Genomic DNA, 72,089 nt, shown 5'->3' with positions numbered 1-72,089 from the left:
ACTGAAATAAATTCCCTGAAGGAGCTGGGACATTATTTCTCCATGCCACTGCTCACAATCTGGAAAATAAGGGTCAAGTGTTTTGTAACTTTAAAGGAGACATGAAAGAATGACACTGCTTGACTTACTGGTAGTCTGGATATAGATATCCACTAGCAAATGATATAAAAAGTGTTCATCTCTGAATTTCATCTCTTCAGCCGAACAGAACTGTCACCTGTAATAAGTAGAACATTTACCACCTTGTACTGAAAAATAGTCTAGCACATGCATAACGAGACATAAGGAGACAAAAAGCTGTGCTTGGGGGGTTAACCTCTCTAGGATGAGCAGAAGTTGGTGCCTTTGTGATCGTGGGGATTCGGAGCCACAGAGCACCTTCCTGTTTGGGGCTTGTGCAGTCATCAGTGCAGTGAGTGTCCTGATCAGTGACAGGTGCTCACAGGCTCTGCAGTGCCACAAACAACACTGACAAAGAACAGGCTCAGAAACAATTTGAACAACCACTAATCTTCCTTAGGTTCAGAGAGATCAGAGATTTAGGGATGTGCATGTAATATATTGCAGGGTTTTGATTTCTTTTCAAATTGCCAGGCTGGGGAATGTCAGTCCCTGAGCCTTTAAAGGTATGATCAAAATAAGCACACGCAGAGCAGAGGAATGCAGCACATTTGTCAAGTGGGGAATCATGATGTCTCCAGGAAGACACTTCTGTCAGTTGCAGAAGCTTCCTGAACACTGGTAGTGTCATTTAATTAGAAATATTACCAGAAAAAAATACTTGAAATTGGGACCAAAACTATTACCTGAGCTTTTGAAAATTGATGCCATCTACGAGCCAAACGGCTCAGATTTGTCCATTGCCCAGCAAGGCTGATTAATAAACCAAGGCATCAAAAATTATGTAATATTGTAGCAAATGTCACTTCTGACTTCTATGTTGAGAAATGTCTACTTTCAACTACAGCCTACCTGAGTCCTCGATGATAGACACTGGCACCTTCTTACTTTGGTTTCTGTGCTAGTGATGAGCAATATCCCACAATGTGTGGTTCTCACTACCAACACCTTCCCACCAAGGGCAAGACCATGGCAGATTCACCCAACAGTTTTTCCTTGCACCATCTTCATATCTTTTTCAATAGCTTTTGATCAAAACAGCCTGGAAATTCTGGATACAGTGCAAGTTGTCAATGCACATATAGCTTGAACAATAACCACGGCATTGCTCTGCCACCACTGTGCTTTTCAGCATCCAGCCTGGGCAAAACACATGTGAAATCTCCAGATGTGCAACATAGTGCTCTGATGAGCTTCTTGACAAAAACTGCCAAATTAACACCCTGTTAATGATTTAATCTGGCACTTGTACACTGAACTGAAATAGCATAGCTTATGAGGAAAACTAGATCAAGACTAATGTCTCAAGTTTCTTATTTAGAAAAAAACTTCCAAAATGTTTTTAGATGATAGGTTGAAAATTTCCTTCTTTTTTCCATGTGAGGAGAGGCTGAAAGAGATGGGACTTAGCTGAGAGAAGACTTAGAGAGAAGACTTGATCACCTGATCAATGACATTGATTAGAAACACCTGATAGGAACAAACAGCAGTGGGGAAGCCAGACTATTCTTAGTAGTGGCCACTGATGGGACAAGAGGTAACAGATACAAATTAGTACAGATGATATTCCAACTGCACACAAGAAAACAATTTTTTACCATAAGGGCTGTCAAAATCTGGCGTAGGCTAGCCAAGGAAGTTGTTGGGCCTCCATCCTTGGAAGCATCCAAAACTTGATTGGACATGGTCCTGGGCAACCTTCTGTTAGGTGACTCTATTCAAACTGAGTGGAACTAGAGGGCTGGTATCAACACAGGCTGAAGATGGACAGGTCAAGAGAAGCCCTGCTGAGAAGGATTAGGGGTGCTGGTGGATGAGAGGCTGGACATGACCCAGCAATGTGCATTTGCACCCCAGAAAACCAAACGTGTCCTGGGCTGCCTCCAAAACAGCCTGGCCAGCAGGGACAGGGAGAGGATTCTGCCCCTCTGCCCCTCTGCTTTGCTCTAATGAGACCCCACCTGGAACTCTGCATCCAGCTCTGGGGTCTCCAGCACAGGAAGGGAGGAAGGACATGGACCTGTTGGAGCAAGTCTGGAGGAAGCCACCAAGACAATTAGAGAGATGGAGCACCTCTCCTATAAGGAAAGGCTGAGATTTTTCAGCCTGGAAAATAGAATCATTCAGGCTGACCTAATTGTGACCTTTCAGTACCTGAAGGGAGCCTTGAAGAAATACAGAAAAGCACTTTTTACAAGGGCATGTAAAGAGAAGAAAAGGGATTTGGTTTTCAACTGAAAGAAAGTGGTTTAGATCACACATAAGGTAAAAATTCTTTATTCTGAGGGTAGTGAGGGACTACAACAGTCTGCCCAAAGAAATGGTGGATGCCTGTTCCCTGGAAGCATTCAAGGCCAGGCTGGATGGGGCTTTGAGCAAACTGGTCTAGTTGACAGCATCCTCGCCCATAACAGGTGGTTTGGAAGTGGATCATCTTGAAGGTTCCTCCCAAACCAAACCACTCTATGGTTCTGGAATGAACTTCAAAAGTCCCTATTGACCCTAATCATTCTGTGTTTCTTTGCTTCTGTTTTACTCACAAAGCATTGCATCTCAGACATTATGTGCACTATAAAGGCTTCTGAGATAATGGATGATCCCAAACTGCTCTAGTAGGATTCATCACAACCAAAACCTATGTATTCCAGAGTATCTTATGGCAGTCACAGTCAGTCATCAGAAAACTTCTGAAATATAAGAAAGAATATAAGAAAGAAATACAGTGCCATTCTGGACACAAAGTACAAATGGTTGGTCATGAAAATTGGCATCTCTGGTAGGTGTTGATGGAAGTATTTTAAATCTGTTCTAGGGTTATAGCGTTTGGTCTTGGAAATCTAATTCTCTCTGGACTGTCACATTTAGCATATCAGAAATTACTTTGCTTCTCAGACCCAGAAAGAGTTGCGGTTACCCATTAAAAATCAGATAATTTTCTGCAAGAAGATGTAATAGACCACTGAAGGGTCAGGAACATGACTAGGCTAGAGGTATTCTGATGGGTCATGCTTCATATGTGATTCATGATAAAACCTAAAAATTGAGACCAAGAGAATGAAAATATGGATTTTCCTGACACCCTATTTCATCCTTCATTGCTGAAAATAACTCCATTTTTTCAGTCAAAATTAGTGAAGAGGGCTGAATCCTTTCCTTAGTAAGGAAACTAAGTAATATATCTAAGGATTTGGGGCTCTGTTGCTGCAAATACTTCAACTGGTAATTAGTTTTCTTCTAATAGTTTCATTACCCATGGTCGTACTAATTATTTGCATGACTGGAAACATAAGTCAAGTTCCAATCTATTAGTAAGGTGACCCTGAAGGCACAGACTCACCAAATAGGGATGGGGAGCAAGATGGAATTTAGTTAATGTGATTTGAATCTTCATTTTATAATTAAATAAAATGAATCGTGAATATATCTTCATTATATAGCTCACATTAAAATGTGAAATTACAACCAATAAATGTAGTTCATTTGAAAATTTATGTCTTACCAAGCCTGATTATAGTGTAAGGCTAAGTTAACATCTTCTCCATCACATCTCAAACCCACAGGTATCCCTTTTTACTTTTTTAAAAAACCAACATGTTATAGTCCTGGCTAACTTCATAACAATATGTAGAGTTACAGCCACCAATTCTTTGACCCAGAACTGCAGCTTGAGAACAGAATATACACATTTTATGAGGAAATTAAGTGGGAAAAGGTTAAATTTAAAAAATAAAAAAACATCCACAAGCAGTATTTTTTCACTTTTGCTGTTTCAATTGTGTCATCTACATAAAAGATTTGCAAATGATTAGAGAAATGTGGCATCTGGCTGTGAACTAAAGAGTGTTTTTAATAGATCTCAGAAACATATCTATTGCAAAGGAAGACCCTCAGCTCTCTTATCCAACACTGAATAATTAGCCTGAGTAGTGAAAGACTCATTCCAAATGAATAAGCTTTTGATAGGAAATGATCAAATTTCAGTGAAAATCTGATCATGGGAAAATTGGTCATGGAAAAAAATCCTTAAAAACAAGGTCTCCTTGGTAATATCTCATTTAATAGAGATATTGCAAACAATAAAATCCCCATATATTACTCATACTAAGCAGCTTTCATCTGATTAAAACGCATTAAAATTGAAATTTAAGTTTATCTAGAGTTAGAACTTTATTCCATGGTGGTTGGTTTTTGTTGTTGGGGTTTTTTTAAATATTGCAATCTGGTTTTGTGCTTCAAATTTATATTTAAATTTATGCTAGATAATAAATGACAGGCCCAGGAAAAACTGAAAGCTAGTAATTTTTTTGTTTTGTTTTGCATGAAACATCTGTCTTTTTAATATTTTCCCCACTGTGCAATATATTTCTTCTATCTTAATCATAGGTATTTAATGATGGAACATTTTCTATGCAGACAACCAGTGGAGGTCTCATCATTATGCCATATATAGAAGCTACCATTGCTTTTAGTGGGTAAGAGTTAGGGTTAAGCACTTTTGCAGCTCTGGTCATTTCCTTTAGTTACCTAATTGCCAAAATAACTCTTTGCAAAGGCCTGCATTTCTCAGAGTGAGTGGAAAAGGAAATATTGATGAAAAGTTAGGAGTATTGATGGGATGCATGAAGATAATTGAAATGGAAATGCCTTCTAATTAAATATCTGGTTTAGGATTTGAAAATGTACATTGTCCTAGATAGGCCATTGATCTAAGACTATTGCAGAGCACTGTGTTCTGCAGGACAAGTTCTTGAGACAGGAAAGAAATCATTTATTCATTAAGGATTTCAAATTGCTAATCTATAAGGAATCCATTCCTCATTTGCCTCCCATGTTCTTCAGCGCCCAGCATCCACTGCTCTCACACACTTACCCCCACCTAAAAGCATCACACATTAACAGATGAGATTAATAGGTCTAAATCCCCCAAACATTTTCAAAAAACATGGGAAAAAATCCCAGAGATCTTTCATACTCTGTGCAAAAGGGATGAGGGTAACACTCTTTCCCTTCTCACCTATAGAAGACATCCTATCACATTATAAAAAACCCCGAGGCTCTTGGCCATGGCTGCCAGACTCCAGGCTTAGCATCAGCCTTTTAGACAGGGTGGAGGAGGGCATGTCAGACAGGAAGGAAAACAGAGAAAATTTCCCTGGGAAAATTGCCTTGCTTCTCTTGAACTGATCCACAAACTGACACAATTCTACAGGATGTTTTGATTTCTTTCAGACTGACATTTCTTGACAGAAATAAAAGTTTAAAAAAGAAAAGAGAAATAAGAAACAAGAAATTTTCTCTGAAATCTTCCATGTCAGATCTCATACACTAGCACTAGTTTTCTTGTTAAATACAAAAGGTTAAAGGGAAGAGATCTAAACAGCACAGTGATCAATAGTTTATGTTTGGCTGATGTTAAAATAGGTTCTGGAGATCTCAGGGCGGTTTTGCTCAAAGCATACAATGAATTGCTATAAATATCTTTGACATAAGGCAGTGTTGCCCCACTGGCAGCTCAAAGTGAGTGCTCTGTGCTTAGCAAGATCACCCTTCAACCACAAGCACCAGGGCAATTGCCACCCCACCACCTCTCTGTACAGCCGCTTTCTGCGGGGGGACAAGCCCTCACCCCCAAGCACAGGTTACCTACACGTGCCATTTCTCTGGGGTTGAGCAGATGAAACAAGGTTTTATCCAGGATCTGCCATGTTCACTAAATAATTCAACAAACTAGTTTTTCTCAAGATTGCTGCCTGAAGGTATATGTATTCTGAGTTTGAGCACAGCACTGTTTGTTTGGGCTCATTAAGTTCCTACTGTTCAGCTGAGCTTGTCACAGAGTTTTGGTTTGTTTTTTTTTTGATTTGTTGTTTTTGTGTTTGTTTTATTTTGTTGGTTTGGGTTTGTTTGGTTTTGGTTTGCATTTTGATTTATTTGGGGAGCTTTTTGAGCATAAGCAGCATGATGAACCATTTTTTCCCCAATTAATATAAAGAAAATCTCTAATGTTTAAATACAGGCCTGGGTCTATCAAGACTGCTTTAAGGAAATAAGCTGTTATTTGATTTCCTGGTGGGATAAGTTCTTGTTAAATACATTTTTAATGTACTTCTGGTATCTAATGAATTATGTAGCATGCCCCTTTTTCTTCTGTCAAATGAGTTTTGGAAGAAATCAGGTCAAGTCCAATGGCAAAAAAATGATATATTATTCTGAAATAACCCCTAGTCAGAGCAAAAGAATCATTGTGGTAGAAATTAATACTGGATGAAGAAAAGGAAAATATTACAAACAAAAGTCAGGTCTCCCTATTTTTGTGGCCACCTCTCCCCTCAAAATTTCTTGCAACAGGGCAGAGGCCAGGTACACTTTTTACAGGCCTTTAAGGAAACCAGTGAAAACCAGGTTTGAAATTACCGAAAGAAAGTTATTTGTCCACTAGTGTGCAGCAGGCCTGTGGCACCCTTAAAGGGAAAAGGTTCCTGTGGATATAAATATAGCCTGGACACAATATTGAAGAGAACCATTGCCAGTTATTAAATAGAACAATCCTGGAACTCCCAGGAAATGCCCTGAGCTCAGAAAGCTCTGATGCAAGAAGAACAGTAGGTAAAAACTCATACAAACTTGTCCTGTTCCACCTCCTTCCTGGGCACCCATTGTCATCACTGCTATGACTATTGTGTTCTCATAATTATTAAAGGGTAAAATCCTAGAACAAAAGAAAAATTGCCAAAGTTACTTTAGCTGTTTGGTCATATTTTTTAGTGATTTCATTCCAGCCAGCAACAAAGTACCTCACAGCTGCTCCCCCACTGCCTCCCACGCCTGATGCCAGTGGGCTGAAGAATCAGAAAGAAAAGATAAAACTCATGGACTGAGATAAGAGCAATTACATAATTGAAGCAAAATATAATAATAATAAATATGCTTATAATAATAACAATAGTAGTACAATACAGTAATAGAAAGGATAAAGAGAAGGTGAAAGTAACAGAACCCAAGAGAAACAAGGGGTGCCCAACACAATCACTCACCATGTGCTGATCAACAGCCAGACCATCCCTTAACAGTGATCATCCATCTTCCAGGTAACTCCCCCAGTTCATACACTGAGCATGACCTTCTGTGGTATGGGATTCACACTTGGCCAGATCAGGTCACCCAGGCAATTAGGTAACTGTCCTGGCCATGCTCCCTCCTGGATTCTTCTGTAACTCTTCATCAACAAATCACGAGACAGTGAAAATTCCTTGTCTTAGGATAACCACCCTTTAGGAACAGCCAAAACACCAGTATGTTATCAGTATTATTCTCATACTAAACCCAAAAAACACAGCACTGTATCAGCTACTAAGAAGAAAATGAACTCTGTTTCAGGCAAAACCAGGACATATGTCCAAACTCAAAACCAGTTCTTTTTAAGAAAGGGCTGACTGTTATTTCCATGGAATAACACTTCTAATGCAGCAAGGGAATGTGTTTTTCAGCATGAGTGTGGGGATGACTCCTAACATCTTCCTCCCCTCAGGTTTACTTCCTTAATGCTGACACACTGATTCACTCCAGGATGAGTGATGGAATCTCTGGCTAGGACTGAAATGAAATATGTATTCAGTAAAGCCATTCTACCTAGGTCAAATTTTCTGAAGTTTCTAATTTCTTTTTTTGTTCTTTTTTCTCCCTTTTCTACAACATTTTGGTTATTGTCATCAAAAACAGAGCAGGTAGATAATTTCTAATTAAACTTTGACCACTACCTCATTTGTTCAACTTTTTCAAAAATTGCACATTCGTAATTTTCCTGACAAGAATCAAATTAAAAATTTTGAATTGCCTTGAGCTAATACCATCTCAAAGTCCTGCTCTCCTACGTGCTCTATTTTGATTGGGATAACTGGCCTTTCCAGATCAGACTTGGAAGATTATTTGTCATGTGGGTTTACACTTAATTAAATATCAGTTACTTGCTTTTTGACTGAAGCAATTTGAACTCAAATATGCCCTAGGAGATTCTGAAGCAGAAAATCATTCTTCTACCTCCCACTTACAATATATTGATTAATTTTTCCAAAATTTCAGTTCCTGATGTGGCCAATGCCATATAAACCTTGAAAGAAGAAAGAAAGTTCTTTCAAACACAGGGCTTTTACTTTTTATCCCCCCAACAAATACTATTGGTTTTCAATTTAATTTTTCTTTTCCCTGAAAAGTTGTCAATAGTCACTACTGAGAAATCAAAAGTTAGTTAATCAAAACCTACTTTGACACAATGTCTGAAATTTACCTGTCCTACAATACAATCTCCTAAAGTTACTCTGCTCTTCTTCCATCCATTCAAATTCCCTCTGTGTGATTCAGAACTGGAACAAAACTTGGCTTATCCACCTCTCACAAAAGTAGTTTTGTCAGCAGTTTAGACCATCTGAAACAGGTTAACAGGTTTCTCCTAATTTCTTCTTTTGGAGCTCTACCCTTGGATACACTTAATTAAATATTAATTGTACCCAGAGGAAAAAAAATAATGGGGAGAGGGTGACTTCTGCTGGGTGGAAATGGGAAAGCCATGTTGCAGTCCCTGCTCTGAAAAGTATGCAATTACACATACAAAGCAGAGCAGAGGGGGGATTTTAGAGGGAAAAAAAAACCCTTCTGGGACACCCCTAGGTGCAACAATTTATCTTTTCACCAGTTTGTCTCTCACTGGAAATGTTTTCAACAGTGAGCGATCTGGGAGGTAGAGATGCAGCATTAATAGTGCATCTCCCTGGGCTTTTTCTGCAGGACTAAGCATATCCTGAGACTGTTTATTTTGAGACAGCCTTGTCACAAGATGAGTACAGAGGTGTGTGCTAAGCCATAAGCTAGCAAAACTCTAGTAGTTTTCATGTGCACAAAATTTGTGAGCAGCCCAGTCAAGGTCCCAGGCACAAATGACTTTATCACCCTGTGAGAGCAGCAGCCCTTCACCACTACAGAGTAAAGGACACGCCGTTTGTGAGGAAATTGGACAGGGAATTTCATGTGTGACAAATGAGATGGGCTTTCCTCACCAGCACTACAGGGAAAGCCATGGATATCTTCATCACATCTGACCTTAGCCTCTCTAAAGGGGCAATGAGAATTGCAAGACATCTGGACAGCAGATGTGAAATGCAATCCACCCTTGTCTACTGTGTTTGTACCATTATATTCTGGGCAGAGCTCAGGGACATGTATCACCCTTGTAAATGACAACACAAGGTTAAGGATAGCTGAGACTCTGGCAATCCACCTCCAGATGGGCAAGGAGATGTGCAGGATCAGAATAATCAGGCAAACAGGAGGAGTGAGTCTGATAATTAATATATGAGAAGGAAAAAATTGTTTCTGAAATAAGAAGTAAATTGAGTGCCTTTGGATGAACCTTGCTGATCAATGTCCACTCTGTACTCTTGTGTGTTTCTTGGCTTCTTGCTTCCCCTGGTGGCATAGGTGCAAACTCTGGTGACCAGAGATTGTTTTTGGATGCTTGGAAATTTATGCAGTGATATGATTGGGAGGAAAAACTGTTGCCTCTCACTTGGGGCTGGCAGGGAGCAATGACAAATTCAGTAATGCAGCATGGGAAACTGTAGTGCCTTAGCAAGCTAAACTGAACACAGTGTTAAAATTGGACCATTAATAGGGCATTTCTAACACTGGGTTGGAAATCCCAGTCCTTTGTTTCTTTTTAGGTAGCCACACAAGCCCCAGTAAGAGAACAATACCCCATCTTTCTGTCTGCTATCTGACCATGTATAGAGAGCTCTGCTTCAAAGAGACAACAATGGAAACACGAGATAAATGATGGATAACAGAAACTGCACCAATGATATCCAGCTGACTCAAATTTTCCATAGAGCACTTTTCACACTGGAAAGTCTATGGAAAGACTGATTTTGAACAGTCTTATGCTGAGTTTATCTGATTGGCTTGGCCTCCCTAGAACTGTAATACAACTTCCAAAAAGTTAAAATGTGCCAGTCTGTCATTTTGCATTTTTACACTTTTTTTCACTCTGAAATACTTTGTTTATTTTTTTTTCCTTCGATATCAAGATAATTTCAGGGAACAAAAGCCCCTTTTATCATTGTCCTCCTGAAATAACCTGAAAATCCTGTTTCAGACAGAAACTGAGTTTTGTTTTGTCTTTGTTTAGAACACTTAGAAAGCTGTCATTTTTGTTTTCCTTTTCCTTTTTTAAAAATAAATTAATCTATGAAACTGAAAACCGAGTTGCTTACATAGCTACAAACCAAGATGACCATGCTCCTACACTCCACAAACCACCAGCAGCAGACCAGCAGGGTTGATTGCTTATCAGGTATCACAGAAGAAATTAGCTTTCAAGAAATCTTAGAAGAAAAGTCATACATGGAATTTTGGCATGGGAAACCATGAGAGAACTGGATGGGAGTTTAAGGCCAGCAGGATCATCAGGAAAACAGAAAAAAGGGGGAATTACAGGATATAAATTGGTTACTGAAGGCTGTCTCTATGCAGTATCTCTGTTCTGTGTTCCTTAATATAGCCTGTTTGTGTTGTTACTCATACTTGTCCTTCTGAGGAAGATAAGACCTTGCAAGGACTTGAAGTTAATAAGTCCATAGACACTTTTCAAGAAGATTAAATATACATTTGCTATCTCATAACAGTTTGATGTAAGTATGGAGCATTGCAACCATTCAAGCTAACTTGCCCTACCTTCCAACTTGTTTACTAGTGAGGGTCTTCTGGGGACAGTCTTTTACAAAATTCTGGAAAGCAAATTAGCAACATAATGAGTTGTAATATCATGTTTTATTGACTTCCATATGCCAACAGATTCAGCTGAATTCTCACATAGACAATATTTGGGGATAAAGGCCTGAAGTTTTATATGACATTGCCTGTCAGGAAAGTTTTAGAAATGCAGGAGCAAATTCCCTATTTTTTATTATTTGTACTGCATTTTTCTACAAGCTATTGGAAAGCATTCAAACAGTCTCATTTTTCATTTAAATGTTGCATCTCTTCATACTGCTGATGTTATGTGTAATAGTGGATCAGGCTTTACTCTCACATAGATCAAGAGTAGATAGCACAGGCTATCAAAAAGGAGATAGCAGATTACCTGCATTTGTTGTGCTTGTATCAGTAAAAGAAGTTTGCATTTAGCATCTCAGCCAAAGGATAAAGATCAAATGCAGCTATTGAACCCAGTGAGTTATTGATCAGCAGATTTAATTCAACATGTTAAGGAAAAAAAGTTGCGTGAGAAAGGCAGATGTTATTCTTTCTACTACAATGTGTTTTAGAAGGTGAAAAGATAAAGAACCCATCTCCCTCCACCCAAAAAGCCCAATAAACCCTCCAACAACCCATTAGAGAAAAAAGTTTCAACTTCTAGGCAATTAGGCTTTTATTCACCTAGTCAATTTTTGTATATTATTACCATTCAATAAGCCACTTTTTCTGACTTTCTGCCTCTGGTGGGTACCAATAAGGAACTCTGCCAGGAAAAAATTACACAAAAAGCTTGTACAGCTATTTTCCCATGCTGTGCTTTGGAAGATATGGAAATCCTTCTTGACACAGGTTTTTTCACTTGCATCCAAAAACATCAAGTATATTTTCACTTGATAATCTACAGCAGCTTATAATGGACAAAACTACATGTGAGAATGGATAGAGTGGATGGCAACTCTGCTTCAAAGTCAAGGCAGGCTGATTAAGATTCCCTGTGCAGCTTCCCTGAAGCCTCTTTCTGTGCACTTTTTGTGACATTGTCTCTCATTACATGCTCACACACAGCTCTTTTCACAGGGCATGAGTGCAATCTGTGCCTCAGATGAGCAATGATCACTGACAGAGGAATTACTTCATGTTTTCTGCATTGCTCAGCATGCATTGCACATTTACTGCATTACACCATGGCAGAGAGCATCTCTTCACTACTCATTTTGGTCTATTCTCCTCTGCATCATATTTCTTATCCTATCCATTCCTGGCCCCACATTTTAGTCTTCCCATCTTAGTCTCAATTTTCCCAGTCAGGCTCAGACTTATCTGGTCTCTGACTCCTGTACATTCATTCCAGGCTGAGTGACATTGCAGTTGCTTCAAGCAGATGGAGCCTTTGTTAAGGCAGCAGAGACAGCTTTGAGCTAATTAACACAGGAAGCATTAAGAGTGAAATCTGGACTAAAACCTGCTAAAGCCCTGAGCAAACACTTGGTAGCCCCATAGGGCTGAGCCCCATGTCACCAGTGTTCAATGCTGCTACAGCAGTGCAGTGCCTGTGGCTGCCTCTCCATTTCCAGTGCCAACTGCTTTCAGCCTCCCTCTTCACATCTACTTTCTCTATCAATAATCAAACCAGTTTTGGACTACTCTGCATACAAAGTGGGATAGATGTCATCATGGAGGGGTCCTGAGATATTATTTTCTAAACAGCAGCAGAAATGGCAGTAATATTGCTATTAATCTCTGTGCCTCCAAAACAGCTCTGTTATCCCTTTATAGCAAGGCTTCCACTTTGCCTCAAGAGCAGAAATGTTGCCCTGTTCAGCCTAGTAATATTCACACAGGCTGGATCTTGGACACTAGCTCAAAGGCAAAAGCAAAGCTGTTTGGTCACCTTGCCCTGATACTCTGTGGGCCATCAGTGCAGAAAGCAGATGCTTACAGGAGTCCATTCATCAGAGTAGAGCTCTGTCTCAGGCTGATTCTCAGCCTGCAGCTCTCAGCATTGCCCAGCTAACAAACACATACAGGGGCTTTCTGCAAAAATGCAGTGCAAACAGGAAAGCTGGAGGCAAAAGAACACACGATAATCAACATCAATGCACTAAATGCTTCTATTCAGAACCACATAAGCTCATTTTACGTTTGCTTACCCAGGACTTACTGTGTCAAAAGAAATACTGAAAGACATTTTTTTCCCAGCTTTTTCATAAATTTCAGCTTCCAGCTTTTATTACCTTGTAATTAACCATGCATGTTGCTTTAATAAAAGCTATACCCAGAGAGAAAATTTCCTAAATAGTCCATAATTTGGTCCCTCAAAGGGAATTTGGCAACCCCCTCAGATGATTAAATGGTGATGAAGTAACTGCCTAAAACTGAGAAGCAAGATGCTGCTCTGCAGCCTCCCAAGTTTTCTGGTAAATAGCTGAGACTTGCATTGCCCCTGTTACCCAGGGAGGAAGGCAATCTGCTGGATGGTGCTGAAAATTAGACTCTTCCCTTATCTTCCTATCTTGCAAATGCAATATATGTTTGGCTCCATGTTTTATTGCTTCCATTCTCATCCTGTAAGGAGCCCTGAGGCTTCATGCAGTTATTGCACAGCTGGGGTCAATGCAGTTCAAAGAGAAGGTACTACCCTGGTGAGTTGCCTAAGCTTATTCTCACCAGAAGACCTACCTGAAAAGTTTCCATCCATCCATTTATCAGATTTGGGAGTCAATTAGCCCTTTCATTTGTAGTATCTGTTTCACTCAAAACTTGTTTTTGTTTCTTTATGTTTTTCTTGTGGTCAGAAAAGTTTTGGCAACCAAGCTTTGAGGGAAATTTTTCAGAACCTTCTAGCCAGATATACACACATATATCTAAACCTGCCAGTTTGGGTTTTTATTTTCAGGAGGAAACTGATAATCACTTTTACATTCAGCAAGACACTGCATGAATTGAAGTTATGGGGCTTTCCCATCAATTTTTACTCCCACTTTTTTTTTTCCCTCCATCTCAAGTTTGCAAGTTGGTATAGTGTTAACTGTATTGAGATTGCTGATGTTTACTCCAATTTATGCTCGACCTGATGGAAGCAGCTGGGCCTCCTGTTTTTCCTCTATCAAAACCACCAGGACTCCATCATGGATTGTCAGCATGAGTTCCAGCTGCATGGATAAAGCACTGTGTGAAATCAGAAACTTCATCTGCAACCAGCTGTATGCAGTGTGTAGCAGTGCATCCTCTTCAAGCTGGTGGTGACCACATCCTCCAAGAACAAACCCGTTCAGAATTATGTTAAAGACACCATCATGTGACTAAAAAAAAAGCTCCAACTCTGTGACCTTCCTTAGGAAGCACTCTGGGAACCATTCAGGAAAGTCCATCAGGTTTCAAAAAAAGATCAAAATGTCTGCCATGATGGCAAGCGGAAGTCCTGGAAGGAAACTGTCCTAGAGTTTTCTACTGCATTTGTTCCTAAGTGTCATTCACATGAAATGCCTTGATCCACCCATTACTCTCTCCAGTAGTTTCATTGTTGGAATAGAGCAATGTGCACTTGAATTTCAGATTAATTTTTTTTTTACTAAATTAAAAACCAGCCTCTTTAAACTGAAAGCGTGGAGGTTTAGACAAGATTTTATTCTTTACTGTGAGAGTGGTGAGACACTGGAAAGTTTGCCCAGAGAAGTTGTGGATGCCCCAAACCTGGGAGTGTTCAAGACCAGGTTGGATGGGGCTCTGAGCAATCTGGTCTGACGGAAGGTGTCTCTGCCGGTGGAAGGGGAGGTGGAACTGGATGACCTTGGAAGTCCATTCCAAGCCAAGCCAAGCCATTCTATGATTCTATGATTGATTCTATGACTGATTCTATGATTTATTCAATAATTGAAGAGTTATTTAATAACTGCATGCTGTGAGAGGTTATTTGTGTACACAGGCACAAGGTCATACAGACAGAAGTATATGTTTATACTCATACTTCTACACAGAAAGGAATTCTACTAACAGTTAAGTGCTCAAATAACTGTTTATGATTCTCTGAGTTCTGTTTACTGACAATTCTTTTTTCAGTCACTAAAAACATGTGCTCATTGATTTCACACTATGAACTCCCTCTGCAGGGAGATAGAGGTTTCACATAAAATAGGACAGAAAATGCAAACAGTGAATAATGAGGACAACATGAGTTTACAGCGATCTCAAACTCAGTTTCTTAAATTCTCTTTGCATGAACTTTATCTATGCAGATTGTCTCTGTCTTCAAGCAAGGAAAATATTGAGCTGAGAATGAACAGAAGAATTATTCACATTTCAATAGCCAAAGATAAAAAGGATTCACATATGCTCTTTAATCAGACACCAAGCATCTAAAAAACAAATAAGTTTGCTACATCATTTAGACTGAGTATTCTGGTTTTAATCTTGATAGACTGTTTGAGGAAAATCCTTGTGGCCTTGGCTTCCCTGCTGAACTCAGGAACTAAGATACTAAGATATTATACTGAAGCCAGTAATAGTGTTGTCATTTTCCACAGCTACCAAACATGCCAGACCACTAGACACAAGTCAGAAACATCTTCTAGATAGCATGTAAGTGAACACATTAATAGGAAAATACTCTCAGGTATGTGTGCTAGCTGTCTCAGGAAATCTTACTCTCTTATTCTCATCTGGGATGCAAATGATGCTTGTTTGCTGCTGTGCTGTCTCTGCCTCGGGCTGTGGGGCAGCCAGAGGGCAGGCTGGGGTCAGGGGCCAGCACTTCAGCAGTGACTTCAGTGGGCTTCATGGGAGAAAGGGCCTCCAGGGTTTCCAGTCATGTTAGCCCGAATTAGCCTGAGTTTCGTGCAGTTTTGCTGCTTCTTTGGGGGTTAGAGATGTACAAAAGAGAAAGCAAAACTGAAGGAAATAGACCCCATATGCAAAAATCTACTGAGGAAGGGAAAATTTATTTTTATATCTTCACATATAGAATGCTTCATCAAGTAGATGGGAGGGCATTTGCTCTAGTTTAGACTTTGTGACCTAAAATTAGACCTGTGGAGACTAAGAACCCTTTGGCCAGGTACCCTTTGGTACAGCTTTACCTCAAAGTTCTGGCTGATGCAGGATTCCTCACAGTTTAAATACTTTGTGTTTAGTGTTGTGAAGGAAAGCTACTGAGGCAGTGGGTGGGTGCATTTTTCCTTAGGGATATGGTATAATTTGATCAGAGCACTTTTCAACTGATGTTAGCTATAAAAGAGCTAGCTTGTCCTCTGTTGCCAGTCTACTCAATAGAGAAAACCAATTTGCTTGAGAGAACAATTCACTTCAGTTTATGAGCAGATAAATGCAATCCAGTGGTTTTACTCTGCTTCCACAGACTATGATAGAGCCTAATTACCAAGATTTACAAAGGTAGGTGAGATGAATCCCACACAAGTTGTCTCACCTTGAAAAGTGTATGTGGGTCTTGCACAGCTCCTCAAAATCTAAGAAGCATCAGGAGGTTCTTGAAATCAGGCAGCAGGGTGAATATAGGCATGTTCCTGCATGTTTTTAAAAGTCCACAGCCTCACTTCCTAGAAAACTGAGTGCAAGATTCTTGCCTGTTATAAAATGTATATGCTTAATTTCCCTGGTAATATATGAAGCTCTCAGTCCTGTCTCCTCCTATGCCCAAAGTTCTTGGCATTAGGATAAAGAAAATATGTGCCATTTGTCCTGGAAACTGTCTTCCATTCCCACAAAGCAGTGATGGCCCATGGATTAATGCTGGGCAATTGGGGAGATGTGTGAAAAGTACAGAAGGAAAGCACTCCTTACAGCTGCAATCAGTCATGATGCTTTCAAGCAATATAACCAAATAGCAGCTTTCATTCCAGTTCTTCCCATTCCCTTTATAATATCTACCCAGATGCCACTATTCTCTGGTGTGTGCTTTTCTCGTCCTTCAGCTCTCCCACCACAATTTTCATCTGCTCTTAGGGGCAGTGCTGGTGGACCCCTGTCCCAAACAACTTCCCCTTGGCTCATAGAGCCCCCTTCCTTATGATCTGCTTTCTGATTGCTTTGGAGAGACAAAAATCAGAGACTTGTCTGAACCACACACACCAAGAATTACAGCAGTTTGAGAATCTCTAAGTAGAAAATATTTCAACAAGATTGTGCTAAGTCTCAAAAATCTATTAAACAGAAATAACTTTCTGTAACAGCATAGTCCTGCCAGAGATGGGTTTTGTCTGCATGAGACACATCAGCATCTCCTAATACAAACAAGAAAGATTTACATGACATCAAAATCACACCTTTCTAAACTCAGTGTGCTCTGACTGAAGGTGGTATAAAGCTGAAGTAATTTCACTGCTGTAATTATTCTAGGTTGAAGGCAGAGTAATAGGGAATAAAATATATTCTAGCAAGCACTGCTAGTCCTCACTTTAACATCACATTTTAATTTCATGGAGAATTTTAACTAACACAGTTGAAAGAGGAAGATGGAACTAGAACATGGAAACAAGTCACTTTCAAATGAATTTATTTATAATGGCTTCCTTTGAAGCAGCTTGCAAGCAACACAACCACTCATCCAGAAGGGGGTTATTTTTCTAACTTTAGCTAATGTTAATTTAAATACCATTTTAGTAACATGAAAGAAAACTAACACTTGATTCCTTTTAATTTTGATTAATTATTCTAATATTTTTAAATATTTTCTAAATATTTTCTGTGTTAGATTCTAATATAACTTACATTTTGTTTTCCGTTATTTTAATTTCATTAGTTCCAAATAAATTATTCCAGATATTTGCCAGGATAATGTGGAACATAAGCATTATTTAATTTTAAATACTCATTAAAAAGTGCATAAAACAAATGTTATTCCCACCTCCTTTTATTTATTCTGAAAACAGAAAAAACCTAGTGACTCCAGGGAGCTGAACAGCATGCAAAGCATGATTTAAACACTACTAAAATGCAGGTCTAAATAGATTATTTTAATGTGGTTGAACAACCATCCGCCCTGGGATCACATAATTTCATTACCATCTTAAAAAAAAAAAAGTTTAAATAATAACATTTTGTAGAAAAGGACTCAAGGACTGAGCATAGTGAGTGCTTTGAGATATGCCTGATTCTGCAGCCTGCATTTACAGCTTTGAGACATCAGCTACTGAGCAAGGAGCCTCCTTCATCTCAGCAGAGCTGCTGAGCTGAGCCTCCACAAATAAGAATTGTTTTCTCAGGAGTGAAATAACTCTTTTCCCAGAAGTAAGCCTCTCCAAAATGTCCAGATGGCAACATTACCTAAGGAACATTCTAGAGTGATGCTAAATTTACAAGGTGCCCACGGCAAGGGATATGCAGAGAGACATCTGTGTTTCAATGATACTTCACCAATAGTTAGAATTATCAGCAATAACAAAATAGAAAAAAAAAATCCCCTCAAAGACATAATTTACGATATCTCTCACTGACAATAAACTGCCACCCAGACTTCACTGAATGTATACTTCATATGCAAGTATGGAGACTCAATCAGTGCTTTTGGTAACCTCTGCCAGAATTTGACCACCCTTACAGTAAAAAAAAATTGTTTTCTTGTGTGCAGTTGGAATATTGTGTGTTCTAGTTTGTGTCCATCACCTCTTGTCCTATCAGTAGTCTTTCAGGTGTGTCAAACGTACCACAAAATGCTCATTTATGGAATATTAGAATGTTCAGACCTTCTTTCACAGAATGTTAGAATGCTCAGGCTATATTTCAAAGAATGTTAGAATGTTTTATCTTCTTTTCCTTAAGTTTATTTTCCGGTGTGACCTCCAATTATTCAACACAGACTTATTTCTATAACTGGATTTCTCTGGCAATTCAATTGCCCATTAAATAGAGCCCTTACACACAGAGTTAGCAAAAACATGCAACAGATATGTTGCATGAGGAAAGAAGTAAATTTATTGAACTACAGTAACAAAAAAACTCAAAACAAAACAGTTCACCTCTTCATTTTAGCAACTGTCTTTAGCTGAAGTACTACTAATTCACACACTGTGATTCTTTTTTTTTTTTTCCTAAACCTTCTGCTGTTTGTGGAAGGTTTTAGAATTCACCACAGTACCCGATCGTTAATGTACCCATCTTTTCATGGTTTCCAACCCACCTCACCTACGAGATGCTTCAGTGGATATTTCCACTAAAGGCTTCCATTAGTATTGACTGTTGCCCACATCAAATGTTTAATGTGCACTGTCAGATTTAATCATGTTTTTGCTTGAACAAGATCCATTATTGTCTTTGCTTGTATTACAGAGATAGCTTAGTAGGGTTTCTCACTTCACAAATTATTGAATTTTTCTTTGATGAACTGTGCTGTTTGTTTTAATTATTAAGAATCTCAGAGAATTCTGAATGGTACAAGACAAAGGCTTTTCAGTCAGTGCTTTTGACTCTGACTTGCCCCAGCATCTCTTGCCTGCCCTGTGGAACAAATCTAAAACACACAACACATGGAAGCATCAATGATTGCCTGTGTAATACATACATATATATACATACATACATAGAGAGGGAGATCCCTGGAGCACCAGCTAAACCAATTTTGGTTCAGGCAATGTAGTGTGACAAATTTACACATGAACATTTGCTCCAAACATTTTCTGGACAAATTCAGCTCTGTTGAGATCCATGACCAGTATGTTAAAGTGCTTGTTAAGGCTGCATGTAGCCCTCTGGTGATTGTGTTGATGGATGACAGCTTTCTACTGCAGGAAGAGATTGAGCGCTTAGGGCTGATTCTTTCACATGTGTTAGCCTTATTTTTTTGACCATGAAGTTTTGTTCATATGCCAGTATCTTAGCAACAGCAGACAATCTGATTCTACCAAGTTCACTGTTTCCTCCCTGGGAAATTAATACGATAATGACATCCCAGTTTAACCTTCTATTTGCCTTTTGGGGTATGGAATGTCAGTTTATTTAGTGCTGTGCACTACAAAGCAACAGCTCTGGGATCAATCAGCCAATAAAGGGTCTGAACACTGTTGCTGTGATGGGGACAGCAATCATACCAGAAATATAGCACCAGATACACAAGTACTTTGGCAGAATGTTACGTTTGCAACCTAAGAGTTTTAATGTCCTGAAATTGGGGACCAACAATAAAAAAGTAACCTGCAACTTCATGAAATGTCTGAAAATGCATCAGAAAGAAATTAAAAGTTTCTGGAAATAATATATTACTTAGACTACAGAGGAAGAGGCATAAACTCTATGGGAGATTGTATCTGTACAGCAGTAGGACTGCAGTCATGTTCAGCAAGGTATTACATGAATTGTTTGGAAGACAGCATTCATAACCATATATCTCCAAATATTTTGTGCTTAACCAAAGATTAGAAACCAAGCATTTTTTTTCTGAAACTTCTGGCTAATCCTTTAAGGTTATCTCTCACGATGTGGAAGGGCACTGATAAGGTTGAATGAATAACATGACCTATTTTAACTAATTATTCCTTTAGGGTCCTGCTTTAAAAATAGCTTTTTTCCTACCTCTTTGTCATTAGTATCCAAATGTTCTACGTTATGTATGTATTCAGAGTCCATTCTGCTGCCCCTATTTGCAAGTCATAAGGAAGAAAGCTGAACAGGATCTGGGAATGCCACTGGTCTAATGTACACAATAGGCAAAAAAACCCATCCCAAAACATGTACTGATTCCAGGCTGATAGGGGTCTTTTTTCAAACATGAATATGGCGCACAATGCACTTTTAATATCTGAAGAGCAGTTTTCATCTGTCTCCCGCTCTTCTTGTTCAGATTTTCCAGCTACATCTAGAGCCTGGACCCACATATTTGGTTGAACTCAGTTCTAGCACACCCCAACACTTCTGCATGACTTTCAACAACACTCCTTGTCTCTTATGTTAATGCAGGAATCTGGCTGGTTGGACACCTGCCCAGTATGTGCTAACAGACCACAGCAAGCTTGTATGGGAATGTGAGCCACATCAGCTTCATGAAAACTAGTTTCTCTCTCCTTCTGAAACTAAAACACATACTTCATGCTTCCCTGGCTGTTAATTTTCTTCAAAACTTGACATTTCCACACTGTGATTGACGAACGATGACAAGAGGCCTTCATAGTGAACTGACAACATTTTAAAATTGGAATTCTGAACTAAATATGTTCATGGTCATCCTGAGACTACACACTGAAGAATGGTTTAGCATAAGGTGCAAAGAATTTCAACAGAGGTGTTCACATAAAGATTTTTACTCTCAAAGAAAGGTCTTGCTCATTCGCTTGCAGAAAAACAGGAAGAAAAAAATGGGATTTGGAAGGAAAATCCTTACTTTATTGGATTCAATGTGCTGCAGACTAAGCGTCTTGGAAGACATTCATTTTATTCCAGAGAAACACTGTCATTAGGAGAAAACTGGCAAAATTTTGTTCACAATTATTCTTAGGAGTAGAAGTCAGATTAACATGGGCCAATTGCAGAAAATAACTAGGACAATATAGCAAAATAAGGGATACATTTTTATGAGGACAAAAATAATTTTAAGTAGACTTTTCAAGCTCTTTAATATTAAAATACATGTATAAATCAACAGTATTTTCTTTGACTAATCAGGAAAAATTGTTTAAGGCATCAAATTTTAGCCTCTTTAAAAAATTACTGTTACTCTTACTGCTCAGGAGAATAGTAATAATAGAAATCCGTATTACTGGTATAGAACATTTTGTGAGAGTCATAATTACATGTAAAGATAAAATGCCAGTCTGCACTGTTCAAACAAAATATAGTTACTTTTGGAACCATTTTATGATTAACATCTAAAGGTACTTGGGAAAAACATCCACTTGACTGATAAAATTGCTGCATGCAGTTCTACTCTGCTTAACAGAACCATTTATTTGAATAAAAAATATTCTTTTTTATGAGCATGAGAACATTGCGTCCTCTCTGAGAGCACATCTTTTTCTTCTGCGGGGAATGAGATCCTGATTTTGTGCTGCTCCTATCCTTAGCCTACTATTTTCAAAATTATCATGGAACATGTTCATAATCAAAAAATGACAAAGGAAGGCAGCCCACAGTTTAAAGCAAAGAAAAGGCAAACAAGAACCCCATTGTTTAGAGATATTTAATTGACATGAAGATACATGCAGGTAGTGCACAGTTTTCTTTTAGAAATGGGGATCAAGGTATTTCCTTCACAATACTAGTAAAAACCAAAAGAACAGCATTCTAGTACACATGTGTAAAAATTTTATGCAAGCAGAAGGATGCCATTTTTAACAGTGGATGTTACTTTGGAATGTCTCAATAAAACATTTCTTGACAATGCTCATCATAACTACAGACAAAAAGTTTCCCATATATACCTGAGAACAGAATGCACCACTACTTTAAACTCATAATTCTTCAGCTAACATTCTCCTTTCTTCCCACTGCTCCTTTTCATCTCCCTAGTCTGACAGTTAGAAAAAGTACTAAAAGGACAAAACACCAATTATTATTTCAGTTATGTCTCCTGGGTAGCCCTTAAATCTCACTTGTAATATCCTAATTTTTCTAAATAAAGTAATGCAAAATTATTATTAAAAGGCCATCTTTGAAAATTCAGTATTCTAATCAGGAGTATACCAGAAAACAGTGAGACATAAACACTTCTTATGACTATTGGAAGAAAGGGCAGACCACTCAGGAACACTACAAGGATATCATGAAGTTATGCAAGGAGAAAATTAGAAAGGCCAAAGCCTAACTAGAACGAAATCTATAAAGTCAGTAAAACAACATAAAAACAATTTTTTTTTTTTATATACATTTTTTTTTAATACATTGTCAGCAAAAGGAGGGCTAGGGAGTATCTCCATCTTTATTCTATGCAAGGAGAAACGTAGTGGCAAAGGATGAGAAACAGACTGAGATACTTAATGCCTTCTTTGCCTCAGTCTTTAGTAGTAAAAACTAGTTATCCTCAGGATATCCAGCCCTCTAAATTGGAAGACAGAAATGGGGAGCAGAATGAAGCCCCATAATGGCTGGTGACCTGCTACACCACTTAGACACACAAAAGTCTACGGGGATGGATGGGATCCATGCAAGTGTACTGAGGGATATGGTGGAAGTGCTCACTGAACCTCTTTCAGTAATTTTTCAGCAGTCTTGGCTAATGGGGGATGTTCCATGTGACTGGAGGTTGTCAAACATGACACCCATCTACAAGAAGTGCAGGAGTATCCAGGAAACTACAGGCCTTTCAGCCTGAGCTGAAGGGCACAGAGCAGGAAAGGAAGAGTCACAGAGCAGACCATCTTGAGGGCAACCATGCAGCAAGTGCAGGACAACCAGGGGATCAGGCCCAGCCACCATGGGTTTGTGAAAGGCAGGTCCTGCTTGACCAACCTGATCTTCTATGACAAGGAGTACTGCTTAGTGGAATAGGGAAAGGCTATGGATGATGCATACCCAGGCTTCCTTGAGCCTTTCCACTGTCTCCCATAGCATTCCCCTGGGACGGGTGGATGGGTGCACTGTTCACTGAATAAAATCTGGCTGGATAAAACTGATGAAAAACTCTCTGGCCAGGCCCAGAGAGTGGTGGTGAATGGAGTTAAATCCAGCAGGTGGCTGGTCACTACTGGTGTTCCCCAGAGTTCAGCAGCTGGACCAGTCCTGTTAATTACCTTTATTGATAATTTGAATGAGGGGCAGTATGCAGCACTGCAGGCTGGGGCAGAGTGGTTGGAAAGCAACCCAGCAGAAAAGGACCTGGGTTGGTGAACAGCTGGCTGAAGATGAGCCATTGTGTGCTCAGATGGCCAAAGACATCCTGGCATGTATCAGCAGTAGTTTGGCCAGCAGGACCAGGGCAATGATTGTCCCCCTGTACTCAGCACCAATGAGGCCACACCTTGAATTCTGTGTTCACTTTTGAGCCCCTCTCTAAAAGGAAGACATTGAGAAGGGCAGCAGAGCTGGGGAAAAATCTCTAGCAGAAATCCTCTGAGGAGCAGCTGACAGAACTGGGATTGTTTAGCCTGGATAAAAGGAGGCTCAGTGGATACTTTCTTGCTCTCTACAACTCCCTGAAAGGAGGCTGTAGCCTCTTCTACCAGGTACAAGCAATCAGACAGGAGAGAATGGTCCCCAGTTTCACCAGGGAGTTTTAGACTAGATATTAGAAAAAAGTTATTTCCTAAAAGGTTGTCAAGTATTGAAACAAGCTACCCAGGGAACAGATGGAATTATCACCCCTGAAGCCTTTAAAGAAAATGTGGATGTGGCACTTGGGGACATGGTTTATTTAACAGGGTGGTGCTGGGCTAATGGTCAGACTTAATGATCTTAGAGATCTTTTCCAAACTGAACCAGTCTGTGACTTTATGATTCTGTAATTCTATAAATATTTCACACAAGACAAAAACTAGCATTATTTTTATTAACAACAAGGTGAACCACTGACAATTTAATTAAGGGAGTATAGAAGATATAAAAACAAGATATGGGTGTGGCAGAAAGGGAAAAGCCAAAAGCAACTAATTACCATTGGTTTCAAGAAAGGCTAGGGTTTGGAAAATCATAAAGCCTACAGTTCCATGGACATTGGGGCTGCAAAAGGCACGCCAAGGGGGGGGTGGCATTGCACCAATGCAAATTTTGAGGGCTTTTGTCAGGAGTGCTGAACCACCCTAGATTTTTAGATTGCCCTCTTCAGATATATTGTCTATGGGAAGACCTGGGGTTTATTACTTCCTTTCGAGGTAACCATCCTCAGACATTCAAAGAGCACAAGCTCTTTTTTTGAGGGCATTCACACTCTTTTGTGAAGCTATACTGGAGCTGCAATAGGAAGTACAGGAGGCAGCTTCACAACACAGGATTTTATGGACAATATTTAGGAGCCTTCAAGTGTTCTTAACCCTCACTTTGAGCCCATGACACAACATGACATCCAGTTCCTTAGGACACAACTTCAAACATGAAAAAAATCAAATTTGCCATTCAAAAGAGCAGTTCAACACTGAACCTGCAGGCAATGCCCAATACACTCTGTTTGCTTTGCTGGGTTAGTTTTCAGACGGATTGAACTCCCCAGTCTGCATGGAGGAGGTGGAAACACAGCTAGGGACATGTTGCAGAGAGATCAGGCAGATTTTGGCTTGTACCAAGCTAAAGGTGGGCAGCACCACACAGGGACATAAACCTGCTTTAATTGGCTTGGTTTGAAGAAGAGCTCCATGATTAGCTGCCCTGGAACAACTAGGGGTAGAGGTGTGCAGGGCCAGAAATAAGCAGTCATGTCTGGCAACAGAGAAGCAAAACCTCCCTTCAGCTGTGATTGCCACCCAAGTGCTGAGTAGCTGGCAGCATTCAGTGTCAGTTCTGTAGCTTTCTGCAGTGCTGGAAGCAAGAGAATATACTGGCTTGTTTTGGGTGGACAGAAAATCTGTGACCACTCAGGGAGGTGCCTCTGTTAACCAGCATGGTGTTAAAATGAACTTCTGCCTAGCTGAGATGGTCTTACCGTCACAACCCTTTCTGAAAGGCTCTGTCAGAGTCCATCAGCCATTAAGCCCCTCAGGCAATATATCAGACTTTTAAAGAAGACTCTCTACAAAGCTTTGAAATACAGTTTTTTCACTGCCTTGAACTTACATGTCATCAATTCCTTCATAAATGGAATGGATATCTCACACTAATAAATATTTCTAACTCATATGCAAATGCTGTTCTAATTTGATACCATTTTAACTTACTTTATGTACTTTAACTTTTGCGTACAAGACCAGAAATTACTATCACGTCATTTACTATTACTCTTTTTCTTGGACGCCTAAACTTTACTCCATGCTAAGCTAACTAATTTACTTGATCAAAGTGTAGGCTGTACTTGACAGCTGTCATAAAATCCCTTAATTCCTGCAGTTTGATGTCTTCTCCACTGCTTTATTGTCAGCACAGCAGTTTCCTTGCTGTCACCAGCAGCTTTTTGTGCTTTCCTTGATTTTTATGACACTCTCCCGGACTGCTCTGTACAGCTTCAGTGCAGTTCGCAAGTGCTGGGCATTTCGTAAGCTGTGGTTTAGAGTCTCCACAGTCTTAGTGTTCAGTTACCAGTGAAATTACATTCAACTCCCAAGCTGTTTACAATTCAAACAAAAGGATTTCTCTGTACAGCATCCAAACCCGACAAAGTTACAAGCACTTAAGCTTTTTGCACAAAGATCAAATATAAAAGTCTCCTTCCTCATATTTCCTTTGGTTGCAGTCTTCTGCATACCATATAGCTTAGCTTGTATCTACAGAGCCTCTTTTTATGTATCCCATAAGCTTTTACTGATAAGCTTGCTCTTCTAATCCTCTAAGGGTTCCATACAAATTCAGTCTTTTCCCTTCTAAACTTCTTAATTTCTTACTTATTCAGAAGATATTTCTACACTTGACTCCTTCAGGACTTTTTTTTTCAGAATAGCTGTTAAGCTTTGTACCTAACTGGCCTATTAACAAATCTATCAAAAAAAGCTAAATTCCACTCTTTCCCATTTTCCTAAACCAGGCTTGACTGTACTCATAAGATGGCATAAGGTCTTGAAGGAGCACATTAAAAAATCTTCAGTTAGCTAAGTGTCAATCTGATTTATAAACCCTGTGTCCATTAAAATTTGTTCCAAAAATTTTGGCTAACCGCTTTCCTATCAGATCAAGCAGAAGGTGACTGTATCAAAATTTCCCAGACCACCCCACAGGTCCTTTTAGGTTGCTTCCCACTCCTTGATTCCTGAGCTCACAGCACCTGGCTGCAGCTGCTCTTCTGCAAATGCAGGCTTGGGCCATGCTCCTTTCCAGAGCCTCACCATAGACAGCTCTCTTCCCATCACACTTTGCATCTGTTTTCACCTTGGATGCCCTCTCCTGGATCAGGCTCTTCTGTTTTCCCTTAGGACTTCTCCTGAATCATAGGTACTGCATTCTATAATCTTGGCATTGCCATGAAGCCAGAACCAAGCCTGGCACAGAGCCAGACTTGCTGCAAGCAGCATTCCCTGGAAACAGCTTAGTGCACTGAGAAACCCGTGAGAGCAAGCAGGCAGGAGGGCAAAGCAGTCTCTCCTGACAATCAGACACCGAGGAGCATTGCTGCATTGCTGCTGGCAGAGTACCTCAGTACCCATGCTAAACTGACCTGGAGGAATGCAGGAAACAGCTCCTACTTGGGCACCATGTACACCCATGACAGTTCTAGTTCTGGCAGTGTGACCTGCTGCAAGCTCCAGGACCCGGATTCTGTCCTAGTGAGGAGTACAGATGTAACTCCCACCTGGATTGCAGATTATAGCCCCTTCCTATATTTATATTTTACAAAATCACACACTTATTGGGGTTAGAAAGGACCTCTGGAGAACATCTATTCCAACCCCTTCTGCCAAGGCAGTCACCTAGAGCAGGTAACATAGGCACAAGTCCAAGTGAGTGAGTGTCTCCAGAAAGGGAGATTCCACAACCTCCCTGGGCAGCTTGTTCCACTGCTCTGCCATCCCCAGTGTAAAAAAAGTCAAGGTGTAATTTTGTGTATTTAAATTTATGGCCACTGCTCCTTCTCCTGTCACTGGGCACACTAGAAAGAGTCTGGCACCATCGCCTTTTCACCCACTTTTGGGATACTTATAAATGCTAATGAGATCCCTTCTCAGTCTTCTCCTTTCTAGACTAAACAGGCCCAGCTGCAGAAGTCTCTCCTCATCTGAGAGATGCTCCAAACCTGTAATCATCTTTGTGGACCTCCAATGTAGTGCCTCCAGTAGCTCCTTGTCTTTCCTGAACTTTGGAGACCAGAACTGAACACAATTCTCCAGGTGTGGCCTCACCAGGGCCCCAGTAGAGGGGGAGGATCACCTCTGTTGATCTGCTGGCCACACTTATCCCAATGTACCCAGGATATTATTTGTCCTCCTGGCCACAAGGGCACTGCTGGCTCATGGTCAGCTTGCCATCTACTAAGACTTGTCTGCAGAGCTGCTCTCCAGTAGGTCAGCTCCAGCCTGTCCTGGGGTTATTCCTCCTCAGGTGCAGGACTCTACACCTGCCCTTGTTGAACTTCACTAGTTTCACTCTGTCCAACTTCCCAGCCAATCAAAATTCTGCTGAATGGCAGCCTAGCCTTCGGGTGTATTTGGAGTCATCCTTTCTCCACAAAGGAAAAGGAAGCATCCATGAAAAAGGAGCACACTATGGGGAGAAAACCTTTGAGAAAAGCTGGACTATAGGTACCTAGGAACTCTTCACTGGGATGCACTCTAAAATAGAGACGTTCTTTTTTTTTTTACCTTGTTTAGTCCACCTTCATGTTGCACACATTTTGTAACATTCAGCTTTTATTTTACATAAAATAACATTTTATTTTACATTAAATAAAGGCTTTAATAAGCCTTTATATACCTTAATAGGGTATAAAAGGCTTAATAAGCCTCTAATACCCTTAGGTTCGGTATATCTTTGCACAATCCTCCCAAGGCTCTCAGCCCTGCATGGTCAGACAGGATATAAGAAAGAGCTATCCATAACTGCCATTGCTGCTGCAAACAGGATTGGATGATGGTATCACAAATAAAATAACCAGAAAAGAACAGGAAATATAAGAAAAGGGAGAGAAATAAGGAAGAACCTGATTGCATAAACCAAATGACAACTATGCACAGCTGCCCATACACACACACTGCTCCAATCAAATGCCCTGTGCAAAGGAAAGCTGTCCCTCCCTGAGAAAGACCTTGGATGGGACTCTGTCATGGACTATCTTCCCAGCACTGACAGGGAAATGTAGTGGCTGCAGCTGGTGCTGGCACTTGCACAGCAGGTTCCCCTCGGGTCCTTTGGTACCACCCAACTGCATCTGCTCTCTCTTGGCCTTTTGGAAGCACAGAAACAGCAGATCTTTCTCATGTGCTGCAGACCAAACTCAGCCCTGAACCTGAGGGAATCCTTGGCTTTTCCACAGATTGCAACTGCAGGCACAAAAACTGAGCACTCAGGAAGGTTGCCCACAAATGGTTTCATAAACTTGCCAGAGTCACAGAGAAACAGCAACTGCTGCAGCACAGCACTCCTGTGGCTGCTGACACACCCTGTTAACCTGCTTGTGTGGCTGGAGCTGTGCAAGATGTGGGCATTGCCTGTTTTCCACGAGTCAGCAACGATGCTGGCAAAGCAGGCATGACAATATACTGCACTGTAAAGTACTGTTGACAAAACACTGCTAGCCTGGACAAGGATGGGAGCTCACTAGTTCATACATTCTTGCCATAGGCTCTAAAAGTCAGACACCAAACTCTCTGTGCTCTAGCACACTCCCCATTTCCATTAGGATTTGCCCTTACCCCTCATGTAAAGGGATAAATCTGCTTTTGCTAATAACACAGATATATTTTTTTCACAAGCTGATTTCATTTTATGCCTACAATATGGTCTCTGGAAACTCATCTCACAGGTTGAAGCAATAAAGAAACCTTGCCTAAACTATCTTTATACTATCTGCCAAAAGCACTTTGCAAAGATCTCTGGGGTGTCCTGGAGCCCAGGTAAAGCCAACAGTGCCCTGGATAAACATAGCACCCTATATCAACATGAGGAACTTGATTTATGGATCTTGGGAAAACAACATGGAAAATGCCAGACTGCGACCTTTATAATGATATTGGTAATTACAGAGTAAGACTGCTACAGAGAAACAGGCTGACAGCATATTGTCTATTGGTTGTGTGATTGCATTCAGTAATGAACAGCCTCTTCTAAAACCTGGCACAGATGGTACATAGAGTATCACAGAAATAAGGAGCCCTCTGTCCACCATCTTCTTCAGTTCACATTACTGTTAATATTTTCTATGTTTACTGCAGGCATAAAAATATAAGTAGCAAGTAATAAATCCATTCATTTTCTACACCTCTGTAAGGTCTTTGCAAACTTCAGTAGGACAAAAAGCCTAGTATTTCACTTTCTTTCCATTAAGAAACCAGTTCATAAAGTTGCAGGTTTTCTTCCTTCTTCTGGGCTTCCCCTCCCATAGTGGAGTTTAAAGTTCCTGTTTACTGAACACATACAAAACTGTTACTGATAGCATGAGGCAGCATTTGCTGCCTAGCTATTTTGCTCATTACTGACACAAGTCTACCCTAAGATGAACCCTGTATCACTGCACAGCTTCTTACCATTAATTATTATATGAAATGTCGAACAGTAAAATCAATGTTAAGGAAAATGATCAGTGTATTCTTCCAAACTCCCATTCTGCTAGAGAAGAAACTGCAGACAAAAAAACCCAAAAAATAAAATCAGCAATTTGCACCTTAAAAGGAATGGGAAGCTGGAAAGCATGGATGTTCTAGTTTTTGCCTAATAGCACATAAAGCTTAATCTCAGCATAGCTGGAATAAAGCCCAATTCCTGAATTCAAATGAAATTCTTTCTCATTCTATGATCCTTTAACTTTCACTCCCTGCACATACACTTGCACTTCAGGAAGGGTGCAATCCTGCAGGACACTGGATATGTAACCATGTAAATGTAGATGCCATAAAAATGGAAATGCAGCGGAGACTATAGGGCAACTTCAGTTTGCAAGGCTGGTCTCAATTTTGGTCTTTATAGTTTTCACATTCTTGGTTATGCAAGTTTAACCCTTAAAAAAAAATGCCCAAGAACCTTGTTATAATGCATGATCCCTAATAATCACTTCTTCCCACAATCACTGCCAAGATGTATTTCTACAACCTGTTTATCAACAGACAAGAATGCTGCTCGAATAAAAAGCATTCAAACAATGCTGAATTAACATAGTTCTTTTGTTTGTAATTTACTGAAAACTAATAAAAAGAATCAGAAATGAGACCAGAAAGAAATCAGAGATTCTTCCTAGTTCCCATCCCAGATGTCCATCCTGGCTATGAAGTTTCACACTCCCCCAAAGCAACTGAGGTGCAAAGCAAAAGTATAAATTAAGCCAGGTAGGCTTTTATCACATCACTTGGCTGAGGAGACAGTTGGATTTGCTTCATTTTACTGAATGAGAGAAATTCGTCGAGGAGCAGAGGGGTAGAGAGTCAGAAAGCCACTATGACAGAAACAAGAATTTCTCAGCAATGATGCTCAGCACCGCTAACAGTGCGCTTTTAGAAATTTAACAGCAGTTTATGCCCACAGCAATTTCCATCAGAAAACTCCCTCCCAGCGTGCCCGGCAGGCTCCGGCTCGGGCTCAGGCTCCGGCTCAGGCTCTGGGTCCTGCCCCGCCGGCGGAGCACCTCCCTCGGCCCCGCTGCTGCGGGCTCCTGGCGCATCTGCTGCCTAGAGGGAGATAAGGGAAAAACCACCCCAAACCACCGAGCTCATGAGAACCAGCGGGCGATGCACCACGTGTGCTGCCAGGGATGAGCTCGGCAGGTAGCGGCGGGACCCGCCGTGCTCCTGCCAAAGGCGCAGAGCCCGGGGGCAGCGGGACATGCCCAGTGCGCGGGGCGGGCTCCGCCTCCGCCTGACCCGGATACAGACGGCGCTGCTCCCGGCCGCGAGCGTGGAGCCGGCCCGGCGCCGCCGCAGCAGCCGCGGAGCGGAGCGCCCCGGCCGTGCCATGGGATTGTGGTGACTGCCCGGCCCCGCCGCCCGCCCGCCCCGCGGCCATGGCCCCCATGGGCATCCGCCTCTCGCCGCTCGGCATGGCCGTATTCTGCCTGCTGGGGCTGGGCGTCCTCTACCACCTCTACTCTGGCTTCCTGGCCGGCCGCTTCGCCTTCTTCATGTTGAGCGAGCCGGCGGCCGGCGGGCCCGAGGCGCCCCATGGCTCTGCGCCCGGCGGCGCCGTGGACCTGCGGGAGCTGCTGGCCGTGTCTGTGCTGGCCGCCGTCAGGGGCGGGGAGGAGGTGAAGCGGGTCCGCGAGGGGAACGTCCTCAACGCCAAGGCGAAGGGGAAGACGCGGGAGGGGGCCGAGGAGCAGCTGACCACCGGCGACCTCCTCTCCAACCGCAGGATGTTCTACCTGCTGAAGGGCGCCTTCCCCGCCGTGCAGGTGGGTGCCAGGCGCCCTCCGTGGTGCGGGGGCTGCTGTGGGCCCGCTGTGGTGGAGCCCCGGCGCTGGGAGCCCGCTGTGGTGGAGCCCCGGCGCTGTGGGCCCGCTGTGGAGCCCCGGTGTGGGGCTGCTCCGCACCGGCGGCTCTCCGGTCTGTAACGGCCGGCGGGAAGCGCTGCCCTCGTTTGTGCTTTTCCTTCCCCTCCCGCTGAATTTGTGGCAGTGCCGCCTCACGCTCCTCGCCGTGAGTGTTGGGTTGCAGGGGAAAGAGTTGCAGCGTGTTGCAAGCGAAGCCACGCTGGTGAAACAGTATCAAACACTACGGGCATGGAGGGGTGGGGGAAACGCCGGGTCTCGCTGTTGCGGATCATGAGTTCTGGGGTTAGGGATGCAGGTAATTGTGCAGCGCAAATTCCGCCTACGGTTAAGATGCAGAGATTAGGAACGCCGTTGTTTTGCCAGTTGTCCGTCCTGCCAGTTGTCCTTCCTGCCGTCAGTTGTGGGGAAGGCCAGGGGCGAGAGAGAATTCGAGGCTTAGGAACATAGCGCTGCAATAACCGAGTGTTTAGCGCTCGTGGCTGTGGGACAGCAGATAAGCAGAGCTGTGTCAATACTGTGGATCACTGCCTACCTGAGCAAAATGAGTTTACTTTGCTTTCAGAGGTGTACACCCCTTCCTGCTCTCTTTCACTCCTGAAGTCTGGGTCTATCTCTTAAGGTCGCACCCTAACCTTTGAACCATATTTCGAGGATTTTTGGAGTTTGTTGGCATTGTTTCTGCTTTAATTTCAGTCAATGGGAACTTCTGTCTTTTGGTGTTAAATTCCTTAGCTTTTCATTTGAAATGGGTAGAAAGCCCTAAATTTGGATCTCAGAAGTGGTGATTTCTGGAGGGGTTGGGAGAAAAAGTAGCTAAGTCCAGTTTTTGGTTATTGAGTTACTATTCAATTTTCAGTAACTGTTTTGAAAGTTCCTCAGAAAAATGTGTAGTTTTTTGTTTGTTGGCTTTTTGGGGTTTTTTTGTTTGTTTATTTTGGTGGGATTTTAAAGTGATGTAAAGAACTTATTGAATATGAAATCTAGAAGAAACAGAAATTCTTCAGTGTTTGAAATAAACTTAAGATGTGACTAATCTTCCTCTACAGAAAGATTATGCAGGTTTTGTTTTGAAGATTTCCTGGATTTAGTCTGTTGGTGACATGGCACCTTCACAGGCCCAGTGTTAAAGGAAGAAAAAGTATTAACCCCTGTGCTCTTGCATTATTTAGTGCTCTTAGAGATCTTGGCTTTACAGCTTAGCTGGCTTGAAACCTCTATGCTTTCTCCCCTTCACAGATGGAGGGATTTCATTAATCTAGATGTAAGAGTTGTCTGTGCTTTTAGAGAAGGCTGTGGGTTCTGTCTGGGCTTGAAGAACACAGTGGACTGTGTATTGCCTGCTCTGTGGCCACATGTAAACTTGCTCTGGAGCCTGGTATTCCTAGCAGTGACAGTCTAACTTGTGTCTTTCTGGCAGAGGGTGTTAACTTTCAACATCTACTTTTAAAAAACTTTGGTATTCCCTTTTATTTTTCTCACAGGTGATGTGTGCTGCTTGTCTTTAAGAATAGATGGTACTTTTGAAAGTGCAGATGTGTTCTCAAAGGCAGTATAAAACTGAAAATGTATGCATAGGTCTGTGGAACTAAAATACTAGGCCTATGTCTTTTCTTTTTCCTAACTCTTCCTTAGACTGACTGAGCTTGAGCACTGAGGCTATCTAGGATGAGTGTACTTGACAAATTTTTCAGGTGATTTGGAGTTTTTCAGTCTGACAGATCAGCTGTGGGACATTAAGTATTCTAAGAACATGATGGGGATAATAACAGCATACCTCATGTGGTGTTTAAAAAATACTCACTAAGCTGTGTATACACTGCTAAGCCCATGATGAAAATGTATTCATAAACATTTGCCCAAACTAAAATAAAAGCTTTATTTTACTACTATGTACATACTATGTGTGCTTCTCAGGTGTGAAGGCAAGGTATCATCTCAATCTACTAATCCTTCAAGTGTAACTTCAGAGCAACCTATCTAAGACTGCAGCTCTTTCATGGAACAGAGCTGCTGAGTCTTGGTGTGAATATAAGGATTATAGAGGATTTTCTGAGGCAGTATAAATTGCATCATGTAAGAAATATCTTCTTTATATCTGTAATCTTATCCCCCTTGTACAGAGTGACACTCCAGCATAAAAGATGCTGCTGAAGTCAAGTAAACCTCCTCTACTCTCCTTGCTAGAGAAGATGATGCTAATAAAAGCTGTCAAACCAAAACTGCAATAATTCCAAGCGTAAGCTTATGCAAAATGCTGATTTTCTCACATCCTGAAGTTGTTCAGCTTAACAGGAGAACCTCAGTGTTTAAATTGTTGCCAAATGCTGCATCCAGGAAGAAGATGAACAAGCACAAAAACTAGGTGCTAAAATATGCCTGTAAAGCAAAGAAAATGGAGTTGTTCAGTCTGGACAAGAGAAAGCTCCTGTGAGACATTACAGAGCCTTTCAGTACCTGAAGGGGGCTCTAGGAGACCTGGAGAGGAGTTTTGTACAAGGGCTTATGTTGACAGGACAAGGAAGAATGGCTTTCAACTGGAAGAGAGCAGGTTTAGATTGGACACTAGGACAAAATTCTTTACTGTGGGAGTGGTGAGGCACTGGACCAGGATGCCCAGAGAAGTTGTGGATGACTGCTCCCTGGAAGTGCTCAAGGTCAGGCAGCCTTGAGCAACCTGGTTTAGTGGAAGGTGTCCCAACCCATGGCAGGGAGGTTGGAGTGAGATCTGGAAGGTACCTTCCAGCCCAAACCACTCCATTACTCTGTGATTCTCTAAGAATAACTGTGGCTTTCCAATATTTCAAAATAACCAAAGGGGAATAATCATTCAACTGAAATAAACTTAAGTCAGTGAACAGCATTGTATTCCTTGTTTTGTGCTGCTGGACGTAAAAAGGGAAAACATGCAAACAGTCTTTCTCAAGCAGACCTGAATCTCTTAAAGTGTGGTTATTAAGAGAAGATAGAAGAGTTAGGCTTCTCACATGCAGAAGCTGAAATAAATCTGGAAGCCTTATGATACTAAGAGATGTGATTTATAAAAAAAGCCCTTTCAAAATATGAGGGGAGAAAAATCCCACAGAAAGTGTTTGCCTTTGTTCTCTTGAGTAAAGATATTGTCTCTACAGAGGAAGAGGAACTCCACTGTTGACGTCAGCTGCTCTGTTTGATATAAATAGATGCATTTGCATCAATTCAGACTTCTCAAGGCTCTGTTAGGTAACACCTAGGTAGGAGTGGCTCAATTGTGTTTTATCACTGTGTAGATTTAGTTTAGATTTAGTGGTGGTGGTTTTATATCCCTCAGAAATAGACCTGGGAAAGATAAGGGGCAAGTCACTTACTGCTACCTTGGGTATTACCCAGAGTTGTGTGATTGCACTCAACATCCAGCAGTAAATATTTGCATGTGTATTCCATGAAGCATCTTTGTACAGCTGATTTTAAAATATACTTAATGCTAAAACATATGCATCGCTTTCTCTTGATGAAGTTCTCAACTACAGTTACAGGCTTGAGGTATTCCCACTCCTGCATTACCAATATGTTGTCTTCATTCATTTGTCATGCCAAGAAAGAATTAAAGCTCTGATCCAGCTGTAATCATCCCCTCTGCTGCTTTCATTTTTTATTTATTTTGTTTATCTTTTCTGGGTTACTTCTTTCCTGGTTGGTTCTCCATGCAGCCTTATTTATTCTTGTGCTGGCACAGTGGTGGTGTGATAAGGACTGGGGTGGGAATTAGGTGAGGAGATTAAGGAGATGCTTGACCCAGCCCTGCTGCTGGGGTGGGAGTGGACTGGGGAAGCATTCTTTCCAAATTCAATGCTGGTATGTTCTGCTCAGAAGAGCTTCTGTGAAGAAGTGATCTCATGATAGCAGGGTTTCAGCAACATTACCTGCTAAAAGATCCCTCTCAGCATCATTCTTTAGGGTCTTACTCTTTTAATGTGGCCTGTCCAGGGATCAATGTCAAGATCTTGATAAATGATTGTATCCCAAGTAAAAATTTAAAATAAAAGTTATTTAAAAGAAAGGTTATTTAGGAATACCCTGGTTCACTTCCCACTACAGCCCATCTCAGCACATCTGAAGGAGCAGCCCTGCTTGATCACAGAGGGAGGAATGATTGACAGACTGTTCCTTAAACTTGCACTTTGACCAGATTACCTCTTATCCTCTGACTGAAAAAGCCAATTTCAAAGTGACACACACAATTCTGCAATTTCACTGCTGTGCTATGCTAGAGTTATTTTCACAGGATGCAGAATTCAGTCTTACTGGTCAGATTGTATTCTGCCCTACATTTTCATTTTGAGCTGTTTTGGCTTCTTTTTGTTCTAAAGTTGCACCAGCTATATCTGTTGTTTTCTAGTGTAAATATTAAATAGAGTTTCATCTTGTTCACTCCCTTTTTTTTTTTAATATTGAGACTGTGGTGGAAATCAAGTCTTCTTCTGTCCCAGTCTTTTTCTTTGAGCATCTTTTTTTGAGTCTTGTCACTATTCTAAATCCAAATGTTCTTATGTCTCTTTCCCAGTTAAGACTGATGATAAGTACCACATTTCAAGCTTATGCATGATAATGCTGCAATCAGCGCTTGAAATGAAACTTTAGGAACATGTCACTTTTACTTTGATTTTCTTCTAAATTAATCTGACTTTTGAAGATTAATGACTGCAAGCATTCCTTTTTTATCAGGCTATCTGAAGTACTGTCTAGATTTCAACTCACTGTTTACAGGCTTCTGATCACAGTGCCAACTACCCTATGTAAAAAACTGGAATTTCATCTGAGATGTCAAGCTCTGTAACTGATACTGATTCTCTGTGAAAGACAGGTGTATTAAAGAAGGGGGTTTAAAAAAGGAAATACTACTTAAACTGCAGAGGTATTGCACTTTAATGAGTAGGTTCAGCAATTTGTCTTTTCATGTTGTGAGGATAGCCTCCTCAGGTCTTAGGGAGGAGAACTTTTAATAAAGTTTGTGTTCTTATGACCCAGATGATCTTTGTAGAACCCACTGCCAGTGGGTTTCTAAGTAAAACAAGAAGTGTGAATGTTGATCTGAAATCTCAGTAATAGGTGTTGTCTGTAGGTGAAACATCTCCTTACATGGGTTCCAAATGATGCCAGATGACTTATGCCCACACTCTCTGCATAAAAATAAAGTTAGACTGTAACTTTATGCTAATAAGCTCTGTGATTATCTTTTCAGATGCAATTACAAATAGTTTATTGGGCTTGTTTGTACACTGTGGGTGTTTAATCTATTGTCTGAGCATCTGGAGAGCTGCATTTCTTAGTGTAGCCACTCACAAACAGTGGACTTTTTCGGGTATTATCTATTTTATTGGTAGATTTCTAATCTGTCCTTATTTGGATGTTTTCTTAACATGAAGTTCTACAACTCTTGTGACAAGCATGTAATCTCTTTCTCTTTGCTAGACTTGGGTCTGTATAGAACTGTAATGGAGAATTTTGCCATCTACTGAAATCACTTATGTGAGCTAATAAGCAAGTGGTTTTATTTTCCTGGTCTAAAATTCTAGATCTTTCTGCAGATTACTGGTGGAAACAGTGAATCCCGTGTTCTGTGCTGATTCCCTCAATTCCACTTTTGCTGTTTTCACCAAACTCTATCATTGTAAGTCCATAGAAGCAGAGTTGTCATTGGATGTCTTTATCATTTATTAAATTCTGTTTGTTTCAGTCAGCTTCCTGCTGGCTTAATGGCCAAAGTCACCTAATGTGTTTTGATAAGCACTAATTGAGCTTCTTGACATTTAGACTCGTCCAGATTCTTCTTTGCATATTCTGTCATCTTGTTCCTGCATTAAGTAACTTCTTGTTGCTAAAATAAACAAAGATGTAGTTGATGATAGAGGAAAACCTCTGTCTGCTTTGTCTTAGGTGCCTTGAAAAAGGCATGTGTCCTTTTTCAGTGTTGTGGTATAATTATAGAAATGCTTGTTGTTTTCTGATCAGATCAATGGCAACATGAGACCAGTGGGTTTTATGCCTCTGATTATTTTATACATTTGTATAATTTTATAACTTACACATTTATATACAAATATGCTTTATAGTTTTAAACTTAATTAAAAGTTAAGACTTTAAACTTATAGTTTCTGAACTCTGAACTGAATTACCTTTCAATAAGTTGTTTTTTTGGTTGTTTTTTTTAGAAAACCATATGATTCTACAAGGTCTTCTTTCCATTCATAATAAAGTCTGCCTTGCTAAAACTATGTAAATTGACCTTGTCAAGAGGAATATTTTTGAGAGGCATGAAAATCACCTGTAAAAGCTTATTTTTCCTTTCTAATATGTTGTGGTAATCTAAGGAGGAAAAGAACCTTTTCAAAAGCAAGCAGCTGGCTTTAAAAATGTCAATGTATTGAATAAAATCAGGGTTGGCTTTTTTTTTTTACTATGCTGGTAAGGTTACTATTCAAATTTTTTAAAGCTTAAAGGCATTTTAAATTTACAAAGAGAAGTGGTACTTTGATTTCCCAGTTTGCATTCTTTTCAGAGTTAATTAACCCAAGCTTTCAAGAAGCAGTTTTCATTCACCACTCTTGAATTTGAAAATTGGACAGAAGGGATCATGAATGGTCCTGGATGCAGGGGAGCTAAGTCTTGGTGTGATCTTGTGTGAAAGCACACCTCTCCCTCTGTAACAGATTCTGGAGCCTTGTTTTGTAACCAGGGTAGGTTAGATATTTTCCTCAGATACTGGAAATAATGGTGCTTTGAGTGCTTTTTGCTCTCCTGGAGAGTGCTCTCCTGTTGAGCATATTGATATGTCCTGACTTGTCTAGTGGGTGTTTACATTCAGAGGTTTTGGCATGTGATTCCTTCACAGCATTTGTGTATGTACAGATGCTGTGAGAAGCTGAGACAGCTTTCACCTCTGATACATTTGAGGAGAAAAACAGAGAAGCAGAGCCGATGGAGGCAGTCGGTGTAGCGTAGTGAGTATAGGGTTGCGCTTTGGTGCAGTGCAGCAGCAGTGGTTGAAGGGGTCTCTAAGTGGGGGAAATCCCAAAGACTGCAGGTTGAACCCCTCTCCTCAGAGTTGGGACATCTCTGAAGCACAGTCACATAAGAGCAAATCAATTACAGTCCCATGCAGCTACCTTGTAGGTCAGTATGCCTTTCAAGATGTGTAGTTGTGGGTATTGTGGAGTCATGAAAACAACCTGGGTTGGAAGGGACCTTAGAGATCATCTTGTTCCAACTACCCTGTTGTAGGCAGGAATGCCTTCCACTAGACCAAAGCTGCTCAAAGCCTCATCCAGTCTGGTCTTGAACACTTTGAGGGATGAGGCATCCACAACTTCTCTAGGCAATATGCTCCAGTGGCTCACCACCCTTACAATAAAGAATTTCTTCCTAAAATCTAAGCCAAATCTCTCCTCTTTTAGTTGAAACTATTTCCCCTTGTCCTATCCCTATCTGCCTATGTAAAGAGTTATACTCCCTCTTTTTTTACAAGCACCATTTAAGCACTGGAAGGCTGCCTTAAGGTCTCCCAGGAGCCTTTTCTCCCTACCAGGCTGAATAAACCCAGCTCTCAGCATGTCTTCATAGGAGAGCTGTTCATCCCTCTCATCATTTTGTGGCCCTTCTCTGGACCCACTCTAACAGTCCACATCATTATTGTGCTGAGGACTCCATACCTGGTTGCAGCACTCCAGGTGGGTCTCACCAGGGGAGAGGAGAGGGAGAGAACCACTTTCCTCCATCTGCTGGCCATGCTGCTTTTTTTGATGCATCCCAGGAGGTAGTTGGCTGTCTGGGCTGTGAGCACATATCCATGATAAGCCCCTTTCTCAGTCTCTCAGAAAGATGGTGTTGAAATCACAGTTGGTTTATTGTTTGCAAATGTTTGCATTTACTTTTGTCCACTTCTTTCCTCCATCTCATGTTGGGTAAAAACACCTGGCAAAGTTGAGTCTTGGGCATGCATGATCATGGTCTTGGGCATGATAATCACTGGTGAAGTGGCTATGTAGCTCATGCAGCAACAAATTGGTTGTGCACCAACAAAACAAAAACAACCACCTATTAATGTTTTACTAATGTTCCCCTGTGCACACTTCCAGGCTTGCAGGCCTCCAGGCTTTTTATTTCCTTAGTCCTATTCAAATCAATAGACTTATCTATTGAGTCATAGAATCAGAGTAATGTGGGTTGGAAGAGACCTTAAAGGCCATCTAACCCAACCTCCTTGCAATGAGCTGAGACATCTTCAACTCAGTCAGATTGCTCAGAGCCCCATCCAACCTGATCTGGAACACTTGAGGGATAGGGCATCTACTACCTCTCTGGGCAACCTGTTCCAATCTCTGTTTTTGAAAGGTAATACCTGGAATACTCCTATGTTCGTATTCTGACTGTAAATGTTAACTTTTCTTGTTACCTGAACTCTCTGTGGGGATGTTGTTTTGGGTTTTTTTGTTTGGTTTGGTTTTTTTCCTCAGTTTAGGCAGCTTAATTGGTATTTTTATATTACAGGTGTGATAATATTTGTGTTGTGCTTGTTTTATTTTCTAATGAAACAGCACTAAGATTTGGATTTCAGAGGACGTCTGTTTGCATATATTTTTTCACTTTAACTTACCTTTGATGAGTGAATTCAAAGGCAAAACTACAGTTCCACTCTTTCAGACCAGGAAAAAGCCCGAAGTGGTGCACCATGCCAGGGTCAGCTAGCTAGTATTCAAGTATTCAAGCAGGCTTTTTTGGGTGATAAGCTGCCACAAAGATAGGATGAAGTGCTGTTAGGGACTAAACCAGCACAGGACAGAGAGCCACTGTGAGGTTCCCTGAAGTCTTTGGGTGGTCAGGACTGTTGGGTGTTGGGAGCACTGCATTTATCCAGACAAGTTTGTGGTACACTGGAGTTACTTCCTGTGCTCCTGAGCAGATCTGTGTTCCAATCACCAGCATGATGGACAGGAGTGTTCTCTGTGCAGAGGTTTCCAAAGGCTGGAAACACCTGCCTATTTTGGAAGGCACAGCATGGACTGATCCTGGTATTGGTGTTGGACCTCTGCTGCTGGCTTCCATGAGCAGCATCCCTCATTTGTTATGGAATTCCTGCACCTTACGGGCTGGTTTTGGGGAAGCTCTGTACTGGTGAGATGCAGCCAGACTGCCTTGTTTAGGAAATAATGGGTGGGGGTTTTTTGTTGTGGTTCTTTTTTCTTTGTAACTTTTCAGCAGTATTCCATGCACTGATTTACATATATATTATTAAACCTTTGTGTTTGATGCAGTTCTTTGTGAGGAGGGCTTTTGCTTCAAAAGTAAGGGGGGAAGATTGCCAAAATGTAGTTAACCTTAATGTCAATGCTCAGCTTCCAGAATTTCCCCAGATGGGCTTTTACATCTTACAGCTGTTAGGCAATGGCATTTAACCCTGGAGCATCTTGCTTAAATAAGGTCTAGTGCCTGAAATATTTGGCCTTGTGATTGTCTTTCTACCATAGCTATTCCTAATCTCTGTGTGAGGATTTGGGATTGCAGTGGACTATATATCCATATTGCTTGAGAAAAGTAGAAAGTATAAGGTCATGGCCTCTGGAGGCTGCCAGCAAATGAGAATGACAAGTAGGAAATGGAATTAACACAGAGGCATGTTTTCCAGGTATATTCTCCTTCATTAACAAAAACCAAACAAAAAAAACCAAACAAACAAACAAACAAAAAAAAAACCAACAAAAAAAACCAAACCAAAAATACCCCAGAAACCAAAAAAGCCCCAGGAAGAATAAACAAAGTTTTAAGGGTTGGTAAGCCCCTCTCAGGCAAGTATTCAGCCAAAGCTACAGAGTAAATGGTTATATGAGTAGCAGAACAAGTGCACCACTTTGGAGTTTTGTTTTTGTGGTTTTTTTTACTTTCTCCAGATGTCTTTTCAACCTTATCACTCTTTCCCCATTTTTTTTCCTAGTGAAACAATCATGTCTGTTGAGAGAGATTCCTCACAAGCATTATAAATGCTACAGTGTTATGGCCACTGCTACAAAATCTGAGCTAGTAGGTGGTGGTTCTCTGAAAGCAATACCTTTCAGATAGTTTCAGACTTTACATTCTAGTGTACTGTAACTACAGGTTTAACAAGATATTCTTCCTTTTGAGCATTGGTTCCAACTCTTTAACTTTGTGGAGGCCCCTTTCTTCTGTTGAGGAAATATTTTTTTTATGATGGTATGTCATGTGCTCTAGTGGAACTTAGACTGCCTAGGGGCTATGTTGAGACTGCCAAGTCTGTGGAACTACTCATCTTGACTTTGCAGGACTGTTTTCCCCAGGGGGAAATGCAGTCATCAGGTTTATTGTATAGTGACAGATGTTTAATTTGTAAATGTCACGGCAACTTCAAGAGCTCTGTGTTTGGCATATAATGCTTCACATACTGGTTTTACGTGAGAAGACAGATATGATGTATGGCTGGAGTTGCTGCAGTTCTGCTTCCTTTTTCATTTGGAGTTCTCTTGGAGAAAATGGCCCTTAACCCTTGGCTAATACCCTGTTACAGTTGAGGTGTGTGTGATGCCTTTTCTTGTCATGATGTGAGTTATGTAAAAATCCTGCTCATATAAGGTCTGTCACAGTCAAATGTAGTCTGATAGCTTCTTCATTTTCATTGTCTTTCCATGTCACTTGCCTACAGCTTTTGGGATAACTGTGGTCATCCAAAACTATTGTGCTACTGCAGTCAGAAGGACGTTGTGTTGGGTTTTGCAGTTTTGGAGTTTTACTACATTCAACAGATTGGTGCTGTGTGCTCCACTACCCTGCTTGATGTACTGAAATGCCCTCTGGTGTGGAGTAAAGTTCCTTAAGCTGGGTAGCAGGTGACAATAGGCTTAAAGATGACTTTTGACTGCTGTTAATAAATGTTCTTCATGGGCCATCTTAGGACCTTACCCAAACCTACCCTAAAAATGGGTATGGGATGTTACTTACTTGTTTGTGAAAAAAATTTGTTTAACCGTTGTGTAGTGGTTAAATTCAACTGGGCTGCCTAATCTTCTACTTGTAACTCAATGCTTGCAGCAGGAATGTATATACTAAGATTTCTTCTTGTCCAAGTCATGCAGAGTCTGCACAATATCTTGTGATAGTATATCTCTACATTTCCATGCGCTTCTACTGGTTTGTATAAATTGAATTTTCGACCCCCTACTGTCTGTGTACTGTATGATTTCTCCAGAGTCAAATGTTCTGCCTGTAGTACTTGAAGCAATTGCATTTAAATATTGATTTAAAAAAATGTGATTCATATTGTGGGAATGTTCAGTAGGGAGATCTGCAGCCAAAGCAACAGTGTCCAGCTGTGGTGTGGTTCACAGTAAAATTCTGGTTTGTGGTTTTGCATTGCTTATCACATGACTGTAATAATGAAAAAATGAAAAAAATTCCTGTAATTGATTTGAAGGAAGAAAAAGAAAATGTGAGCAAACCTGTAATTTTCACAAGTGCCACAGTTACTTTATTTGCAGTTAATGCAACTACTTCTGTAGTTGCAACATACTGTATCTATGTTAATGCAACTACTTTTGTTGTCTTACCACAGATAAATTCTGAGGAGCGTGTTGATACAGCTGATCAGGAGACAGTCTCCTGGGATCACAGTATTCCCGAAGACATAAAGCAAAAAATACAGCCTAAAGAAGTGCCAGCAGAAAGTGTCACTGTCTGGATCGATCCATTAGATGCTACACAAGAATACACAGGTAGCTGATTCTTGTTGACAAATCATGTGTGTAATTCTGATGTTTGCCTTTTACACTGGAGACAAGATAGTAAGTATTTCAAAGGACATCTCTTGTTAAAGTCTTATGTCAAAGCTAGCGTGATTTAATTGAAGCACGCTAGCTTCTTATGTCAAAGCTAGCGTGATTTAATTGAACAGATTTCATCATGAAATCTCTGTAGTTCTCAATTTACAACATTTGCTTTTATGTATTCCAACTCTGAAATTACTTTGGTACCTTTACAACTAACTAGTTGCTATAATAAATGGTAACTGTCAATTATGGATTGTACTGGAATTACACATTTCTTTATTTTAGTCGTTACTGTGGCAACTCTAAGTATCTTAGATTTTTAGGTTTGTTTATTTAAAGGGAATACTAAGTAAGTATCCAATGTAACTTGATAAAAGATATTTTTTGTTGCCATTTTTCAAAAAACCATGCATAATTCAGTCTTCCCCCTTTTCAAATGTTTTAGGATGTCACATAAGCAGTTCAAGGCAATCCAACTAAAATTCTTGCTGAAAAGTACTAAGGAACAACTGGAAAAGTGGGATTTTTTTTCTTGTGACTATGTAATTGATACAATTATCCTTTCAAGTGGATGTTCTTTGGTTTTTGAATTAGCATTTTTGAGCCAATAGAGGATAGGAGGTGAGACAGAGAAGGGAGAATGAAGGGGCACAGATTGCCATGAAAATACATGTTGCATAAGACACAGCTGTTAGCATTAGATCTGGTAGGAGTATAGGTTGCATCTACTGAACAGGAAAAATTGCTGGAAACCTGAAAAGTCTTCAAAGTCTTTTGAAAACTGAAAGGTTATTTGAAGATACATCAAAGTTATATAACTGCAAGAGGTAGAATATAAACTAGTCTTTAGGGAATAATCTGAATAATCTCCTGTCTATTTTCCTTTTGTATTCTTGACATCTGATTGTAAACTTGTTCACTTTCTTGTTTTGCCCACAGAGGATCTTCGACAGTATGTCACGACCATGGTTTGTGTGGCTGTAAATGGTAAACCAGTAATAGGTGTGATACACAAGCCCTTCTCATCATACACAGGTATCTTCATGCCTTCACCTATTTCCATGATAGTCAGTCATAGGATTAATTGAAATTTGATGTTTGAGAGAACATCTCTAGGTATAAATGAGAAAATAGTACCAGTAGCAAAAGGTCACTCTAGCAGACCACACAATTAGAGCTGTAGGTGTGTTCTGTGCTATAAAACCACAAAGGAAAATGCTGTCCTTGTTTAAAATAAAAATTATGCATTTAGAACAAACAAACTGAAAATATTTTAAAGAGCTAAGATCCCTTCAATTAGAGTGCTTATTGCAAACAAAAAAAAAAAGTTAAACCTACAAATACTGGCCAGTTTGATGTGTGCTTTTAGTTTTTAGCAAAAAGAGTGCTTTGCTCATTTAGCAGAATAGCTTGGATCTGTGATAATATACCCAGGAGCTGCTGTGTATACGGTGTGAATAAAAAAAAGGTCGAATAAAAATCTTAATGGCAACGGTTTGTGTGTAACTGGCAAGACTGTCTAGCATAGTCCTATTGATTATCTGACATGTTTTTAATGCCACAGCTGTGAAGTAATTAATTCTTCAGTATTAATGATGTATCAGTGAGCCTTGCTGCAAGTTTGGCAATTTGCATGCACTTCTGAAAGCTTCAAAGTAATTTAAGTATTCATGTCTTACTGTGTATTTAAAACAGGAATTGCTGTTTACATTTTCCCTTAGGCGATACTGACCTCTAGAGTTCTGAAGTTTTGCAGTAGCTCTAGAACAAAAACTGTCTGAATAAATGCATTTCGTATTTGTTGTCCTTTTTTGGCCCTAAGACTAAACACTCAACATTTTGTGCTAAATGTTTTGCTGTCTATAAATATGAATTTAATTACCAGTCACTTATGTACTATATTCCAATATGCTTTAAGAATCTTGGAGATTTTGGAACATATGTTTTTAGGTATCAATATCTATCTAAAAAATGGGGTTTTAGCATTGTAATGTTGAGAATTTATCTCCTTTGATAAGAGTGAAGTGTGCAATGTTCAGACATAGAATCAGAGGAGATGCAATGAATTCTGTCATTCTGCGTGACAAGTATTCATTTTCCAAGCTGGAAATACCGATATGTTTTGAGTCAGATTGTTCCTAATACTACCACACAAATACAAAGCAATAAAGGGCAGTCAGCATTGTTATTACACAGAGCTCAGTCTGTTGCCAAACAATCTGGTTCTCTGCTGAGATGAAATTGCTGGGTAGTTTACTAAGTAAATGTCAGATTAATGGTTAGGGGATACCACCTACCAAGCTTGGCTTTGAACTTCTTGATGAAATAAGTGGGAAGTTGTGGATTCTAAATTCTATTATCTGAAACACAACATCAAATATTTTTCTTTGTAGCACTATCCTCCTGAGCTATTTCCTTCTTTAGCATTACTATCCTTCTGAACTAAATGACTCAACAGCATTTTTAGTATCTGCTTTAAAGGGTAGCGGGGCTTTTTGTTCTTACATAAAAACATTGTCTGAGGAAATACTGGATGTATTTCTGACTAGGAGCCATCCTTTTAACTTTGGTGGCTTTCCAGCTGCAAATTCTGAATATTAACTACTTGGGACTTTTCCTTCTTATTCTGTTTTTTGGAATTGTTACACAAGAACAGTCAGGTTTGGGATAATGCCATATGCACCAATGTGTGTGTGACCTCTTTCACTTCCCTTGTTTTCCCCCCATCCTCTGTCAGCCCAAACTTTCTCTTTTACAGTAGTGAGAGATATTCAGTCAGTGGTATTAATTACATATTGTTATATAAGTACCCTTTTATCCTCACACTTAACAGAGATTGTCTTTTATAAACTTAGTAGAATTTTTTTCTCCCTTGTAGCTTGGGCAATGGTGGATGGTGGGTCAAATGTAAAAGCTCGTTCCTCCTACAACGAGAAGACTCCGAGGATTATCGTGTCCCGCTCCCATGCAGGAAAAGTTGAGCAGGTGGCACGGCAGACATTTGGAAATAAAACTGTGATAATCCCCGCTGGTGGAGCAGGTTTGGTTCTTCAAGTATCCTATCCATTTTATTGCTTCTGAATAATTTAATGGTGTAGCTGTTACTAGACAGAAGGGTGTACTCTGGTATCTTCTCTTTTTCCTTTTGTCTTTTGATCTTCACATCACTGAAAGCAATAGGGACAAAGTTTTCTCTGTATTTAGAAGCCTACATGCAAACTTGATTCAGACTTCAGGCTGTTCACAAGTCAGTGTGTTACTGAGTCTAAGCCTAGGCCAGCAATGCTGTTGTGGTCCTTTCATTGAAACACACTGATGTGTGTTCATGGAAGGCACTGATGCCTCAGTGGGAGAAAAAGTGTTGTGTGACCACAGACACAATCATGGAAGAGAATCTGTTGGTTGTTAGTTAGCTGTTAGTATGGTTGATTTAAAAAAAAAAATTTAAAAAAGGGCCATTAAAGTTTGGTATCGTTTATTGCATTTATGTCAAAAGAGGAAAATTAGTATCACTAAAGTCTATTTTTATCTGCCTAATACTCAATTTAAAGGAATTTTAAAATACTTTTTACTTATGCAACGTTCTTGTGCATGTTATTGACAGAACATAAATGGGAGGCACTAGGCTTTTTTTCCTTATTTTTGCAGAAATATATCTTTCTGTGCCTTTAATGTGAAAAGCCAGAGTTCCCTTACAGATTGTTTAGTCCAGAAAGTCTTGTATTGCTTCTTGAAAAGGACTAAATGACAAAGAAAGTGAAAGTGTAACTGATTATAGCAGGTCTTGTCCAGGGCTTGACTCTGTTTAAGAAGATGAAGAAATGAACAGATTAGTGAATCAAGACTATTGGTCAAAGAGTTGAAAATTTGAAAAAAATCCATAAAAGAATGGATACTGTTTTGAGCAATTACTTTGTAGTGTATAATGAATAATATAGGGGAATGCCCTGGGCTGATTGACTTTATTAAAGAGCGGTTCTATTGCAGTAAAAAGCCAGGGAGAAAAAGATAGACTTGAGCATGATATAGAGATTGAGAAATGAATGAGTAAACATAAAAGCAGAACTATATTTGAGTGTCTGGTCATCTTCTTTTAATGTGTTTTGACAGGAAAGCTTGGTTTAATTTTTTTTTTTTTTTTACCTCTGCCCATTTCTTCTAGGTTATAAAGTTTTGGCCCTCCTTGACGTGCCTGAAAAGAATCAAGAAGAAGCTGACGTGTACATCCATGTCACCTACATTAAGAAGTGGGACATATGTGCTGGAAATGCAGTGTTGAGAGCATTGGGTGGTCATATGACTACCCTGACTGGTGAAGAAATTAGTTACACTGGCTCAGATGGCAATGAAGGAGGACTTATAGCCAGTATCAACATGAACCATAAAGCACTAATTGAAAAACTTCCAGATCTGGAAAAAACATCACACAAATAAGCATGACTGGTGGAGGAGTACAAGTTGTACTTTTGTAGCCTCCAGATGCTCTGTCTGAAGAAGCAGGTGTGAAAACCTGCTGGAAAAGATGCACAGCAAAGCAGTTTGGTGTGGGTTTGGGAACTATATCTTGCATTGGGTTTTGTCAGTGGTGGTATTTAAAAAGAATAAAATAATAATAATAATTGGAAGTAGGAAGGGGACGATGGTCTCGCATATCAGTTTCCATGTTTTATTTTTTTCAGACTGTTTTGATGCAGTTATTATACTCAAGGTGCATTTACCATATATATTGGTGAACATAGGTGAACTAAAGAAAAATCCAATTTTTTTGGTAAAATAACCTAAGTATTTCTCACAGGAATTTCTTGAAACCTTTTACATCTTATTGTAGTTTTAGTGATTCCATAATAAATTAGGTAGATAAAAAGCTTGATTTTTATAGGCATCTGATAACTGTAAACGGTTTATCAGGAATCATGACCTCGTATTTTGTATCCCCTGAATGGAAAGCACAAGAAGGTTGATTCAAATCTATATGCAGCAACAGTTTATCTTTGACAGTGTGGCACTCTCTGCTTTTTAAGAGAAAAAAGGAAATGTTTTTTGACTTCTTTCCTGAAGATGTAAACCAGTTTTAGTTCAGGTGGGTTGTGAATATCGGTGTTTTATTAATCAGTGTAATTATTTCCTTATACCTTTTTAAAAGAAGGCAGCATTTCCTTGTATAGTTTTTAGCAGTTACTTCTTGTCCTTGATTTCTGCAAGCAGTGTTGAAGATGCATGCTAGATTTTTCTCTAATGTAGGGCTTGTTCATCATGTGATGTTTGTGCCTATAGAAGCAGCCTCTTCCTTCAGTACCTCTTATTTTGCTTGTTTGGATTTTCTTTCCATTGGACAGAGTCATAGGAATGAGTTTTACAGAAATAGTAGGTTGACTGGTTAGTTCCATTTCCCACACAAGAGATAAACCAGCACTTTTTCTACAGCTCCAGGAACAGCTTTGTCTTTTTAGCTTGCAGCACACGCTCTCCTGCAGAAAGCTCTTCAGCCATTCCAAACAGCTTGTGTTTATTTGGTTTGTGATAATTTACAGAGAGAGAAGAGACCATTTGAACTTGAATCTGCTTAAGCAAGTTTGAAGAACATGTGGCACGTGAAGTACAGCAGGGTCTGCAAAATTTTACTGAAAAATGTTCTTTGCAATCCAGTACATACAGAACAGAATGCAAGTCCTTTGATATCAAATGACAATTTGTTGTACCTCTAAAAGTTGTGGACTTCTATCTCCAAACATGTAACCATCTGCATTGTTGTTCTCTGCATTCCCCTGAAAGGTTTCAGAAGGTTAAAATACATGTGTTATTTGAATTACCAGAAATAAGCTGCCCATCTCTCCTCAAGAATGCTAAAATTCTAAGTTAATATAGATGGTTTCTTTTCAAAGTTTGTTCAGTAAAGGCTTAGGCTGCTTGATCAAAACCCTTAATTCTTTAATTTTAACTTCTTTCATATTGTTAATGAGAACTGCTGTTCTGATTAAAAAGAGGTTTTTTCTCCTTAGGTCAGTAGTGGAGAATGTTTAGATACTGCTTTCAACTTCTAGCTGAAGTTCATATTTCCAAAAGACTTCCCAGATGTTGGATAACTACAGATACACACTTTTATTTCTTAAACTCACTGGCAAAGGAGACTGAAGCTTAGTCTTACAAGCCTTTTGGTACAGGTAGTTTTTGGAGAAGTTCTTTTCCAACACAGACACTATTGCTGCTCTTTGAAAATAACTTTTACACATGTAGATAATACACAAAGAAGTTTTACTTTCAATTCTTAAATTTAAGAAACTTCTATATGCTATGACAAATAAGTGATTATGCCCTTTTTAAAAAGGATTTGATCTATTTCAAAAAGTTGTTGAGCTTCCAAACTTCAGTGAAGACTAAAAGAAACATATTTATCAAGGTTTTAAGATTTTACAAGAAGATTGCAGCTTTTTAAGGCTGATTTAAATGTCTTAAAGCCTAATTTAATGAAAACAGCTGTTTGTATGTTTATTTGTTAAAGAACATGGATTAAAATTTAAATATGAGAAATAGCCATAGTTAGCCTAGTATAAAAACCTGATTGTGTCACATAGAAGAAATGCACAATATTTAAGTATGCAATTAAGATAAAATCTGTGGCAAGTTGGGGTTTTAGAATCAGCTTGAAATCCTATGTAAACATACTTCCTAAAAATTGGACTGCTTTTATTCTGGGGAATGCTTCTATCACATCCTTGCATAAGCTGTGATCAGACTTCCTGTATGGGAAATGAAAAATGTTATGTAATGTACAAGGGCTTACTTGTATTAGTTGAAGGCATAGATCAGTGAACAAAAGTATTTGCCTACATTATTTTTCCTTAGGAAAACAAAGTACCTTAGGAGAGGCCCTCCTTTCCTTCCTCCCACATGCTGGCTAAAATGCCTAGCCTTCCATTAGGAAGACTTGTGCTTGTTCAGACACATTAATATCCTAAATTGCTTTGTTGCAATGGATCACAGTGTTTGGTACCTTTCACAGGGGACCATTATTGGCCTGATCTCACTCCTGGTGAAATTGAGGAAGAGGTGGGAATGTGGTGCCCAGTTAATTACTTGTAGGAGAGCCTGAGCTCATTTCCCACAGTTGAGGGCTAAGGTAGTGCTTGTGGTCTCCCAGTGTAATTTAAAGAGCTTTGGTGTGAGAATAGGTGAGCAGCTGGTGAATATCAGTTTCAGATGTCATTTTGCAATAAATGTAACTCTTATGCAGACCAGCAAGTATTCACAAGTGCTTGCTTACTGCACACATCCCAGTGCACTTTGTTTGCATGGTGTTAACACTCAGCTTGTCATTTCTTTGACTGTTTACACTCCATTCTGAAACATTCTGCTTACATTCTGGCTTGAATATTTGTCTGGTCTCATCAGTGTGGATGTGACTTAACCTTATGCCCAGAGGATAGGAAATGATGCCATACCCAAATCTCACTGCTGGGCTGCAACCGTGTTCTTTACATCTTAGCCTTTTCCACATGAAGTTGTCGCACACCATTTTTAGGGATGCTACTTAAAACAGTTGCATGTTGTAGGTAGGTCCTACAAAACTATATATTTTAAAAAATCTTAATTAAAAATCATAGTAGCGTTCTAGCTCCAAATAAGGAAAGTAAGAGAATGTATTATTTTAGCATTGGTTTTCCAATGGTGGATATTTTGAGTGGCTATTATGATTAAGGTGGTTGCAAGTGAAATTATTCTAAAGCTATATGTATTTTCTCTTTTTCATTCTTCTAAAAAGAGTGTATGACAGTATAGATAATACCTGGTATTGTACCAAGAGTCCTAGATTTCATTCCTTGAATGAATATTTTCTAAATAAATGGAGACAGAAATAAATGGGTTGAATATTGTATTTAACTGGTTTTGAGATTAACCTGTTTGCCAGACTTTTACAGATGGATTTAAGGGCTGTTTGTTCTGATCTACAGAGCATGTAATGATAATGAAAATACTTAGCAGATATGGCATACTTGGAGAGTGAGTTAACCATACAGGTGAAGCTGCAAAGTCATCTAGTGATATTGTTCCATATATTTACTTCATGGTTGTTACAAGGGGCAGATTTTCTAATTGGCTTCAGGTGTGAGAAAAGTTTTGATTTTTTTTTTTAATGGCCAATGCCTGGAGACCAGAGGTGAGGAGGGGAGTCAGTATGGGGTTCATCTCTGCTTTTTTGTTTTTAAATAAGTGTATTCCAATGTCTTTGTAGCATCCTGTTACCTGTTTGGGTTGTACAACAGTAGTGCAGTACTTTATACTCCTGATTTAATGTCTAAAACAAGGAGTCCACACCTCCCAAGAATTGTGCAGTGAGAAGTGACCAGGTGTTGTTCTGGGCTTCTGCTGTGCTATGCCAGCAGAGAATGGCTGCTTTGTGCTTTCCTGGATGTCATTCCAGTAGCAGTTTCTCTCACAGACAACTGTTTTCCCAGGCTACTGGCTCCCCAGTTATGCCCAACTTCTTTGTAAATCTGTTTTCTGAAGTAAACAAGCAGTTGAAAGAAGCAGATGGATGTGCAACAGAGGACAATTACTTTTGTTTCTTTATTTTTGAATTGCAGTAATTGTTTCATACCTCTTGTCTTTCAGGAGTTAGTTAATGGTACAGGTAAGATTCAATGGACCACAAATAAATGCCTGTGGGATTTTAAGCCCAAGCAGGAGGAGGGCAGGAAGGACCGCCTCTAACCAAGGCAAACCTCAATGGATGGTTTTCAGTCAGGCCACTCATGCTGAGCCCTTTGTCCATGCTTTAGTGGTTTAGGCCCTTTCACACAAACAATTACAGATTTGACTTTGCCAAAATATCACTGATAGTCTTGTCTTCTAATCTGCTGTCGTCAGTGATAAAACTGGACTATATCTGCTTCACTGTAATGTAACTCCCTGAGACAAGAATGTGGTAACTCTGAGGACCCAATTGCTTGACTTGTGAGCCACAGCTTCCTTGTCACAGCTCTTGCAGTGATGACCTAGTACTTGCTGTGACTGTCTTCCCACCCCACAAGCAGGCCATGCATCCATATTGAGAAGCTGTTGAAGCCTTATATATTTTGGTTTTCAGGTGCCTCAGCAGCTCTTTCAGCTCTTCTGTGAGAAGTGCTCATCCAGTTTCCTCTCTCTGGAGCCATTAATCAGTGGCCACTTTTCCCTCTTTGCTCTTCCTCTCTCTTCCATTCTGATCCTTGATCCTTTTTTAGTCGATGTGCACAAGAAAAATGAGAGATCAGAGATGAAGACAGTCCCAGAATGAGAGGACCCCAGCAGTCAACTATCCAACTTATCCTGAAGCTGGTAATGTCTGGGACTAAGATCTAAGGTAGTGACTGATTCAACCAGAAGTTGCCAACGAAATAATGAGAACATGGAGAGGTTCATGCAATTAGGGGTACTGAACATACAAGAAGTTAAACACCCAAAAAGAAGGAGAAAATGGTTTTTCATTATAATGTTATTATAATGTTCCAAGCATTTGGCATTTGTGCCCCCCTGGGTGCAGAGCTTCATTGCTTATGAAAGAGACTGCATTGGTCCTCTGTGAAAGGATTTGTTGATTTTGTTGAATTCAATAGCAGTATTCCCACAGAACTCAATGTGAGCAGCACCAAGCCAGATAAAACAGGGACAGTAAGTTAAGCTGAATTCTGAAAAGCTCAACCTCTGTCAATAGAGCAAACAACCTGGGTTGTGTTAAAGTTGCCTCTTAACAGCTTCAGTCTATATTTGGAAATGTCATCCCTGTGTCTGAGGTCTTTCAGGTTTTTTGTGTTCTACAGCTGATAGAGCCCACTTTCAGGTAACTGTTTCCTACACCAATTGTTCCTTATTTGCAATATATATATCATTTTTTCTCTCCAAAGGATCAGCAACTCTCCAGCATTTTTACTCTTGTCCCACCAAATTGTATTAGCATTTTCCAATTGTGTGCCAAATTGAAGTAATTCTATAAATAAATTCTCTGAAAATACTGGTTTGTGAGGGTGTTATTCTATATTTTGTCTTTCTAGGAGGTATTTATTCTTTGTGCTCCAGACTCTTTTTTCCAGTAATGCACGTCATGTTTCTTCAGTTGCGCTGTATCCATCATGTGTGTGAGACTTCCTGCCTGAGGAGTTACTAATAAGTCCAACCAAGTTTATGGTAAATATAATTCAAGATCTCCACTGGTTTTATTTTCATACCTGTGTTGCTGTGAAAACTGGTCGGTTTGTGAAAGTGAGTGCTTAGAAATCCCCCAGATAGTATTGCTCTTTGGATCTAAAGAAGCTTTCTTTCCATCATCATTTCCACATCTCTTCCTAATTATGTTCCACTCAAATCTGCTTCCATGAGAATAGTAGCAGGGTAGTAACTGTACCATTATTAGCTCTTATTGTATTCATGTCCCACTCTTCATAAATGAAACCATGGAGCAAGTTGTAAGATCCTTTAATGTCCCCCATCAATATGGCATTTTGGGCAGTTCTTGGATGCAACTTCAAATATGTTTCTTTTCACCCTTACCAATATGTGCAAGACTGGATGGACAATGAAATTGTCTGTCATCCTGGACTTAGGCAATGTATGCCACAGAGCTGTGCACAGATGTTTAGAAAACTCTAGATCATGTGTGATCTATCAAGATAAGGAATTTGGAGTTTATTGTGATGCTCCAAAATGCTTCTTCAGAGAAGGTGCAACCTGTTGGAACCCGCGAAATTCCTGTGGCTGCCTTGGAGGACTCGAGGCCCTGCCCAGGGGGCTCAGAGACCTTGGCACAGAGCCCAAGACTCCTGTGCCTTTGATTTAGCCCTTGGAAAAAACAATTACCAACCTTATATGAAGAATTACAAGCCACAAAAGTTTAAGTAGAATGATAGTCAATTTATCGCAGGGTGAGAAATAGATTTTCTTGGGTTTTTAGAATGGGGGTTCAGGGAGCAAGATGGAGGAATCTGGGTGTGTCCAGCCTTTCTCCTTCTTGGCCTCCATCTTCTGCTGTGATATTGGCACTTTTAGACTGGTTTAGAGTAGAAGCTCACTGTCTAACCTAGGTGATAGGTATTGGAAAGTAATTGTAAATATTGTACACGTAGTTTTTAGTATAAAAAGATAACACTGCCCAGGGGCAGGCAGAGTGCCTCTGACTGTCTTGCTGAGCAGACCTCAGCAGGTTGGGAGAAAGAATTTTATAGATAAGGACCAATAAACAGCCTTGAGACCAAGAAATGAAGAATTCTGACTCCTTCTCCGACTGCTGGGCTGGGAAAAGAGACTTTCTAACACATCTTGGGGTCACTCTGACCAGCTAGAATCCCGAGAGCAACCCAGAGGAGGAGGGATTCTTCCCACCTTGCACAATGAGTAAGTGAATGTCTGTGTGCATGTGGTACATGGCTTGTTGTAAACAGCTGTATCCTTTGGGATCCCTGAAGAGTCCAGATAGAGGCAGATGTGTGCTCTATGCTGTCAGCCATTTCCATGAGACTCTCAAACGTGCCTTTCTCACACCCGATCTATCATGTCCTGCCCCAGGGCCAGCATTTTGCAAGTTTCATTATTTAAAGCAGAGTGAAAGGTAGTATGTAACACTGTACAAAAACTATACAGCCCATGGTGGGGTCCTGCTGCTCAACAACATAAACCAAATTTATGTCTCCTGTTTGTCTGTTGGGTCAGCTTCTTGCATATCTTGTGTTCCACAACTTCTTGGTTTTGTTTATTCTCTTCAGACAATCATGTTGTCCATATTTGATTTATAAATGTAAGCTAAGCTTGTTAAAAAATGCAGTAAGTTTAGTTTATGCTGTGCATGCCTGAGGGCCACTTGTATGTTTCTTTCTTTGTACAGTAGCAAGGCTGTCCTGAGTAGGCTTCTCACCTCTTGGCACACGGGCATCCTGCACACTAAGTACATCCTACACACAGAATATTTTGAGCTGGAAGCAACCCACAAAGAGTCCAGCTCTTAAGCCCATACAGGGATCAAATCCACAAGCTTGGCATCATTTGCAAAACTGTGCTCTAAGCAACTGAGCTGAAGGCTCTTCTGTCACTAGAAGCCCTCCTACAAAATGTTGCTTCATTCACACTGCTACAACAACTAAACTGTTTTCCAGGATAAGGCTGCACAGCACTGTTTGAACTTGGCCTGGGCCCTGACTCCATTGCTTCAAGGAATTCTAGGAGTCTGTCAGTCAAAGAGAATGTCTGATCCCCAGGCAAGGGGCTGAAGTCCTGCTGGAGAGGATGGAAGTTTGGCCTGGCACCAGCAGTGGGTAGAGAAGCAGAGATTGCTCAGTCAGGTGGCTGGGAAGGGGCTGTGGGAATGCTTTGCAATCAGGGCAGACAAAATGGAGTGGCTGCCCATTATCTCTGCTGTGGGCCTAATCCTGGTGACCCTTTACTTATCATACATTTTAAGTAAAATTACAGGAATTCTTCCAAATTGACTGCTGTGTTCTAAATAAAAAGCACAACAAACATTGTGCTAATAGGTAATAATTCTGTTAGGGTATGGACAAAGGTGAAACTTGACAGATTTGGCTTTTACATTTGAAAACTGCTCATTTTTCTTCCGAAGGGATGTGTTCATTATAGAATTAAGGATGTGTCGAGTTTGCAGTCCTCTCATCTGAAATCCACCTGAGCTGGGTGGGTATGTTCTGTTTGTATCTGCAGAGGGCCAATAACATGGTGCATATCCTATTTCTGCAAGGGGATAATGTTCAACTAAAATAAATAAAGGGGATAAAATAGATATGAGATCTGTACTAGGGGAAAGGCAAGGGCTTTAACCTGCTTCTGATAATATTCTGGAATCTTAATACTTGAACGTGTTGGAAATATTTGTATCAGCAGTAAAGATTTTAGTTATCCAAGCAAAAGTAAAGTATTTCTTGTATGCAACATTTTCTACTGGAACTGAACTGAAGTAACCCAGATCTCTCTTTGCTATTCTGATAAGATAACAATCTTCTCTTACAAAAATAGTTTTATGCAGGTGGAACAATGGCTTTTGGAACCTGAATTGTACTTCATCCTGACAGATTTAGACCAAGAACACTACATATGGCAGAAAAGTTTTAGTGTTGACACTGGGATCTTTAAAAGGCTTTGAGCAGAGGAGAACAGAGGGGGGCAGAGGCCAGTAGAGGGCTCTGTCTTCTCATGAATTGCCTGAAGAGCCAAAACGATCTTGATGCCTATGAACTTACACTCCTGCTTCATTTTTACAAAGAAAAGTCACCATTTTTTTTCCTCACTTGTGACATGTCTTCAATTAAGCGAGCAAAATTGATACAATTAATTCTTCCTTCAAGATAGCAAAGAACAGATTTCTTTTTGACCTTTCTTAAACATGAGAGCAATTGTACCCATCCTTATCTGGAAATGTTACATCTTGAAGCAACTCCATCACACATTTCCAGGCTCTTTGAGGCCACTTTGCTTGCAAGAACAGTGATCAAAATAATATTTTATCAGTTTCTTGCTACTGAAGTTGTTTGGAGTTTATTTTTCTTATCTCTTGCCACTGGCATTTCTTGTCCTTTGTGTTCACTTCTCACATGCAGGGAGAAAAAAGAAGTAATTTTCTGTTTCAGCCTTTTGCAGGAAGCTAGCTGTGCTTTCACCCACAACTGCCTTCCAGTACTGTATTAAAAATGTGATATTACTTCTTTCTTTGCATTGCCTTTAATTTGTACCACATGGACTTCTAGTGACTGTCACCTCCAGGCCTGTGGGACAGAGAAAAAAAGAAAGGCCCATGTGCCCCTTGCTCCATCTGCCCAGCTGAAGCAGGGGTGCATTGCTGTCCACAGACTCTCAGTCAGTCAAGCCTGAGGCAAGATGAGAGAGAGGAGCAGTTCTGGAGAACATCCATTTGCTGCATCCCAAACTTCATTCTCCTGCAGGGATGGTTGCTCTCCTACTGAAAGCCAATGTAAATGTGATCTTGTCTGCCAGAGGGATGGTACAGATACCAGAAAATCTAGCAACAGCAAAAAGAAGAGCTGGGGAAAGCTAGGCATCCTAACTTTGAATAGAGAGCTAATTTGGGAGTTGTCATTGATGTGTGCAAGTAATTCCTTCTGTTAATTATATATAGCTGCATATTTAAGTGCAATACTTAAAATGTGAAAATACTTAGCTACTTTGGGAGATGAAAGAGAATTAAGAAAAGAAAGCTAGTGTTAACAAAAAAAAAAAAAAAGAAAAGAAAAGAAAGCATTGTCTGTTTGTTTGAGCAGCTGTCCACAATATAAATTGAAATGCTTTGAATCACTGCGTCTTTCTTGGTCTGTGTTCATCACAGGCACTTTCTGCAGTGCAGTCTCTCTGCATCAGGACTTGGCTGAGCTTCTCTGTGTGTCTGTGGGGGTGGTGGTTCATTGTCCTACACATTCACTGGGCTCATCAGAGGCAAGGCCACCTGCAAACTTGCTGAGGGTGCAGCCAAGCTCGCTGTGCCACTGATGGAGGTATAAAACAGCACTGGTCTCAGTGTGGGCTCTCGTGGGGCATCACTCATCACTGAGCTCCATCTGACCTCTGCCCTCTGGATGGGACATTCCAGCCAATTCCTCATGCACTGAACACTTCGACTATCAGCTCCACACTTCTGCAACTTAGAGAGAGGGATGATGTAGGGACCATGTCAATGATCACTCAAACCAAATATTTAGTCTGAAAATTTCATGTTAAAATGAGATGAAAAATCATGATGATTACATATTGACAGCCAAGAAGAAAATATCCATCCATGGTATTTAATAAAACTTGCTTTTAAGCCAAAGCAGAAAAAAATGCCTAGATTAATTACTTAGGTTTTGGTTTGATTTGTGGTTCTTGGTTCTTTTGTTTGTAGGTGTTTCTTACTTGAACTAACATCCATTAAACCCAAAATTTATTAAAATTCAAAGTTCACTCTTTTATGCTTCAATATTTCAGTATTATATTGTAAGTGCCTAACAGACAAAGCACAGGGAGTTTGCTTGAAATGGTAATGAATAATTAATGATTCAAATATTTTTTCCATGTTGGAGAACCCACTCATCTGTATTTGTCTGCCATGCCCTAGTTTGTGGATGACACTATTTAAAAATGGGACAAATAATGTAAAAAAAAAGTTTTCCCGGTTCAACACTGCAGGCTTTTCAACATCTCTAGAAATATTTTTCTCTTAATGGAAGAACCTTTTATTTCACTATACTGAATATTAAAATTCTTGACAGTAACAGACTCTTCCTCTTTCCTTTTTAAGCCATCAAGGGAGTTGGGGGTTTTTACATTTCCAAAGGCACAGATCTGAGCAATATTATAAATATCATATTCGGAGCTTTTTGTTAACACTTCTACCTTCACAAGTGTGCAATAAAAATGGCAATAAAAAGGGGCTTTCTCAGATCAGTATGATCATATGCTTCTTGTTTTAAGTGGTTCATTGCAGTAATCCTTCTCCTATGTCACCCTTATGGTGCCCTTAGCTACAGAATGGACAGAACATCTGAGGGTGTTCAGATGATGAATTACATCAATTTCCTGCTGCTTCAGTACAGCCATTTCTCCCTAAGAAATTTGAGCATTATCCAAAGGGCAAAACTGTATTACTTTAGGTAGAAATTCAGATCATCCTCTGTAAGGACATGAGGTGGACTCAGGCTCTGTTTCCTCCTTGTAACCCTAAGTGGAAAACCTTGATTTTTATGCAGGAGACAGTAGTTTTGTCTCAGGAGTACATCATGTCTGGAAGACTCCAAAGCATTTTGTGATGGGGTTTGACTTAAATCTAAACTGCATTATTCAGCTGATTGCTATAGTGGAAGGGTTTGTGAGTCCTTAATCAGAACTGCAAATACTTGAGTGCTTTGAAAATCCTCCCAGGGTGAATTCCCACAAACTCCTTCATAATAAAACTCAGGATGGGAATTTAAAGTAAAACGAAATAATAAAGTTCTAATTTTTGTCTCAGAGGTATGACTGGTTTTGGCACAAGGAACTTTTGAATTTCTCTTCTTTTTGTGGATGTTAAAATAGGTATATTTCTGAGCAGTTTTTATCAATAAAGCTGTTAGACATCTGAAACTTCAGAGACAATTCTGCTTCTCTATTTTCCTTCAGAGCCCTAGGTTGGCTTCAAATACTTTGTGCATAAAAAGGAAAAGGAACAAGTCTGCAGAACTATTTCCATGATGGCGGAGGCAGTTTTAAAACAAAATCTGTTTTCATTTTCTCTTTTGTTATAAGGCATTAAACGATTTATATCTGATCTAAAAATCAAAACCTTTCCAAATTGCCACTTCCTTTCTTTCCTTCTCAGTTCCTGGTACATGACTGTGTCCTAGGAAGCAGAAACTTCTGCTGGGAGATTAACTGGGAAAGGATTGGGGTAATGTTAGGTGAATTTGAACAGTTCAAGGAACTTTCAGCTCCTCTGTGCTATAGACAGCAGAAGTAGAGGCAGGAGTGCATTTATCTAGAGGTACAGATAAATGCACTCCACTTTTCACTGAAAGGGCTAAATTGTGGGGAATGAGCAATTTTTCCCCTTTGCTATATGCCTGGAGTCTGGGACAGACTTGGCTTGTGAGCTCATAGAGCAATTTGTTCTCCTCTGCCTCCATTTTGATTTAGAAAATAGTGAATTAAATTTAGAAAATTTCTTTTAGAATGCAGAAAAATGGCAACTTCAAACATGAGCATGAATTTATATCTATGTGGATCTTACTGAGCTCAGTGTCTTGGCCTAGCAATGAAGTTAAGGTTTACCCACATTTTTCCTGTTGCAATTTACTCTTTTTGAGAGTGCTAAGGTATCCCACAGTCACTTCATAAGTGCTAAGGAGAAGTGTCAAAAAATTGATGTTCCAATGTCTTTCTTTTCATTTCTTGTGAGGTGAAAGAATGAACCTTTTTATAGAAAAATAAGCTTGTGGACACCATAAGATGAGCCAGGGTCACTGTCTCATTGTAAAAAAAAGCAAAATACATGCGAGGTGTATCATGGCCAGTAGATAAAGAGAAATTATGACTATTAAAATATTATGTGCTTGTTATCATTACTGTTACTTGGGCTTACATCAGGGAGAAGAGAAAGCTAAGAGACAATTTTATAGCAGCTTGAGGCATAGCTGCAGAGATATCAGGGTTACACCCTTCTTGGCCATTGCAGATGGTGTAACAAAAGGCTTTTGCAAAAACTGCTTCTCTGTGAGAGTAGGATGTGGTTGTGGAATTTCCAGGCTTGGAGGTTTTCAACATCAGGCAGGATAAAACTATAAACAACCAGATCTAGGTCTGGTGACAATTGTGTTTCAGCAACTGCTGGGATAGTTGGACTACTTACCTTTAGAAGTCCCTTCCTCTCAACATTTCTTGAGCATGTGAGATTAGGATAATTTTGTTCTGAATAGTTGTGGGGAAAGCCCTGTGGCAGGACTTTTGGGTTCCCTAGTATTGCAGAAGGTTTCACATGGTTTTCATTGCCACTTTAACCTCCTCAAGCTGTGAGCACTCAGCATTTCTGCAAATCCTGGTCACATCAGCAGAGGATGGCTGTGGAAGTTGGAAGTATATTTAATGCAAGGCAAAAAGAGTTCTAAAACAAAACTGTATTCCAGAATTTGTTAGTGATTTTTTTATTGGGTTATTATTTGCCATGTTTGCTGACATTTTTTATGGCAAATTTCTCATCAGTTATTTAAGCTGTTCATAAAAACTAGGATCAGTGTACATGGACTTCAGCTTCTTTCAGAGATAAACCCTCTAGTGAGAATCTCTGCAGCACCAAGTTACTCCCATAAACGATAGCCAAGACAAGTCAAGCAGGGCAAACAAATCAGTGAGAATGGAGAACAGGCAAAACTGGGACTATTTCCAAATTCAGCTGTTTCTTCATGGAAAAGAATTACACTCAGTAGACTTTTTTGTGTTGTGTAGAAAACATATCGTGGTCAGAATAGCTCCAGTTGCTCAGGCACAGGCTTAAGAAGGAAAACGTCCCTGCAGTTGAGAGGCTGCAAGTCTGACGTTCATGGGAATATTTGCTCTGTTTCTTCTTACTCCATTTCTATCAGGCAGAGGTAACAGAGAAAACCTTCTGGAAAGTGTCCTCAGACATATCTCCAAATACTTCAGTCAGCTCCTAGCCACATTGAGGAAAAGTTGGTTTCAGACCCCCTCTTTTATTTCTCACTTGTTACCTCTCTTCCTCTCCATTCCTCACTCTAACCTTGGAATCAGGCACTGCTCTGCTGTGGATTCCACTGTTATTGTCACAGCAGAACAAACCTGTCTGTTGCTGCTTCCTCCCCTGGCTTCTTGCTGCCTCAAGCACTCTCCTGACCCTCTGGAGAGCTGTTTAATCTCTCTAAGGCAACACAACAACTCACCTGGCAAAAAAACAGGGAAACATTTCAGATCTGAGCCAGGTGGTCACTCAGAAGGAGGATGCAGGAGGCAGCAGCTGAATTGCACTTGCTTGACAGAAAACTGCCTGCACAACACTGACCCACTGTCATCTTGTGCTCATAGCTCCTGAAATGCCATTGTACAAAATTGTATTGTTTTTCTATTTCTAGTGAAGTGAAGAAGCAGTGTATATTCTGGCACCTATGTTGTGTCAGTCTTGGAAAATATTTCACCTTCATATTGCCTGACAGCAGAGTCCAATATACTAAAATTAGGAAAGGACCATAGATCATTTTTATAGCTTCATAACTGGTGTCATAAAAAGACTTATGGAAGATGTTTGTGTGAGGAGGCTTTTGCAACCTGCACACAGTGGTGCTTTGGAAAAATCCCAGGCTGGCTCTCTGCTGCTTGAATGTCTTCTGTTACAAATTTTGTGATCTGGTTGCATCGGTGTCAGAAGAATCAGAGAAAGAAGTTTGGACTGTCCCACCTCTCTCAGCTTCAACAGTAGCACTGGGATGATCCTGGGTACTGACCAAAATTCTGGTTTTCATAGAGAAATCAAAACATGAATGTGGTGAGTTGCAATTATAGAGATTCAAATTCACTTTGTGATTTTGTGCAAGTTTGCTACCCAATACAATCAGTAATAGTTTCCTGTTCACCTCTCCCAACTCTGCAACATTGAGAGTGCCCATTTTGTCAGAATATTTTCTACATTTTACTACTGCTGATGAGTTCAGATCTTTATTCCTCTGCCCTGTGACAGCCAATTTTGAGTGCTGTTTTTAAATCCATCCATATACTGAGTGTGCAGAGTACCATCCTGACCAACTCCTTGTACCCAGGTCTGTCCAAATAGGAACTTTGCCACAGGAGAGTAGCCAGGAATCTTCCAAAATATCACTTTTTAGTTAAGAGATCATTAAACCAGAATATTTCTGATGTCCCATATTTGCTAATTTCTGCCTAAGCTGTACAAACATGTCCACTGTGCTTTGTCAGTCTCATTTCCCACCATACAGTGATAAAAAACCAGCCTCTTCTCCTCTCCTTTCACATCAGTTGGTGATTTCTTTCACCAAGGATGACAGCTGCCTCTCCTGTTGCATTGGCAATGCAAATGTGGTCCCTTCTGGTCTGACAGGTCCAAGGCCTGACTGGTCTATTCTGGGTTCTCAGGTTATCATTCCACCTGTTCAGATATGTGTCCACACTGGGATTTAAGCAAGAAATGAAAGGTGTGAGAAATAACAGATGAAACAGTACATCTTATTTTGGAAATATTGAATCTAGTGCTGATAAGACTAAAAAAAAAAGAAGAAGAAAAATGGACAATAAATGGTGAATGCAGAAGATTAGGAAATCAAGAAATAGTCTGTAATCAAAACCATTCCATAAATAACTATAATAAAGAAAATAAAATTTCAGAGATTCACTGGTCAATAGTTTGAAAGCTTAAGTTTTAATTCTGTGCTTGCATTATTAAAAACACCAACATACTATCTTTTTTGAGATAGTGTAGCAATTAGCTTTTAAGATATGGTCATATGCATTGTCTAGAGACATGGAATGCTTTCAGATTAATAAGAGAAATTTGATTTAATAAATTATAGACAACCTGCCCCTCCCCCCCCCAAAAAAAAAAAGTTGAAGAGTCAGAGCTGGAAGACAGCAAGGGAATTAAAATGCCATTTTTCACATTTAAAAGAAATAAGGAGATTACATAAATGTATCATTTATCTACCTAAAGTAATAACACTGCCTTCCAGAAACAACATAAAATAAGCAGGCAGCTGTTGCCAATGTGTTTGTTTGGAGTCCTACTCAATCACAGTATTTTTAGTCATCAGGATTTACTCTGCCTTCTGCCTGTGGATTGCTGGAGATTTCCTTACAAAGAAGAGTTAGTTGTTTGAAAGATTTACCTGTACCCCTGGAAAACATTGACTCTTATTCCTGGGGCCAGGTTTGCTTGTGCAAAAAGGCCACTGCACATCTGGATGGACTCTCTATTAAACACTTCAGCACAGACACTGAAAACAGCCTCAGGGCTGCCTTCTTTTTTTTCTGCTCATGGTTTGGCAGGGGGCTGAGCCAAGGAGCAGCTCTGCTGCACCAGTGCATGGGGCTGTCCCAGAGCAGTGGCTGTCCCTTCAGCCCCACACATGCCTGGGGTGCTGGAGAACCCCATCCTCAGTGCAAACCCTCCACCTCACCATTTCCCTTGCACACAGCTGCCAGCCTCAGGTCTGGAAGTAAGTACAGTAACAGGGAGATCTTGAGAATAATACCTTGCATTGCCATCTATGGTGACAAAAGTGGTCTTGAAACAGGTGGAAGATGGAAATGAATAAAAATGAAAATTAAATGATAAAAATGAATGAAAAATAATGAAAAGAATGAAATAAAAAAAAGAAAAGATAAAAATCAATGACTGTAGTGAAAGGATGAACACCATTGAAACTGTTTCTGATAATCATTACTAATTCCCTTTTTTATTCTTTCTACTTCAAGTTCTTTAATAAGTACAAACCTCCTCCATTCCATTTATGTCGCTGCATGACTGGTGAGCTACCAAACTCTGCCACAGAGTGGAAGCAGAGTATCATTGTAAATCCATGCTGGTGTAAGCAGCAGCTCTAGCTTTCTGATGGAGTGGAAGCTGTGTTAGTAAAAGACAAAACTCCAAACCTTTTCCTGCACCAACTTTTTCGCAGTGTTTCCCTCTCGTTAGTATTTGTTATGAACGATGACAAACTACCTGGAAATGGGATGCTCACAGGTTGGTTCCTCTTTTGGACTGTAAAGTATTGTTTGGCTGCAGGAAAAACTTCCTTAGCCTTGTGCTGGGATGTCAGGATTGTAGCTTAAAATAAAAACCCTTATTTTAGAAGGTAGTGATTAACTGTTAAACAGGTTTCCTTTCTGAAATGGCTGATGAGGAATACAGAAGTTTAATGTCAGTGGAAGCATGATTAATGTCACACAAGCTGAAATTTGTGACTGCATTATTGGATGGTGTTTTTTATAGTCAAACCTTTGGGCGAGTGCTTGCTAGAATAGTCATCTACAGATGTGAACATGACCTAGACCAAGCTATTTCCATGCAGAGCTTCTTTTGAAAAAATCTTTGAGGTAGTAGATGAACCTGAAAATTCCTTTACTCTGGGTGATGAGTAAAAGGGTTTTAACACTATTAGGTCCTAGGTATGTGAGAGCTTGTTGCTTTTCCTAATATTTGTGTATGCATGTTTCAGAGACATTGAAAGCCATCAGGAATGTCAACAGCCTGGAAAGTTACAAAGTAAGCTCATGGAGCTAATTTGCCTTTTCCAAAGAAGAGGAGACTAAAAATACATACATGGTAAGAGGGATGAAGAGAAAAGATAAAAACTGTGTAAGTTACTTCAAGTGATATTCGCTAGGAGGAAGCTGAATTTGGAAATTATGTCCTACTAATGCCACCAGATTTACTGACGTCATCAGATTAATGTTATTTTTCTTTTAGAATTGCATGTGAATTGACAAGGAAAACTAATCATAGCCCAGTTGCATCTTTAGGAAGCGTTGGGTGCTCTCAGATAAACACAACAAAATCAGTGCTGCAGCCCAAAGAAGATCTCATGTGTGAAACTGTCCCCACTGAAGTGAGTGGAAAGGATTGGTTTTGCACAGATGTTAACATGGCAGGACACATCCTCTGACGCAGACAGGCTGCTGACGGGGGTGCTAATAAGCCTCAAAAGCATGCTCTGAAACCTGTGTTTCATAATGTGCTGTCTGGTGAAGGCTAATGAGAAAAACCCAAATGTTGATCTGGGTAAGGTAGTAATTCCTTTACTTCTTCTTCCTGTCTGATACCAAATTGTGGAGTGCTTTGAGAGTCCAAGGAGAAAGATATTCATCCTAACAGAAAGGCAGGAGTTAGAACACAGCAGCTGCAATGGTGAGACAGCAGATGGACTGCACCCCAAGCCTTGAGTCTGCCACCTGGACCAGCCAGGTGCTTGATTTGAGCTGCATCCTTTTCCCAGGCAGGATACAGGACAGGGTCTGGTGGCAGATCTGAGCACCCAGATCCAGTTCTTCATTTCAGATGCAAGAATTAGAGTCTGTCCCTGCAATGCCCAGAGGATCTGAAGAGTGAATTGCCACTGTAGCATTCAGTGAAAACCATCTTAGTTGCTGACCTGTAGGCCTCAGGGATATTAAGTTAACCTTTTTAGGTTAACTTTGCTCCCTTTAGCTCCCTCTACTACTTTCCTTGATTGCTGCCTGCCCAAACTCTAACACAGAACTGAGCAAGAATTCGAAAAAGGATTACAAAATCCCCAAAATCTTCAGAAATAGAAATTTGGGGTTCATTTTTTCAGAAAAGAGTGACGATTATTTTAATGGAATAAATTATTTAATGGAATAATTCAGTCATAGCATGACAAAGTTTTTATTTTGTGGGGAGGGGGTTGAGTGGTGGTGGTCTTTGTTTAAAAAGGAGAGCTTTTATTCAATGTCACTACATTCTTTAACTTCACTAGTTTAGTCAATTTTCTTTATTTTTTCTTAATACAGGCAAGCTGTTAGAAGAACATTGGTGCAAAAATAGAATATAAAATCAACTCTCTTTACAGTATTGGAAATCCTGTGCACTTCCTAAAGTAAAATTACTACAAAGGCAAGAGTTTTAAATAACTGTGATTCCAAAAGATAACATACATCCCTGTTCATTAAGTATATTATAAACATACAGATGACAGTATTTATTTTGAATCTTCTTAGCTTCATTATGATTCTAATTCAAAGTAGAGAAAACTCTCATTCCTGTGTGTCAGTTACTGAGTTTTTGTTACTCTTGCTCGACAACTATTTTTAGCAGAGCAGGTGACAAAATATCCAGATGTCAAATGGATTTGTTCATAGTCAGGGGTGACAAGGGTGCCTTGAAACAGAAATACCATTCTGTGAGGCATGCCAGACCATGGGATCTCTGTTGGAAAACATCCTTGACATCTAATCTACCTGCCACAAATTACCTCTCTTTGAGTTAGACATAGCAGAAAGGTGACTGCACCATTGTTAGAAGGCAAGAGAATAGCTCTGGGGCTGGAAAAAGTAATTATATTTTATCTGTATTTGTTTACTTCATAGAAATATTACTAATTAGTATGTTTGTTTCACCATTGCCTGTCACCTTTGCCCAGGGGCTGCATTAATGCAGAGATTTCAAACAGACACATTTGTATGTGTGCTTGGTCAAGATTTTATTTCAGAGATAGCATTTCAGCTGGTAATGCTCATTTCTCTGCCACTTAGAGCGACCAATGCAGAAGAGCCCTGGGAGAACAAAATGGTCATATTAATTACATATTTTCATTTCTTGGAAAAAGAGTAGCAAATTGTCTCTGTAATTTTCATTGATGCTGCAAATTTTCAAGAAAAACTAGCACTGTTTATTTTTGAGACCTTCTCTGTCATGTTTTGGTTGGTCATGATGATTTAGATATCAGCTCCAAGTTCACAGGTGATGAGGCTTTTACTGAAGGAGCCCAAGAATTGTGTAAGTCCTTGTTCCCTAAAATTCAGCTCCACAATTTTTTTTTCCATTCTGTCCTTACTTTTATGAGCATTTAAATGTTTTAAGTAGTACTGGTTTTTATTTGCTGATCTTTCTGGGTTTTGGGGTATTTGCAATAGGGGAAAAACTATAGAAGTTTTGGGTTCTTTTTGTGCAACATTCAGCATTATTGGAGAAAAGTGGTCTTTTATACTCTTGGAGGAAAGTAGCTTATGAACTGAAAAGTAATTTGTGGTATTCGAGGAAGACATCAGACATTCAAGGTAACACAGCAGTGAAGCCTCTCTAATAAGGCAAACCAGTAAGCAGTGCAAAAAATCCAATTGATTAAATCAGTAAAAAACAAGCCAAGAAAAAATGCTGCTGCCTTTTGTACCAGCATGAGGAGCTGTAGGAAGAGCTCTGCACTGGATGCTCACCCCAGGCTGTGCAGCAGGACTGCACCAAAACATGAGGAAGGAGCAAGATTTTCTGCTGAGTTCTAAGGGTGTGGGACCTTTTCCCGATTGTGTAGAATTTCTAAGAATACAGAGTGGAAATGCTTTTCCTTACCCCTCCTGCATAGACCTGAGTCTGCTCTTCAGGGATTTCCTCCTGGTGACCTGAAGGTGAATAGATGCTGCTTCAGGGCCAGAGGAAGTTCTGCTCCCTCCATTTCCAGCCTCAGTGCCTAGAAATATATTCCAGCTTTTCCAGGGAGACCACTGCTGTGTAAATTATAACAGGCAGGACTGAACTCTGGTGAGGGCAGACACAAGGGAGGGATATCTAATGCCACAGGTTGGAACATGCAACTTAGGAAATACCACCCCTTTTCCTTTGTCTCAGGCTGATGAAGGCCAGCAGAATAACCTATGGCAAGCTTCATTGCTCAGATTTAAAGCATCAGCTCAGTGACCTACAAATGAATGCCAAAAGTGAAAGAAAACCAACCAAAACTGCTCCCCAAAAAACACCCATCTAACCTTTTCCAGATCAGGTGCAATTATAGTGCCTGGTCCAAAATTAATCCAGATATTCTGTTAAACTCATGTCAAGTCACTTATAAATTGAACTAAAGACAACATGCATTACTCAGAGCTTTGTTATTATTAATAATATCAGCATTTCTTATTGTTATTTTTCTCCCTGAGGCCACAACAGGATTTGGGAAGAATTTCAAACAGAAATTTGAAATCTTGCTCTTTAAACAATCACCATTGTCATTTGCCTGGAAGCATCTATGCAAAAAAATAAAGTTTCCATGGGAACAGTGGGTGATTTTGTCATGCTGTAACCTCTCTAATCCCAGGGGTGGGAGATTGAACCAGAGTCTTCAGTTCTGGCAATTATACTGGTGGTTTCTAGTCCAGAGGGGAACATATTCAGTGAGAGAAAATGGTGATTCACATATATTAGAAATGTAAGGTCTACCTTGAAGTATGATTTCCTGAAAAGCACCACTCTGCTCTACCAAAAATGGCCAAAGACCCACATTAGAACCCAGATTAGGAAGTTATTTGAAATATATATAAAAGAAAAAAATGAAAAAAAAATCCTCTAGAATAAAACTAGCTTGTGTTTCCAACCTGAGCCACTGCAATTAGTCTCCATCTTGATTAACTGCTGATTAATTACTCTCAGTTAACATTGAGAAAGAACATTTGTTTCCCCCGCATTACTTCTGTTTTATTTAGATCTTTTCCTTTATTTAAAGTTTCTGTTTAGGTCCATAGTACTTTGAACTTATTATAGGAATGATATCCAGTGAAATAAAGGCTCATGCTCTAATTTTGCTATTTAGCAATCAAGTGAGAAACCAGAAAGCAGAAAAACCTTACTTTGAAGAAAACTGCTTCAGTATCAGCTCCATGTCTGATAAAAGAGACATTTTTGGTTTTAATAACAATGAGGAGATCAAATGTGTTATTAAACCTCAGTCACTGGTATTTTCTATAGAAATCTTGAAAGAAAACAAGGTAAAATGGGTAAACATAGAATTTCATCATTAATTTGGAAATATCTTGACTATAGTACACATGCAGTTTATTTTAAAGTACTCTGATAAAGAAAAAGCTTCAGTTGGATGAAGAAATTCTTGAGTCTTTTTAAGCCAGTATGTCAAAACAAAAGAGGTTCTTGAGAAAAAACTCTGTAAAAAAAAAAACCATGTCATTAAATAACATAAAAAAGAATCTTCTTTCAATTACAAAGCCAAAATGAGCATTTGGAAATTACATTTTTTTTCAATCTCAGTAGCACTTGCAAACCACTCTCTGTGCTCTCTGGCTAATATTGGAAAGTCCAAGTTGCTTATTATTTTCTTTCCTATGAAAGGATGCTAAAAACATAACCTCTGAGCAGAAAGGAGATAATCGTGCTATGTTTAGTCAGTCCTGAATGAAAGAACAGCTCAGAAGCGTGGAAGATGTATATCTCAAAACACTGGGTGGAAAAAAGAGAGCTTTCAAGTGGATCACAGTCTTTTCTTTGTTCTTCCTACGTCATTAGGTCAATAATTTTTGTCATTTAAATACTATAACACATGTCTTTTGCCTTTGCACAGACTTTTCTATGGAACTCATATTATTTTGTACCCAATTACTCCCAGGCATCTTGCAGTAAAGTGCCCTGGCAGGAAATATGTATCAAGAGGTGCTAGAAAAATAATTACTGAGGCCCAGACACAAAAGGCTTTGGAGAGCACAGAGACCTCAGGTAGAGTGGTTTAATTACAAAAGATGACACAAATAAAGTAGACCAAAGCACGTCAATTTTAGCTGGAGAAAACGCAGAACAATTTACAGCTCAGCTCAGTCAGTCTAGTGGAGACTTCAGAAAAAATCAGATCTGAGTGAAATCTTGACTCATAGATGGTCCAAAGAATTGCTTGGACATGAAGGTTGAGTTTAGGTTAATTGTGTTTCTCCTGCCTTATCTTCAGCTGTATGGCAAACCTGCTTCATCCATCTGCCCTCCTTCCCTGGTGACATTATTGTTAGAGGATCAATGTGCTCAGGGACATGGGCACCTACTAGGGAACAAGGCTTTTGGGAACAAACATCCCAGGTTCTGTCAGAGATTAAGAACTAGCAAACTAGCACCAACAAGACCTGTACCTATGTATACATACGTGCACGTGTGCATATATATGTGTGTATATATATATATATATATATGTGTGTGTATGTGTGTGTGTGTGTGTGTATGCACACGCACATGCACATATGTCATCCTAAATTTGAAGATATACAAATTAGGAGTTTAAATGTGAAAAATTAAGAACAAAAAGGCATCCAAAGTAAGCTCACCCAGCTGGTATCTCTACTACCAGGGTACTTTTTAGCTCTCATCGTGTCACTTTATGGCACAGCATGGTCTCTACTGACCCCCTGGTCACCTGGCATTTTTTGGACATGTCAGGATTCCCTCCTGTAGCTTCACAATGCCCACATTCTGGGCATGGCTGGAGTTATTTTGCATCTTGCCACCTTATGTATATCTGAGATGTTGCAGCACATCAGAAGAAGCTAAAACCTTCTCTAAATCTTGCTGAAGTCAATGCACCATGATATTCCACAGGGATCCTGGAGGCTGGGACTATTCCTATGGAAACAATGTTTCCTGGAAGAAGTAGCATAATTCTCATCATCTGGGAGCTGGAAAATAAAATAGTGTTCACTCCTATTTTTTCAAGGAGCAGATTTTGAAGCTGTCAAATCAGAAAGAAGCAAAACTAAAGTCTAGAAATTGCTTTCCTTTTCTTGATCTTATTTTGCATTGAGTAAGTACATATCATTTGGACACAGAATCCACAAGTTTTCTCACAATGCTGACTAGTTCTATTTCCCACAAAAGCTTCCAACAGAGAAAGTCATGAGTGGTAACAAATAAATATCAATGCAATGCACTTTGGTTCCTTTTATGATCAAAGAATAAAGTGAAGACAAAACTTTGTCCAAGAGAAATAATCATGTTGACACCCTTTGAATAGGAATTTTACTAGAGCTAGTCTCTCCTTTGAGGAAAGGCTGAGAGCTGAGGTTCTTCAGGCTGGAGAAGAGAAGACTTTATTACAGTCTGCTGTAATAACTAACATTTCTGGCTTGCCTTATTTCTCCCTCTGACTATGTATCCTTGCACAAACAATCTTAAAATATGATTAGTTCAGAACAACAATCATTTTAGTCTCTATTAATGACATTACTTGTTTCTATTCTTTGTCACTGATTTTATTAAATCTTTGTGGAAAAGCTTAATCTCAGTAGTTGTGAGCCCTCTGACTAAAACAGGCTGGGAAAGTGGT

The 72,089-nt window shown here is 39.9% G+C and overlaps 1 protein-coding gene across 1 annotated transcript; it reads left to right on the top strand.

Moving 5' to 3' along the window:
- Window positions 1–31,215: 31,215 nt before the first annotated feature.
- BPNT2 (3'(2'), 5'-bisphosphate nucleotidase 2) lies at window positions 31,216–53,803 on the top strand. The gene is made up of 5 exons (XM_054644084.2): window positions 31,216–31,909; window positions 43,602–43,761; window positions 44,755–44,850; window positions 46,694–46,855; window positions 47,978–53,803. Exons 1-5 carry the CDS (start codon window positions 31,523–31,525, stop codon window positions 48,247–48,249), a joined length of 1,077 nt encoding a protein of 358 aa, XP_054500059.1. The 5' UTR covers window positions 31,216–31,522; the 3' UTR covers window positions 48,250–53,803.
- The last annotated feature ends 18,286 nt before the right edge of the window (window positions 53,804–72,089 follow it).

This window comes from Agelaius phoeniceus, chromosome 1 (assembly GCF_051311805.1).
Source record: "Agelaius phoeniceus isolate bAgePho1 chromosome 1, bAgePho1.hap1, whole genome shotgun sequence".
In the NCBI taxonomy this organism is placed as follows: Eukaryota; Metazoa; Chordata; class Aves; order Passeriformes; family Icteridae; genus Agelaius; species Agelaius phoeniceus.
Note: the sequence above shows the minus strand (reverse complement) of the source record. Positions and strands in the feature narration are given on the sequence as shown.

What these genes read in the sequence shown, in the direction of transcription:
- BPNT2 (XM_054644084.2), top strand. Translation starts at nt 31,523, where the DNA reads ATGGCCCCCATGGGCATCCGCCTCTCGCCGCTCGGCATGGCCGTATTC. An exon ending in GCCCTTCTCATCATACACAG is followed by an intron (nt 44,851 to 46,693) that starts GTATCTTCATGC and finishes TCTCCCTTGTAG; the next exon opens with CTTGGGCAATGGTGGATGGT. An exon ending in AATCCCCGCTGGTGGAGCAG is followed by an intron (nt 46,856 to 47,977) that starts GTTTGGTTCTTC and finishes CATTTCTTCTAG; the next exon opens with GTTATAAAGTTTTGGCCCTC.